At 33.0% G+C, this 72,089-nt stretch overlaps 1 protein-coding gene and 1 pseudogene across 1 annotated transcript; both read right to left on the bottom strand.

Moving 5' to 3' along the window:
- Positions 1 to 31,196: 31,196 nt before the first annotated feature.
- LOC141904241 (UBA-like domain-containing protein 2) lies at positions 31,197 to 51,038 on the bottom strand. The gene is made up of 3 exons (XM_074792806.1): positions 50,687 to 51,038; positions 49,975 to 50,058; positions 31,197 to 31,816 (listed from the first exon to the last, which is right to left on the bottom strand). The coding sequence occupies exons 1-3, from the start codon at positions 50,801 to 50,803 to the stop codon at positions 31,637 to 31,639; spliced, it is 381 nt and encodes a 126-aa protein (XP_074648907.1). The 5' UTR covers positions 50,804 to 51,038; the 3' UTR covers positions 31,197 to 31,636.
- Positions 43,848 to 44,576, bottom strand: LOC141903275 (uncharacterized; annotated as a pseudogene).
- Positions 51,039 to 72,089: the final 21,051 nt, after the last annotated feature.

Raw genomic sequence — 72,089 nt, forward strand, 5'->3', positions numbered from 1 at the left:
TAGAATTCTTTTCTTCCAATCAAATTTATCATTATTTTCATTCTGTAAAACTTCACTTATTTCAAATACTCCATAAGGTTGTGGTTCCATCATTGCCCAACCATACAAATTATTTGCATCTATATATAATAACTTATATCCAGGGTTATCATTTACATTGAAATATCTATCACCTAATACACCTGAAACTCCTCCTCTTATAGATTTTTCAAATAATAATAATTGATCTGTATTTGTTAACAAATCCATTTTTACATCTGTAAATTTTAATCCACAATCCCATGTTAGACCTGGGCTAGAATAACAATGACAAGGATCAATATTGAAATATTTTAGGTTTACAACTCTAAACCTTTCGAATATATCAGTTAATAATAATAAATCTGATTTTAAATATAAATCTACTAATTGTCCATGATTTTCTATTTTGAAATGATTCCAAATATTCAATGTTCTACTATATACTTCATCTTTAACATATTCATTTTTTAATTCATCATAGAATTGTTCTTTTAATAATTCAGTTATATTGAAATCACTATGATTTTTATAAAAAGAATATGGAATTGCTCCTGGGTAGTGTTGTTTTAATATTTTCAATTCATCATCAACTAATGATTTTGATAAGTTATCTAATGAACTATTTAAAAATCTATATGAATCTATAAATCTTAATCACCCAAATTGGAATGATATATAATTCTCAGATGTTTTAGCTAACATTCTAAATTTATAAGTTGGTATTTTATCTTTTGATCTATTTGAATTTAATCTTTCTATTTCATCATTAATTTCTTCTATTTTATGACATAACTGTTTCTTCTATTTTATGACATAACTGTTTGATGAACAAATATGCATCATATCCTGATAGATTATGAAATATAACTGGTACAAAGTTAATTTTCTTAGCTTGTAAGTTACAATTCTCATCTTCAGCGCCTCTAAATTTCCATTCAAATGATCATGGTCTCTTAATTTTTTATCTTTATAATTAAATATCTTTTCACAATAATAACATTTATCTGCAAACGCAAATGCTTCTTTATCTTCTTCTGTCATTATAATTTCTATATTTGTATTCAATAATTTACTAAATCTTATTTCATATTCAATTAATAAGTCACAAAAATGATTGATAACATTTTCATTTCTATAATGATAATATTCACTTTCAATTAGTTCTGGATAATCAGATTTAATATATAACCCGAAAGCTGCAGCTGATTGGTGAATCTTTTTATAATATACATATATAACAAATGGTACTTTATTTTTGTAATCATATTTTTTGAATTCTAATATTTTATCCTTTTCATTTGGTAAAACTTATTTACAATAATCATGATTTTCACATAATTGTTTATGATTTAATAATGTACTTTCATTACTGAATCTATGTAAACATTTTCTACAAAGATATATTTTATGGTGATCACTTTCTGATTTAAAAAATAAATCGATTTGTTTAATCCACATATAATGATTCTGATAATATAGTATATCTATAACATCGTTTGAATCATAATCTTTTGATAGATATAAAGGTTCTAATGTATAATGTTTTATATTGTTACCTTTTGTATTTGGTAATTTGATTAAATCAAATACATTTATCTTTATATTATTATCTCTTTCTATTTTTGGGATGTTTTTAATTATAACAGGATACTTATCTATCTTATAATTATTTTCAAATGGTTTATAATGAGTTAATCTATAAGTATGTTTAATATAATCTTCAACTGGGTGTAATCTTCAACTTATAATTGTCCATAGAAAACATTTATCATCTTCATTTTGTAAATTTATTACAGCATTAGTTTTAAATGGTAGTTTAATATAACTTGATGCTTCAATATCTGGTTCTTTATAATATGATAAATTATTATATTTTGTGTTATAAACATGTAAAGTCATAAATATTATTTCATCAAATATTAAACCAGATCCTTCAAAATATTTCTATTTTAGTTTTTACTTCATTATAACATTTATCTAATTTATCATCTACGTATATGTTGTTTTGAAATAATATGTTGTGAATGAGAATTTATATTATATATTGGTTTATCTTCAGATTTTATAAACTTTACTTTAACTGATATACTAATTTTAGGATATTCAACATCAGTAATTATTTTTATTATGTCTTTCATATTTTCTAAATGTTTTTTATTTTCTTCTAATGTTTTTTTTCCTTGATGAAATTTAAACTCGATAGCTGCTGGACCAATATCACTTTTAAATGCTTCGGTTATCTCTATATCTTTTTTATTATCTAATGAATTAATATAATTTCTTACATCTTCCATGGTCTTTTATTGTTTAATTTATTTTTTATGCTTTTAATTGTCTTCTGTTTCTTATCATTATCTTTATCAAAATAATCTTCACCTAAAATATCATTATTCATATTTCTAATATGACTTTTAGATTTTAAATGTTCTTTATAATATCTTTTATCACTGAATGATTGATTACATGTATCACATTTGTATGTTTCTTTTTTATTCTTTAATTCATCTAATTTAGTTTCTAATATATCATCTTCATGTTCTAGTTTCAATTTATTCTCTAAATGTGTTTTAGTTTTATTGTCTCTTGCTTTTTGGGATTTATCTATATTGATATTACATGTTGGACAGTAGTACTTATTTGCTTCCATTTTAATACTAATTTTTTTTTTAAATTGATTTTAGAAGTTCAATGATTTATATATGTATTATTTCAATCACACTTTACTAACACTGTTAATGTTTAAAAATCTAACTCAAACAAATATGAATATTGAAATAATGTTGTAAATATATACTTTTATATTGAATAATCTGTCAATTTAAATGTTATTCATGTATATGATTATTTTAAGAGTAATAGGGGTAATGGGCTTTCAGGTTAAAGGTTAAAAGTAATTTAAAACTATAATATATTTTCATAACCGTGTGTATTTCAGTTGAATAATAGAATAATTATTATTATTAAAATATATTTGATTATATGAATTTGTGTATTGTAAATAAATCAATTGGTTGCGGAGCGGAGCGGTAGCGAAGTAGAGCGACCAATTGATTTAATACAATATGCTTTTAAAATTAAAATTATTAATATCTTAGAATATATATTTAGTTATAATATAAAATACACACGGTTATGAAAACATATTATAGTTTCAAATTACTTTTAATGTTTTGTTTTTTAATGAGCTCGACCCTTCGACCTTTGGCCTGAAAGCCCATTACCCCTATTACTCATATATCGATTTGCGAAATACTTCCTTGTTCGGTAAAACGTTCGTTGATTGGTCAATTTAACGGGAAAACCAACAGAAGTCTACTGACGGTTTGTTACAAGCGCTGTGATTGGTACGACCAGATTCGTGAGGTCAAGGGGTCGGGGAACAGCTTTAGCGTAGTGGGTTCGAATCCCATGCCGGGTGAAGATGTTGTTCTTTGGGATACGAATTGTGAGGAGGTGCCCCCTTATGTGTTGTCTCTTCATTTTTGTGTGGTGTCTGTTTTTGTCACCGTAATGTTGTTTTCCATTAATCGAAAGAACGGGTGTTAAATTACTGGTTGAAATTGTATCATTGATGGCTTTTCCGTTGCCCCCGCTGGACACCCCGCTTCACTTGGTAGTAGTCGGACGGTTTTTGGTGGTAATTAGTGTGACATCATGGCGGGCCGTGTTCGTTTATTTGTGATTATATTGACGGATTAGTTTGGGTTGTTGTGGTTTCTAAGTAGTCTATTACTTTGACCAAAAGTCGTCGGCTGTTGTAGTAATTAATGCAAATTACAGTGGAGGTAATTATTTAGATGGCGGGTTGATATAAGTTGTGTAAACAACCTAGTCCCCTATTCTTGAATCTACCCTTGCGATCTTCTAACCACGTATCGCTACCGTCTTAAAACCTTTGGTGGACGTAGCTTCCAATGTATTGCTCCAACTCTGTGGAACTCTCTCGACGCAAATATACGGAATGTAACTGAAATCAACACTTTCAAACAGAGAGTAAAACATTTGCTTTCCTGCAAAGCCTATGCTTTGAGAATTCAGCACCACTACCTTACAATGCGCTGGTGAACATTATTATTAGTGAAACAGGCGCTATATAAATGTGACATTATTAGGGTTTCTGCTGCTTCGGCAGAAACCCTATTGGATTCCTGCTGATTATTATTAGGGTTTCTGCTGCCTCGGCAGAAACCCTATTGGATTCCTCCTGATTATTATTTAAACATATTTTCCACTGAGTTTCGTCACATAAAAATCATCTTCTATTAGATTTGACTACTAACAACTTTGAAAGAAATGTTAAACTTTTAAATAGAGAGATAAATGAGATATACAGGCATGCGCCGCGTTGGGCAGCACCTGTTTTATAGCTCCTGAAAATTGTGATTTTACCAGTGGAATACATGTTAGCAGCTTTCGTTTCTTTTACTGGAGTAATTAATAATAAACCAAGGACGCAGTCAAGTAGTTTTATTGGATTTATATGCAATCTGGAACTGGCAAGTTAGTTTTTGAAGATTCTGGATTTAATTCTATGTAAATGTCAACAGATGGCAGTCCTAACGGTAGAATATATTGCGACAAGATTGGGACTAAGTGCAATAAATATTGACCTTGTAAGCGCACTTCCTCACAATATCTATAGAACTATCTGTGACCTTGGAATCAATAGAAAACCAACTAACCGTGGTCGTAATTGTGAACTTGGAATCAATAGAAAACCAACTAAGCGCGGTCGTAGATCCGGGGCAAGGTTAAATAAACACAGACCAGCTGGTGTTAACGGATACAATTTGACCTATATTTCAATCGAGAAAAACTCAGTCTGTAAAAACTTATTGAAGGCTGTTCTATTGAATACTAGGTCCCTGGTCAATAAAACAACATTGATCAGCGAACATATTTTAGAACTGTCAGCAGACCTAGCATTCTTTACCGAAACATGGATCAAAGACAATGAGACCCATTCTCATAGTATATCCGATGTAACTCCTGTTGGATACAAGTTTTTAAGTAGCCCTCGTGCTACTGGTCACCGTGGTGGTGGAATCCGTGTTCTTTACAATGCTGCTGCTAAAGTTAAGGAATTGAAATCATCAAATCAGTATAAGATGTTCGAGCTATTACAGACTGAAGTGACATGCCACAACACTAGTATTATTTTTGTTACTGTTTATCGTCCACCTCCCTCAGCAGCAAATGGTTATACTGTAGGTGGTTTTCTAAATGAATTCGAATTATTCTTAAGCGAAATATGTGACATCCCGCAATCTCTCATCATACTAGGGGATTTTAATTTTCACATAGATGAACCTGATAAACTGGAGGTATCAAAATTTCTGGACATCCTGTCAGCTTATGGTTTCAATCAGATGGTTACTGGCCCCACTCATAGGAAAGGCCATACGTTGGATTTGGTCATTTCGCGGTCTGTTGATCGTGTCGTTTCAAATGTAATAGCGCTTGATTCCTGTATCACTGATCACTCGCCGATTGTTTGTGATCTGGATGTTGCGAAGTTTCAGTATCCTCGTGTAACTAAAACGTCTCGAAATCTACGTTCTGTAAATTCCCTAAATCTCTGTCAGTCCTGGGCATACGACATCAACCAAATGTCTGCTGTAGAAGATGTTAATCAACTTGTTGACTATTATAACGAGACGGGTAGCGAACTTTTAGATTCCGTAGCGCCTCTTATGACACGTGAAGTTACTCTGCATCCCGGTAGTTCCAAGTGGTATACATCAGAGATTCATACAGCACGACAATTAAGACGGAAGTTAGAGAGACAGTGGCGGAGCACGGGGCTAGAGATCCATAAGGATATGTACATGTTGCAGCGTAATACTGTTATTCGCTTAGTGAAACAGGCAAAATCTGAATATTATAGGAGTAAAATGACAGATGTTAAGCAAACATTTAAAGTGATAAACTGTGATCTATTGAATAGAGATGAGAAATTATTACCATCGGGTGATGCAAAGCAAGTGGCTGAAAAATTCAGTACATATTTTTCAGACAAGATTGTCTCTATCCGTAATGATTTGGATTCTTATCATTGTGGACCTTTGTATGAGACGGAGCATTTTGATCCACCAAAATTAGAATGTTTTTCTGTCACTAACAATGTTGAACTTTGTAAAATTATTAATCGCATGCATGCGAAATCCTGCTCTTTGGACCCAGTACCAACAGTCATCCTGAAATCAAATTTATCTGAATCTGGTATGTTACAGGCACTAGTTAAGATTGTAAACACGTGTATTACTACAAGCGTTTTTCCAGATTGTCTGAAGCATGCCATTATTCACCCTTTGCTGAAGAAGTCAACCTTAGATTTTCAGAACTATAAAAACTTCCGGCCAGTTTCAAATATTTCTTTCCTGTCTAAAGTCATTGAAAAAGTTATTGCAGTCAGGATAGTTGATCATCTTCAAAGTAACGATTTCTATGAACCGTTTCAGTCTGCATATCGTGCTTTTCATAGTACCGAGTCAGCTCTCCTTAGAGTAACTAATGATATATTGTCTGCTATGGATGATGGCAACATCGTATTGATGGTATTGCTTGATCTATCGGCGGCCTTCGATACGATTGATCATAACATTCTTCTAGATCGACTTAAATTTTTGTATGGTTTTGGAGACTCAATTATAGCTCTTGTCAGTTCTTATATTAAAAATCGTACTCAGACAGTAATTGTAGAAGGTGAAAGTTCGGCTTCTAAACCTTTAACCTGTGGCATACCTCAAGGATCTGTTTTGGGTCCGATTTTGTTTACTTTGTATGTTCAGCCTATTGGCAATTTAGTCAGACATTTTTCAACTGAATATCATTTGTATGCTGATGACGACCAGCTGTATAAAGTTGTAAATCCGAAGAGTCTTGCTGATGTAATTTCAGCTTTGAATACACTAGCTGAACTTGTTCAGGTGTTGTCCAATTGGATGACAATTAATAAATTAAAAACTAACGGCGATAAAACCGAATTCGTAATACTTGGTTCACCATATGCCAAAAGCCTTTTACCCAGTGATTTATATATTACTATTGATGGTATTGAAATCCATCCATCAACTTATGTTAAGAATCTAGGTGCAATTTTGGATGAACATTTGTCTTTATCAAAGCATGTTAACAATATTTGTCGCATTGCTAACTACCATCTGTATTGCATAGGTAAAATACGAAGTCTGTTAGACGGTGCAGCGTGTAAAGCAGCCGTTGTTTCTTTGGTGATTAGCAGGCTTGATTATGCCGATTCGCTGCTTGTCGGCTCCAATGCCACTTTGATCAAGCGTCTTCAGCTCGTCCAGAACAATGCCGCTCGCCTTATCACTAAGAAAAAGAAGAGTGAGCATATAACACCTGTCCTACAGTCTTTACATTGGCTGCCAATCTCGGTGCGGATTGAATACAAGATTCTCTTTATGGTGTACAAATGTTTACATGGACTAGCACCCGAGTACCTGAAATCCCTTCTGTCTCAATATAATCCGACCCGGTCTCTGCGTTCCAGCCACGATAAAACAATTCTAGTCAAACCAATTCCACGTATTTCGTACGGCAGTCGATCTTTTTAATGTATTAGTCCAATCCTCTGGAACAAACTTCCAATATCTCTGAGAGAAAGTGCATCTGTTGACATTTCTAAACGTAATCTTAAGACATACCTTTTTAGCCAAACCTACTCTTAAAACCTACTATGTATTGTTTTATTATGCATGTATACCCAACTTATGTAATTTTAACAATTTTCTGTGTATTTTGTATTGTGTTTTACATTGTGAAGCGCAGCGATTATTTCTTAGATCTGCGCTATATAAGAAAATATATCATTATTATTTATTATTTAATAATGTAAATAATATAACAGTGTGTGTTATATGTTAAATAATATAACAGTTTTTTTCTGCGCGTAGTTTCTATGGATGTACTGTGCTTCCTATTTTAAACTTGAAGGTACTTAAAGATAACACCGGTGGAAATAGCGATCATCAATCATGGCGCGAATCTGAAAGTTTGTGACGTCATTTCATAAATAAATAAAGAAGGAAGGCTCCGAGAATATCCAAATCACAGGATACTGTGAATAACCGGGATCGACCATTCACAAGTTAAAAATGTACTTCCTTGTTTGTGAAGTAAGTTTATTCATACTGTTAAAAGCAGTTCCTTTTAAACATTCTATAATAGTATAGTTTTGTTCGTGAATATCAATACTTCGAAAAATCAACAGCGGTTTATTTATTTATTGTACCGGTACGCGTTTTCTCAATTGAATTGAATTGGTCCGGTCCAAAAGGCGGGTCATACTAGTTAGCGTCAGAAAATGTCAGCGTCGGTGATACCTTGTTATCGTCGATATCTAACGGTCTAAAGTCAGTTTATACACCACATACATTACAAATTGGAGGTCCCTTGTACATGTACATCACATCGTGACGCATCGGCGATGGTAATGTCATAGAAGAACAAAGTCAGTTGAAAATACCTACCCACTGCACCGATAAAGAATGATTGCTAGCCAGAGACCAGTGACAGTCAGTAACGGGGAGTGATGGTACCGTTCGTGATTATGTTTTTATAATGATCATTGGACGTCAATTTCATATGTGAATTGTAGTCCCCATCTGATCGCTTGACTTGTCAGACTGACTTGTCACTCCCCTACTAATAGTAACACTATAAGGCCTTCCATCCTGCATAGTTTACCATATAGGCCAAATTTGTGCTTTGGGCCAAATTCGGTTTTCTTATCTAGTCGACTTTTTTTCGGGACTAATAATAACCGAATATGCGCTGAAACTGTCAGTGGGTATGGTAAAAACACCGTAGCTTCGTTCTTCTCGATGTTATTTCCCCCAAAACCTGGCACATATGTACTTTGCGCGTAGTAGCACATGCGCGTAGTAGCACATGTGGATCAACATATCCATGTTGTGAGTTGACCCCTAGGTGGCACTTTTTCGAAAAAAACGGAATGTAACGAACTGATTTCGGGTGAAATCTTAGCTCGCATCCCTGAACGACATTCTATCCAGAAAGGCAGAAACCCGTTATCGCTGCTTGCAGCTATATTTATTATTATTATTATTATTATTGTTATTATTATTATTATTATTATTATTATTATTATTATTATTATTATTATTGATAGTTTATCTGTGTTTTGAGTGGCATTATGAGTTTTCCGGTTTACTCAGCTACCCGTACTGGCGGGGTAGTCTAGATAGGCAAATGAAAGCTCCGGTTTGCTGAACTACCCCTTTTTGCAGGGATGCGGTATGATGTTTGATCTGACAGTTTCAAGTGGTTAATGGGTGTTTCAAGTGCTTACAACGATGCTTATTACTTCATTTGGTACAAAAAAGATGTCATAATACCAGTAGGCCTACGCTAGGCCTACCGCTAGGGCTTCGTAGAAAGACCACTGCCTGTGGCCTTCCCAAATTTGAATTTGAATTTCCTGATCGATTTGATTTCGTCCAATTGAGACCGAGACGGCCTTTTCCAGTTATGACATTTTTGGATCACATCACTGGAAATGACTTACGCTTTTGGGCCACTTTTTCGGTTCCACATGTTTCATTTGAGCTATGCACCATAATGGTGACACCATAATTGTCAGTAACTGACCAATTGAGATATCCCCGAGTCTGAACACTTGAACACACGAATTTCGGAAATTTTTCAAGTCATGTTTGTTTTCAAACTACTAATGAATCATCATTGCAAATTCATCACTGACCATCACTGATCACCGAAATACCGCGTTATGGTGTCAAACTAGAAAGGATTCGCCATCGAAAATTCATAAATTGACCATCACTGACCACCACTGACCAATTTAAACTTCTCGAATATCGTTACCGAATTCGAAAAGTGCTTGACGTCGTATTGCTATTTCTAGAGACCAGCAGTATGTCTTGCTACTGTTTGTGAATGGCGTTGACGATGGAAATATATTACCCATAAATAGGTTACACATCTGGATCACAGCACCTCAATTGCCGCAGTGCGTTATTTTCACTGCATAGTAATGCTAATACATAAACTTTTTTACTACTTGACTCGAAGCTTGACTAAAATCATCTGAACAGTACTGCGTTTGAAAACTCAACGAATAGAAAATGTTTGTGGGAAGCGCCTACAAATAAGTTATGATAAGATTAATTAATCGATGCTTAAAAAACAATTAAAGTGGTCCAGTGGTCACCAAGGCATTAAAAATGTTTTGAAAATTCAATGGTAACGATTTTTCCGCCTCTGTTTTGTTTATATTTCAAGTTTTTTTACTCTTGTATAGAATTCTACGGAAGCGTCCCGGGGACATATCTATTAAAAAAAGAAATTCGAGGTTAATTCCGAGTTTGTAACTCGGAATCAACTAGTTGTCTCAGTTAAATCGGATTTTTGAGGTTAATTCCGAGTTTGCAACTCGGAATAAACTAGTTTAAAATCGCATTTAACTGAGAAAACTAGTTTATTCCGTAACCCTATGAAAAGTGTTCATAGGAATTGAAATTTGGAGTGATATCAGCTATACAGCTGTAACCCTTTTTCATTGTATTTTTGGCAAGTAGATTAGTAAAAATATCAATAAAGTTCACTTATCATATCAAGTACCGTTTTTAATGTCGCATGCGAGCCCCCTATTTCACACAAATTGGACAACTTTTCGAAACAAAAAGATCTATCCAACTGCATATCTTCGGGTATAAAATGTGATATCCTTCAGTATATTATGAATATCTTTAAAAATTTGTGTTCTAGTGTAATACCCGAAGGTTTAACTAATGGACACATAAAATATTCGCCATAATCAGAAATTTTTCTTCGAGAAACAAAGATCTTTAAAAGAACGATTGGCGTCAAACTAATCCACAATGGACTGTTGTGAATTTATTGAATAATCCACCTGATAAATTAAATGATTTCGAAGCGAAATTTATTCATATAAATCAAAAATGCATGAATAACTTGACGTTATTTGCGGGTCTCATGAAACACTATCTAGCGCTCTTTTTAAATCTAAAATAGCAAAAAAAATGTGTGTTGCGTTATAAACAAGGTTAAATTCCAAATATGAAATATGGAGCCTGTATCACACGATATACACATCTTGCATTTTCTATAACTAGGCCCTTTGCAAATGGCAATTGTTCAGTTTTTAACGGCCGACATTCGGAGGCACCTAAAAACCGGTGGTACAGTGTAACCGACGATCTGTGAAGGTAAACCCGGTTCTCCGCCATCTGTAACCGGCTGGTTGTTGTAGGCAGGCCGGCTGGGGAACTAGAATTTACACAAGCGGTACAGGATTCCATCCATCAGGAACAACAAGGCTTTTAAACCTTGTATGTACAATCTTTATTGCATCCCGGAATGAGAATGATTATCATAACTATACATAGTCTTTATATACAGAATCATGAGTATAATGTGAGAACTAGGTGTCAGACAAGTTGTAGACATCAGGACTCAAAAACTAACACCTGGTGACATGTTTGAGAGACATAAATTAATTGATGATGAGCACTGACTAGAGCTAATTACTTTGAATACATATTGAGTAGTCTGCCATGTTGATTACGATAAAGCACATATTGATACTATATTCATAAGTTATATTACATTATTAATACTATAATTATTATTATTGAGCATTTCATGAAGTAAAAGATATGAAATATAATGAACCATTCGATATGACATTGTAGATATATATGATTATGAAATATGCTACTTATATCAGGGTGACAGAAGCACTTGAGGTTTTCAGTGTAGGCCACATCTCACATTGACTCGGCTCGCGGTCGGTTGTTTGGGAACACATCTGGTTGATACTAGTTTAACAGTTGACGAATTCGGAAAACTTTTTTCAAATGTCTTTGATAACATTTTAAACATAGTATTCTTCTTAATTACATTTTGCTGATGCATAGATGTTTTTTTATTGAAAATTGTTCCACTTATAACGGATTTAAACATAAAAATCTTATTTTCAAAATATTCAACCTTGTCCGATTTTGACGAAATTCTGACACTGTCATCTTTACTCGACACATGAAGTAATAGGGATAATAGGGATTCAGGCCAAAGGTCGAAAGGTCGAAAAATAAATTCTCGCACACTCGGATTTATTTTTCGACCTTTCAACCTTTGACCTGAACCCCTATTATCCCTATTACTCTCAAAATATTCATATACATGAATATGAATAACTTCTAAAATCAATTTTAGTAAAAAAAATTTGATATTAAAATGGAAGCAAATAAGAAGTACTACTGTCCAACATGTAAAATCAATATAGATAAATCTCAAAAAGCAAGACATAATAAAACTAAATCTCACTTAGAAAACAGATTAGACTTCGAATATAAAGATGATATATTAGAAAATAAATTAGAGGAATTTGAAGGATGAAAAAGAGACATACAAATGTGATACATGTAATCAATCATTCAGTAACAAAAGATATTATAAAGAACATTTAAAATCTAAAAGTCATATTAGAAATATCAATAATGATATTGTAGGTGAAGATTATTTTGATTTAGATAATGATAGGAAACAGAGAACAATTAAAAGAATAAAAAATAAAATAAACAATAAAAGACCATACATGGAAGATGTTAGAAATTATATTAATTCATTAGATAATAAAAATGAAGTAGAAATAACTGAAGCATTTAAAACTGATATTGGGCCAGCTGCTATCGAGTTTGAATTTCATAAAAGTAAAACATAAGAATAAAATAAAAAACATTTAGAAAATATGAAAAATATTATAAAAATAATTACTGATGTTGAATATCCTTAAATTAGTATATCCGCTTAAGTTAAATTTATAAAATCTGAAGATAAACCAATATATAATATAAATTCTCATTCACAACATATCATTTCAAAACAACATATAGATGATAAATTAGATAAATGTTATAATGAAATAAAAACTAAAATAGAAGAGAAATATTTTGAAGGATCTGGTTTAATATTTGATGAAATAATATTTATGACTTTACATGTTTATAACACAAAATATAATAAGTTAACTAAATCAAAACCAATAGATGAAAATAATTTATCATATTATAAAGATGATAATATAAATGGATCAAGTTATATCAAATTACCATTTAAAACTAATGCTGTTATAAATGTACAAAATGAAGATGATAAATGTTTTCTATGGTCAATAATTAGTTGCTTACATCCAGTTAAAGATAATAATCAACATACTTATAGATTAACAAATTATAAACAATTTGAAAATAATTATAAGATAGATAATTATCCTGTTAGAATTAAAAATATCCCAAAAATAGAAAGAGATAATAATCTAAAGATAAATGTATTCGATTTAATCAAATTACCAAAAAACAAAAGGCAATAAAATTGAACATTTTACATTAGAGCCTTTATATTTATCAAAAGATTATGATTCAAATGGTGTTATAGATATATTATATTATGAAAATCATTATATGTGGATAAAACAAATCGATTTATTTTTTAGAACAGAAAATAATCACAATAAGATATATCTATGTAGAAAATGTTTACATAGATTCAGTAATGAAAGTGCATAATTGAATCATAAACAATTATGTGATAATCATGATTATTGTAAATTAGTTTTATCAAATGAAAAGGGTAAAATATTAGAATTTAAAAAATTTGTTATATATGGAGATTTTGAATCATTCAATAAAGAATTAACTGATCAAGATAGAAAAGAAATATATTATAAAAGAAAGAAATTAAATTCTAATGAAAATGATGTAACTGATTATCCAGATCCTCAAATAACAAATACTATTAAAAAGATTCATCAATCAGCAGCAGCTTTTGCACAACCTTATGGAATATTTGAAATAACTGAAGTTTTAGAACATGAAAATAAAGATAAATTTGATTGGAAGAAAAGAATTCTAGATATTGCAGATGATTCAGATACTGGTTAATTTTTAGTTGTAGATTTAGAATATCCTGAATATATTGAATTTAAATCTAGAAATCTAGCATACTGCCCAGAACATAAAACTGTAACACATGAAGAATTGTCAAATTACCAAAAAAGAATTAAACCTGAAAATCGTATTCATACAGAAAAGTTAATGGTAACTCAGGAAGATAAATATAATTATGTAGTACATTATAGAATTTTAAAATTCTATTTGAATCAAGGAATGATTCTGAAACAAGAGCCCCAAGGGGCACAATGGCCAGCCTGTCAGATTTACGTTTTATAAATGATGTTATCTGTGGGTTATATTTATCAATATACACTCCCTGCTCAATGTCATTTACATAGTACAATCGTGTGTTAACACAGACAGCAGGAGCGAATGTAATATAGAAATACTAAGTTATTGTATTGTTCAACGCCCCTGGTGGCCATATACAAAAACCAATGAGCTCGAAACTCACCAAGATCATACACCATGTCATGAGCTACAACTTTCCAATTGATTGTGGTAGCAAAATATGCATAGGTACGAATGTAATATAGAAATACTAAGTTATTGTATTGTTCAACGCCCCCTGGTGGCCATAAACAAAAACCAATGAGCTTGAAACTCACCTCAATCATAGAACATGTTATGAGCTACAACTTTCCAATTAATTATGGTAGCAAAATATGCTTAAGTATCAATATGATGTGGCAAAACTTTTTTTCCACATACGAATGAGTACTGATGACCCCAAGATGGCCGCCAATTGCGTCATAATTGCCTGGTCAAAAATACCCCCTCGGATATAAAAGATCCCGTTCCAAAGAATACCCATTACAAATTGCAATGAAAAATGGCACACCATTAGAAAGCTACAGGACTCAGAATTCAGGCCAAAATTAACCTTTTTAGGGAACAAAAAAGGTCACAGGACGGCCATCTTGAGTCCGATCGACCCAATTTGTCTCATGCCGATGGGCCCTTGGGGGATTCAAATATATACGAATGATCAAGGTTATTGATAAAAGTGTCTTCAAAATTTCCCTCGAAAACTTCTAAAATGTGTAAAAAGTGCTGATTTTGGCGAACAACAATGGCTGCCAGTCGGCCATCTTGAATCTGACAGGGCCAGTTTATGGCCTGAAGATGTGTCTAGGGTAGATACACGTATAAACCAAATATCAAGAAATTACCTTGAAGCGTCTTCAAAAATGTGGAACTCTCACGAACTATCTAGATGGTTATCTCTCGACTCAATAGCTTAAAGACCCATCTCAAAACAACTTTGTTCCATGCAGCATACCATTAACTCTCGGAAAGCGAATTGGATTTAACATTTTTTTTGGCAGAATAAAATTTGATTAATTTGCAATTCGAGCACATGGCTAATTAGCATATCAAGTTCATACACTCGATTTGGGAGAAGCAATTTTTTGCGAACCTTGCGCAATTGTCAAGGATGAATTTTCTGTAGAGCAAATAAAAATTCCTCCCAAACACCAAATCAACTAAAGATTTCATAAAAATCGATCTTGAAATACGATTTTAAATCTTAAAATAAAACCCGGAAGTAAAACAATAGACGATACCGCGGGTTCACGTGAACACCTGATTTCTGTAAACGAAATGTTGGTTGAGACAAAATTGTTCAGACGGTTTTAGGTGGTAATTAGTACGGAAACGTAACGACCGTGGTCGACTTATTCGATGAAATCAGGCCTATGTGATATCCAAATTTTGACTTTAAAAAAAAATTTTGGTAGTACGAATAGTGCAATCACAGCGCCGACGGCGACAGAGCCGTGTCAGAGATCGGCGGAGTGAAAATTGCGGAGGTGGACGAACACGAAGAAGTAGGCTATTGAGCTACTTGAATCGCGAAAACTCCTGGCGCGGCCCCGACGCTTTTCGTTGATTAAGTAATACAAATATCAAGCAATGGGTTTTCACTATCTACCGCCGGTGTTTACCGGATTTCAATATCACTCCAAAATTCAAAGAAACCTCGAAATATCGAACCGCAACACTTTCGGTAGATATCAAAATTCTGCTCGCTACGATTCCGAGAATGGATTACGCTTAAATACGTGATTTGTTCGAATATGCCCTCACTTGGCAAGCAAAAGAGCCTTTTGTGTGGAAACCATGTCATTTAAATTCGCTCCATTTGTATAGTAATAGGCTCAGCCTACGGCTGGCCTAAAAAGTACATATATATATTTCATTCAGTCAATCTAAATGGTTAGAAAAATATATAGATTTTAACACCAAACAGAGAACTAAAGCTAAAACTGATTTCGAGAAAGATTTTCTCAAACTAATGAATAATGCATTCTATGGTAAGACTTGTGAAAATATCATTTTGGAGAAAAGCATATAGAAATCTTATATTTTGATACCGACAGTTACGTATTAAAGATAAAAACTAATAATATAACAGATGATTTAGAAACATTAAAACATCATTTTGATTTCAGTAACTAAATTGCTAGGAATTGCACCAGATACTGTTACAGGAAACATAGACGGTAATTCAAATATAATGCCTTTTACACACTTTTATATTTATTGCAATTTAATTGATCCTACAAAGACATTTGAAGCAACTAAAGATACAATTTGTAATTCTAGTATATTAAATATTTTACCATTAAAAAATGTTAAACAATTTGGAACACAAATAAATTTAGCTAAATGATTTAGCTGAGAGTGATTTCAAACCATGCATTCCACATTTTAATAATTTTAGATTAGAAATAAGAAATCATCATGGTTACTTAATTGATTTAAATAATTTCCCTGTAATTTATGAATTACTTATAAGATGTAAAGAGTAATTTTTCACTATATAAATGAATTTAACTGTTGGACCGAGTATATGTTATGGATTTGATTTTAAACGTGAGAAAGAAATGAAATTCAACATTAATGATGTAATAAATCATATCAAAAATATTACATTTTTTTATGAAACAACATTTGATCATGAAACAAAAATAAATAAAGAAACTTTTAATGTAGAAAAGATTACTGATTTAATTAGAGAGTCTTTAAGATTTTATGAATTAGATGAAGATTTTATTATTGATGATATTAGAAAAATTATAACTGAAATATATGAAAATCATAAAAGTAGTAATGAAATAAATGTTGAAATAATTATAACTAAGTTAACTAAATATTTTGAGATAGTAATTTTTTTTCTAAATAAATGGCGGATCAGAAGTGGATAATAAATGGGTTATATAATGGAGCATTATTATCAGTTGGAACTGTTGGTTATTCAATGGTATTAAAAAAAGTATTTAAAATGGGGAAGTATTAATGTTGATAAATTTGATATCAATGATATTTTGAAATTAACATCAACGGTAAATTTATCTAGTTTAACAATTAATTATTTAGAAAAACAAAAATATATTCCTCCTATATAAATGCAAAATTTTTTACTAAATAAATGGCATCTGCAATTATAACTATTATAGGGTCGGCCGGCAATTGTTAACGCTTTAGCATTTACTGGTGGTGGGTAATTATTTAAACATATTGATAAAAATAGTTCATTAGCAGAACAAAGAAGACATAACTTAGCATTAGAGAAATATAATAAAGCAGCGGAAGAATATAGAGAAAAGAGACAAGACTATATGGATTATATTAATAAAGAATTATATAATCAGAAAATTACACATAGAGATTTTCAATCAGTGGAAGAAGCTAGGAGTTTATATAACCCAGTTACAAATCGTGAAAAATTACATTTATATAAACCTAAATTATCAGATTATTATACTCCAAGCAGTGAACAACAGAAATATGAAATATGAAATAATTAGGATTTTAGGTGCTTATAAATTTACTAATTAGTAATTTCTTTTCTAAATAAATGGATAATAAAATTGATAATGTTGATATTATTCCATGATATAAATAAAACTAAATTAAAATCATATTTGGAAAAACAAATATTAGAATTTGAAAATGATTTAAAAATCAAAAAGAAAAAATATTTAAAAAGTAAAATCATATATTATTTTATAATTAGTAGTTCAGTTAGAATTAGTTCTGTAATAACATTTTTAGCATTATTCTCACCATTAACACCTTTAGCTATCTCAATTGGAGCTTTAGGTTTAAGTTCAAGTGTATTAACCGGCATAAGTTCAAAATTAAATATAAAAAGTTATAAAGAAAATATAAAATCTAATATAAATGAAATTAATAAATTAAAAAATACATTAGATTATATAATAAGTTTAAATTGTAATATAACAGTTGAAGAACAAGATAAATTATCAAAAGAATTAATAAATTATTAATTTTTTTAATATATAAATAAATGGTAGATAGTTTTCCAAAAGGTTTTCAATATAATAAATCAATTAAATATAATATTCCAGCAATAGATTTTAATAAAGATATTTCATATAGAAATGAAGTTTTTGAATTCATTAATTAATTTTATGTTACTGAAAGTAATAATTTTAATGCAAAGATGGAAAATATATTTCATGTATATTTGATCGATTTAAAAAAATTGAAAGATGAAAAACAATGGTTATTAAAATCTAACATGAAGTATTGGCAGAACCAATTAAATTTTGCAGTTTATTGTGCATCAACAGGGTGTGGTATAAGTTGGAATGATCATTTAAATACGTTTATATAAAAGTTTACCATTAATATTATCACTTTTTAGATTTCATACATATTTTCAAAAAAATTAATATTAAATGAATTAGAGTGCCCTTTACCAGGTTCAAAATATTTTAATGAACCAAATAATAATATTAATTTTTTTAAGTTTTATAAAATATGTAATGAATTTAATATTAATTCAAATAATGATTTTAGAGCAAAAATTGGTACAATGGGTGGATTAGGAATATTATATACTAAAGAATTTGGAAAAATAATGACAAATACAGATATAAGAACACTAAAATGGAATGAATTACCAAAATATTATAATAATATACAACAACAAAATGATAATGGATGGATTAATTTTATTTTAGAATATAGTGAAGGTTTTACTAAAGCTGGAATACAGAGAATAAATCAATCTATTAGAACTTATTTCATATGTATTCTAGGTGCACAAGTTGAAACAAGGTCACCAATAGTTGGAAATGATAACACTTCATTTGATGCGCAGAAAAAATTTAAAGTTTTATTTGAAGATTCCATTCATAATGATAAAAATAGATCAATTCCAGAAAATATAGTAAGATATCAAAATTATTTAGATAAATCACATGTAAGATTAAACTATTGAACAGGCCCTAATCTATTAATTATTTCTGATGATCTAATATTAAAGATGGGAAATATAATTGGTTATAATAATTTAATTAAGACTGCAACAATAAATAATAAGTTTGGATTAAATGATATAAATAAAAAGATTATTACTGCTCCAAAACTAATGGAAGGTGAAAAAATTAAAAAACATATTCAATCAACTGAAACTAAAACTAAGAATATTAAATTGGATATTGATTCAAAAATAAAATATTACAAAACTACAGAAAATATAAAAACTGATATTATTCAACATGAAATAATTAAAAGTAATAATGATAATAAATCCCATGAAAATACCAAATTAGCTATAACTTGTATAGGAATTGTAATTGGAGGAATATTATATTTTAGATTTTAATTTTTTTATTATATAAATGGAAGAAGATATTCAAATGGATACTTTTGGTGACACCCCTGGTATAAGTGATGAACCACAACCTGATTTTAATGAAACTAATATTGATAATGATGATGGATTAGCATATAATACTAATTTAGGTGAAGATGATTCTAGTGAGCCTATATTATATGATTATGATGAATTTAAAGATGATACTGAAAGTGAAAAATTTTATTTGAAGATTCCATTCATAATGATAAAAATAGATCAATTCCAGAAAATATAGTTAGGTATCAAAATTATTTAGATAAATCACATGTAAGATTAAGATTAAATCATTGTATTGGACCTAATTTATTAATTATTTCTGATGATTTAATATTAAAGATAATATAATATATAATAAGAAATATAATTGGTTATAATAATTTAATTAAGACTGCAACAATAAATAATTCATTTGGATTCAATAAAAAGATAAATAAAAAGATTATTACTGCTCCAAAACTAATGGAAGGAAAAAAAATTAAAAAACATATTCAATCAACTGAAACTAAAACTAAGAATATCAAATTGGATAATGATTCTAAAATAAAAGATTACAATACATCAGAAAATATAAAAAGTGATATTATTCAGCATGAAATAATTAAAACTAATAATGATAATAAGTCACATGAAAATACTAAATTAGCTATAACTTGTATAGGAATTGTAATTGGAGGAATATTATATTTTAAATTTTAATTTTTTATTATATAAATGGAAGAAGATATTCCAATGGATACTTTTGGTGACAACCCCGGTAAAAGTGATGAACCCCAACCTGATTTTAATGAAACTAATATTGATAATGATGATGGATCAGCATATAATAATAATTCAAATAATGATGAAGATGATTCTAGAGGGCCTATACTATATGATTATGATGAATTTAATCCACATATAATGATTCACATATTATATTATATCTATAACATCATTTGAATCATAATCTTTTGATCAGTATTCTTAAGGTTCTGTATAATGTTTAATATTATTACCTTTTGTTCTTGGTAATTTGACTAAATCAAATACATTTATCTTTATATTATTATCTCTTTCTATTTTTGGGATATTTTTTATTCTAACAGGATGATTATCTATCTTATAATTTTTTTCAAAAGGTTTATAATTTGATACTCTACAAATATTATCAGTTGCAGGATGTAAGCAACTAATTATTGACCATAGAAAACATTTATCATCTTCATTTTGTACATTTATAACAGCTTTAGTTTTAAATGGTAATTTGATATAACTTGATCCATTAATATTATCATTGAATTTATATGTATTTCCTTTTAATCCTTCATATTCTAAGTGGATAACTAATTTATCTCCATATTTGTTAGTAACTGAATCAATATTTGTAATTAAATATTTCTTATGAATTGTTAATTCTGTTAACTTCTTAAATTTATAATCTACAGATGTTACATTTGTAGTATCTTTTATTCTATCTAAAAATGATTTGTTGTTCTCACTGTGTACTTGTTTACTACTCTCCATTTTAATAACATATTTTTTATTAAAATTGACTTTAGAAGTTATTAGATTAATATTTTAAGAGTAATAGGGAATATGTTGTTTGTGAAGATTAAAGGTTGAGAGGTTGAGTAAAAAATGAAAAAAAAATTGGTGTGCGAGAATTCATTTTTCATTTTTTACTCACTCGACCTCTCAACCTTTGATCTAGAACAACTTATTCCCTATTACTTATTTCTCTTCTATTTTACTTTTTATTTCATTATAACATTTATCTAATTTATCATCTATATGCTGTTTAGATGTAATATGTTGTGAATGGGAATTTATATTATATATTGGTTTATCTTCAGATTTTAAAAATTTAACTTTAGAAGATATACTAATTTTAGGGTATTCAACATCTGTAATTATTCTGATAATATTTTTCATATTTTCTTAATGTCTTTTATTTTTTTCTAATGTTTTACCTTTATGAAATTTAAATTCAATTGCAGCTGGTCCAATATCACTTTTAAATGCTTCAGTTATTTCAATATCTTTTTTATTATCTAATGAATTAATATAATATCTAACATTTTCCATGTATGGTCTTTTATTGTTTAATTTATTTTTTATTCTTTTAATTGTCTTCTGTTTCTTATCATTATCTTTATCAAAATAATCTTCACCTAAAATATCATTATTCATATTTCTAATATGACTTTTAGATTTTAAATGTTGTTCATAATATCTTTTGTAACTGAATGATTCATTACATGTATAACATTTATATATTTCTTTTTCATTCTGTAATTCATCTAATTTAGTTTCTCATATATCATCGTTATATTCTAATTTCAATTTTTTCTCTAAGTGATATTTAGTTTTATTGTGTCTTGCTTTTTGAGATTTATCTATATTGATTTTACATGTCGGGCAGTAGTACTTATTTGCTGCCATTTTAATATCAAATTTTTTATTAAAATTGATTTTAACTTATTCGAAATCTATTTCATGGTGCCCTTATTCATTCTTACCTGTATATATGAAATAGAAATCACCAGAACATAATTCTTCTAAATCTTCACTTGATAATCTATGAAATCTATCTGGTAAATATGTTCTGAATTTATATTTATTTCCTTTTAATCCTTCATATTCTAAGTGGATAACTAATTTATCTCCATATTTGTTAGTAACTGTATCAATATTTGTAATTAAATATTTCTTATGAATTGTTAATTCTGTTAACTTCTTAAATTTATAATCATCTTTAATTCTATTTAAGAATTCACTGTGTATTTGTTTACTCTCCATTTTAGTAACATATTTTCTATTAAAATTGATTTTAGAAGTTATTAGATGAATATTTTAAGAGTGATAGGGAATATGTTGTTTCATATCAAAGGTTGAAGGGGCGAGTGAGTAAAAAATGAAAAATAAATTCGAGCGTGCGAGAATTTTTTTATTTTCTTGAGCTTGACCCTTCGACCTTTGGTATGAAACAACATATTCCCTATTACTGACCTTTAACTTGATTCTTACACAACATTAGATAATTCTATCATATTCAGCAATGAACTTCACTTACCTAAGAAGTCAAAATGGCGTGTACTCCTCATGCAATTCACAGGGACTTGACACAAAAGGATTTTGACCCCATTATCCTAGGTACTATATAAAACTGGTTGTTTGGGGAATACCCCAGCTGCTGAGGGTATTCCCTGGTATCCCCTCAACAACCAATCAGAGCGCAGCTTTCTCACAATGACGTCACAAGCGCGATCACGGCCTACCCGGTTGAAGAGCGGTGATTAGCTGAAAGAGCCCAAGTGATCTCCGCAGAATGAAGGTATTAATTTTTCGTATGGAACATATATTTGCGAAAGTGTACGGTACCAAAGATGAGTTTACGTGCACGGCATTTTGTGAACAAGCTATTTCTGAAAAGGTCTCCGTTGACATACAACAAAGTCAACTAGAGGTCCAGGGACACCATGCCCAACTGAAAAGTGGTTTCAAATGCTCAATCTAACAATTTCATTATTCAATGCCCCCTGCAACAAAAACCAATGACCTTGAAACTCACCATAATCACAGAACATGTCATGTTTTTTTCCGGAAAAATGGACCAGCTTTCCAGAATATTTTCCAAAAAGAAATGTTTTTCTAGGTAATTCATTTATCAACCACATATGAAGAGATACAGAATCTCGCGAAGTGGAGCCACGGACTATTATGAGCAGCAGTAGATCAATAGTGATGGGCCCTTGGGGGATACAAATACCTTCGAAAAATCAAGTTAATTGATCAAAGCATCATCAAAATTTCCCAAAAAAGTGCTGATTTTGTTGAACATCAAAGGCTGCCAGTCAGCCATCTGAGCTGAAGATTTGAAACCATTTGGGCTGAAGATGTGTCTAGGGTAGATACATGTGTAACCCAAATATCAAGACATTACATTGAAGCGTCTTCAAAACTTCCCAAAATAACTGGATTCCGTCTACGGACGAAAAGTGAACACAATAGCCCGCTGGGACTAAAGTCCCAAGTGGCCTAAAAAGCACCTCAGTAATTAAGGAGAGTTCATTTGAGATGTAGACCTACATTTAATATATAAGTCACAATTTATTTACATATATAATGTCAAATTTACTTACATTCTCATTTCTTCATAGTTAGTACAAAGTTAGTACCAAATTACAACACAAGGTATGAGTCTAGACAAGAGCCCCAAGGGGCACAATGGCCAGCCTGTCAGATTTGCTTTTTATAAATGATGTAATCTGTGGGTTATATTTATCAATATACACTCCCTGCTCAATATCATTTACATAGTAAAATCATGTGTTTACACAGACAGTAGGAACGAATGTAATATAGAAATACTAAGTTATTGTATTGTTCAACGCCCCCTGGTGGCCATAAAAAAACCAATGAGCTTGAAACTCACCTCGATCATAGAACATGTCATGAGCTACAACTTTCCAATTGATTATAGTAGCAAAATATACTTAAGTATCAATTATGATGTGGAAAAACTTTTTTTCCACCTACGAATGAGTACTGATGACCCCAAGATGGCCGCCAAGTGCGTCATAATTGCCTGGTCAAAAATACCCTCTCGGATATAAAAGATCCCTTTCCAAAGAATACCCATAACAAATTGCAATGAAACATGGCGCACCATTAGAAAGCTACAGTACTCAGAATTCAGGCCAAAATTGACATTTTTGGGAACAAAAAAGGTCACAGTACGGCCATCTTGAGTCCGATCGACTCAATTTTTCTCATGCCGATGCCCTCGGGGGATACAAATATATACGAATGATCAAGGTATTAAACATTTTTTTGCAAAATAAAATTTGATTGAATTTGCAATTCGGGCACATGGCTAATTAGCATATCAAGGTCATACACCCGATTTGGTAAAACCTTTTTTTCGCGAAACTTGCGCAATTGTCAAGGATGAATTTTCTGGAGAGCAAATAAAAATTCCTCCCAAACACCAAATCAACTAAAGATTTCATAGAAATCGATCTTGAAATACAATTTTAAATCTTAAAATAAAACCCGGAAGTAAAACAGTAGACGATACCGCGGATTCACGTGAACACCTGATTTCTGTAAACGAAATGTTGGTTGTGACAAAATTGTTCAGACGGTTTTAGGTGGTAATAAGTACGGAAACGTAACGACCATGGTCGACTTATTCGATGAAATCAGGCCTATGTGATATCCAAATTTTGACTTTTTTATTCTCCAGACCTCCCTGATATAGAAATAAAAAATTTTGGTGGTACGAAAGTGCAATCACAGCGCCGACGGGGACAGAGATCGGCGGATTGAAAATTGAGGTGGACGAACACGAAGAAGTAGGCTATTGCGCTACTTGAATCACGAAAACTCCTGGCGCGGCCCCGACGCTTTTCGTTGATTAAGTAATACAAATATCATGCAATGGGTTTTCACAATCTACCGCTGGTATTTACCGGATTTCAATATCACTCCAAAATTCAAAGAAACCTCGAAATATCGAACCGGAACACTTCCGGTAGATATCCGCGGCTGCCCAACCGTTAAACTTATTTGTTTCAATAGATATTGATAGGATCCATCATCTTCACCCGTCAAGGATTCGAACCCACTAAGCTAAAGCCATGCAAGAATCGGGTCGGGCCAATCACAGCGCTTGTAACAAACCACATTAGGCTTCTGTGGAATTTCCCAGTAAATGGGCCAATCAGCGAACACGTAGCGAACGCGGAAGTATTGTCGCGTGTTGATACATGACGTCACGCGCAAAAGCGCCAGTAATGAAAACGCGATAATCGCGATAATTCACGTGAACAGCTGCTGATATTTTCAGATAAACCAATCACAGGGAAGACACAACTTCCTGATTGGCTGATAAAAATTGAAATTTTCCCGATTTAACTTTCGTGAAAAATGCAGAAAACATTTTTATGAGACCCTATTTCAAAATTCTGCTCGCTACGATTCCGAGAATGGATTACGCTTAAATACGTGATTTGTTCGAATATGCCCTCACTTGGCAAGCAAAAGAGCCTTTTGTGTGGAAACCATGTCATTTAAATTCGCTCCATTTGTATAGTAATAGGCTCAGCCTACGGCTGGCCTAAAAATCACGATATCTGCCGGTGCTAGGTAACTACACGTAGGGTGTACCAAAATAATTTCCCTTTTTTCATCAGGTAAATCATATTGGTTATGCTTTGATTCTGACAAAAAATATATGTATGAATTAAAGCTCAGGCAAGGGAGTTCTTGTTTCCATAATCATTTCTTTACTGTAACAATGCGGGTAGCTTTGATTGGTATGGTGTAGCCTAATTGGCCCTTATTTCATTGAGGACAACAAATGACACGCGGTTACTGCCACAAACTACTGCCTCATGATTCAAAAATCTTCCTCACCTGCGTACTCATGCCCAAAGAAGAAAGAACATGATTTGGATGAGGACTCAATGGTACCAGCAGGATGGAGCTACAGCTCACACAGCCAGAGAAACAAGAAAAACATCACATCTCTGCTATCATGTTCTCTTTATAAGGATATGGATTGGCCCACTTATTCTCTTACCCATGACTTTTTATCATAGGGGTACCTGAAAGAATTTTGGCCCCAAGCACATGAAGAATAATACTGCTTGCAGAGAGATGCAGAACATTTTGCCAGAAACATTCCCTGAAGTGATGGGGAACTTGATTGGTCATATACATACTTTAATAGAACAACTTGGAGCCTACATGGGGTTTGTACAGGAATGGGTAAATCCCTGTACAAGACAATTAATAAATAACTATGGAAACAAAAACCATCCCTTGTTTTAAATTCATGTATATGGTTTTGTCAGAATCGAATCATAACAGTGTTTCTTGGATGAAAATAGGGACATTTTTGAGACACGCTGTTCATGCATGTACACCAAGTATATATATTCCGTACTGTTCTAGGTTTTTCAGAAAATATGATTCACTTGCTTTTTGTAATTTCTAGATAATTAGCATGCTGCCACGCCATGAAACATAATTATGTGAATGCGTAGCTGGACTTCAATAGATTTGCAAATTTGCAATTTTAACTAATGATTGAACAGGCTGTTTCAAAATGGCCGCTGTTGTATCTACAGAAATTTATTCTCACTTTATTGGCGATGTATGCACGGAATAAGATTGTCAAATGAGGTGTTATAGATATCAAACAAACAATAAAGCTGCTCTGGACAATGAAATGACAGGCAAGTTACTCGGGAGTAAAATCTACTCTCGGATATTTCATTGAACTAGTCACCTACTAGAGGAAATCATGTGGTCCATCATAGAAGTACGCAATAGGGGTTAAAAAATGTACAGGGAAGCATACATGGGGAGGGGGGGGGGTCGAAAATACCTGGCAGCCGGCCCCTAACGACGAAATCTTGGTGCAGTGCGTAAGCATTATCATTTTTGATGCTACACATGGTAATGGGTTCAACCCATAGCTCACTAGCACATGGCAGAACAATCAATACTGTGTTCTACATGTATGTTCTCGATAATGACGTCACTGGGAAAGCCAGTCAGTTCCAAAAGAGTAGTTACACGAAGTAATGCATGGTCGAGAGATATTGTTTTCGATAATTAAAATGGTCAATATCTAAGGAAATAACACTGTTTGCGTAAAAGTAACGCCAAAAATCTGTAATTCTTTCAAATGACAAAGTAAAAATAGATGACAATTCAAACTATTCAATTTCGCTCCATGAAACATACATACCCTCTAAGCAGTGTGATTAGTACGCACAATAGGGAGCATTAATTGATTACCCAGTACTGGAAAGCGATAAAGCAACATTACTAATAGCACTGAACGGTTGATGGTGCGAATAATACTAGTTGCTACCGCTACTACCACACTGACGATGCTTTAGAGTTTTTTTTAACCTAAAAACGACCTTCCCATTCCTGACTGTGGTTTGTGAAAATACCAGATCGTGAAACTAAAACTATCTGAATCCATAAACAAAGGCATATTTCTTTGGCCTAAGACATTTGAAAAGACAAATCAAAGCCAGGACTCTAGAGACATTGCAATATGTACTAGTTCCGATACTAAATTCGATAGCCTACTCTCAATATGTTTGTATCAAAATACAAATTATTAGCGAACTGCACGTTTACCGCACCTAGTTGAATCAAATGCTCGCTATTTGGTTTTCCAATTGAGGCTTCCCCATTAAGCACCAAAATTTCCCGTATATCCCCAAACAGCCAATCGTATTGGCTCAGACGAGGCCCCAATCAAGGGGTCATTGGAATTTTTTACACCAAAAACAGTTTTTTGAGAAGTTTCATCAAAGCCGACCATGTCATCGATGGAGGTTTCATATGTCTTAAATCGCATCAATTATACATTTTTCACACCGAATACCAATGAAACAAATGTTCGCATAAAAAAAAACTTACCCCAAAATTATATAATTGGCTCAATGCCAACTCCACTGTTGCCAACAGAGGAAAACCAAAATGAATGATACTTTGGTGGTGTAATAAACCTATGAAGGGTCTGTGACAATCAACCCCTGGCAAGTGAAGATGGCGCAATCCTTGCTAATGATAGCATCATGGAGTTCATCTGAGATGAGATCATTGCTTCTCAATTAGTGGGCAGGTGGACTTATTCAGCTAAACAAAATCCTTTTGTCTATGAACCCTACTTGAACTCTCAAAAAATTGTTAGTTAGAGAAGACTTTCATCCTGTTTTTCTGGGTCATAATCTTCAACATTTTGGAATAGCCCTGTGTATAAGCCTATCAGGAAATGTAAAATTCTTTTGGGGAATAGTCACCAAGGTTGATTTTTAAAGATGTACTGTTTCGGGAAAATTGCCCACAACAACAGGGTACATGGAGTGTACCAGATTTGGTTTTTTGATAGAAACCAGTTTTTTTCCAAATGTAATCCTTGGTACACTTTGTCGCAAGATTGCTGATCAACTGGCTGAAATAATTGAGTTAATAATAGATCCAGAATGCAGCACAAGGATGATATGCTTCTTTTGCAATTTTTTCGGTGCCCTTTTGAATAATAGCGATTTTACCGCCTGTTACAAAAGAGCAGCAGTCAGTTGCCCAAGAGTTGGGCTGGCACATCTACATCCATCTTATTGTCACACAAGTGCTACAGCGAGTCTGCCCCTGTATCTGCCCCTGGCTGAGAGGACCTAAGCGTTACATTGCGAGGTGTATCAGTGTGTATTTGAGTGTTTTAGAGAATAGATATTAATGGACAATGGAGTAACTACAATGATGTTATATCAATCAACTCGGTCAAAGCGTAAATTGTGTAGCTACAAGGCTTAAAGGGCCAATGCCATCAAAATTGTACTTTCCGCGATTTCTTAACCAAAAGAAACTTCAGTATATATATAACGACCTAAGATGTGACATATCGAAAAAAGGAGCACAAATTAGCCGTAATAGTTAGCTGAATAGTCGTCTATTTATCCTTCACTCTGTGCGTATAGTTCATATTCAACCTGCGGGTGGCGCTATTTATGATGTTAACTATGACAATCAACACAAGCACGTGTGCACGCTCTTACGCTTAGCCTATGTATAATCAATAGAATAAACACCATTTGTTCACCGTATTCACTGACCTACAGCGCTACTCACTTATATACGATTATCATGTCATATACAATGGTAGCAACACTATACAATGGTAAGAGTTTATTAATTCAAATCACTCCCAAAACAATAAAATAACGCAAGAATTGTCTAGTGAAATAATGACTGGAAGCCGCGAGCATTTGTCAGAGATGACGTCAGAAACACGCACCTGCTAAGATAAATAATAACAGTGAGCACGTGCTGAAATTGCCGAAAAGTCATATATCTCAGTAATGGCTGAACTAAAATTCAAACCAATTCCACATTTGATATTTGTGAATACGTCACATTTGACAATGAATTTTACACAATATTCTATTTTGATGGCATATGCTCTTTAACACATTCAGTACGCAAGCCATTCCGGGAAGCCAGTTAAACATGCCCAGAATATACGCACCCCATTCTCCGAAGGGGTCACTTAACGTTAAATTATTATGTCGGGACTCAAACCTTTTGCAATTGAACGCTTCCTGGTGGTAGTAAACATCTACCAGGTGGTGCTCTGGTAGATTTTATAAAATTTAAAAGTTTAATGAACTTTCGCAAGTTCTGTGGTGAAACAAAAGGAAAATGGCATCCAAATGGCGACTAAAAGTCAGTGAAGCGTAAAGATGATATTCAATTGAATTCCGACGGCGAGAATATCTCTGTTATGGACTAAGGAGAGGGAAAATCTGTTTATGAAGGTATTGATGTATACACATAGCAATAATTCTTTGATTCAATAGGTCAAGGCAGGGGGTACCTTAGGCCTAGTGACCTAGATACATATATGATAAGCAATAACGATTTCATTTGAAGTAAATAACGCAAAAATTGTTTCTCAATCTTTTCATAGACTGATTCTGAAGAAGCAGAGAATAGAATGGCAAATTTTATCATCATCTGTGCAGTCTGAGGTGCTCAGGGGTCACTCGGATGAAACATAACCCCACCAATACGATATCACTCGCGGTCGAGTTCTTTATGTCCATACCATATTCCTATGAAATGTTTCGTTCAAAAAAAGTTCTTTTGTCATCATATCATAGAAAAGAAGTGTAGTTATCTATTTCTGTATGGAATATGGCTCTATCATGAGGATTATTTTTTTCAGGCTTCAGAAATTTTCCATGGTAATTTCGAATCCAAGATGGCTGACATTGGTCATATGACCAATATGTGATATTCTAAAATGTAGCCCTGATTCATATCTCAAAATTTGGTGTATAGTTGTTTATTTAGGTTGAGTAGTTTCTGAGTAATGCTAAGTTAACTGGAGACACTAGTTTCATCCGAAAATCATCTCAGTATTATACCGTATAAAATGGCCAGTGCTGAAAGGGTTAATATCTATGCCGTAAGCCCTAAAAAGATAAAACCCCCAGTGAACCAGCTCTCTGCAGATGAGAATTGTGTTCAAGGCTGGCCTTATGGATTCAAACTTCGAACCCAAGAGGGCAGCTTTTGAATCCCAAGTTAAGTTGCAACATAACAATTGCAGCGCATAGTCCTAGTGACTTTCTTGTGCTACTAGCAAAATTGATTGAATCCAATTGCTACAAAGTCCCTGGAGTTTAGATTCAATAATGCTGGAATTCATTACTTGATTTCTTACTGAATGAGTTTTAGATTTCTGAGGTTGAAAAAGGATGAGGAACGAGGGACTTTGAAGCCTTACAAAAATCCAGACCAGCTCTTAAGGGCACAGTTTACAGTAAACATGATATCAATGCATCTGCTGCTGTTGAAATATTACAAAATAAGTGCAAAACATAATTATATCTTCCATTACAAGGTTAGTATGAAATCACATCCATAATCAATCTTACAAAAGTAACCAATAGCATTAAATTAATAGAATGAACTTATTGATTATGCTAAATATCCTTCATATTACATAATATAAATGCACAGCCTCATGAAGGAACATGTATATTTAACAAATGAGTGCTTGTATTCCATAATTTGATTAAACATAAAGTGCGATACTCGGCAACACTTAACAAGTAATCATCAAACAGCAGTTTTTCCATTAACGATTACAGGCTTAAGGGTTTCGTTCCCATAAACGATACATCTGGACAACGTCCAAGTAGGCATTAACACTAAAATTTGAAAGTCGCAGGAAAGTAATAAGTAACTGCTACTATAGAATCCTAGAGCTCACTCATTGAGGTGATCTAGGTTAAGTTCATCCTCCATTAAATATAGAGATGCTGCCAATGACATTCTTATCATCACCTTAGTATTATCCACAGACAGTCTAAGGCTGCCATTATACTGAACAATTGGAGTACCAAAGTTTCTAAGGGATGCCACTCGATCTTTCGTCCTATGGCCTAGTTTCAATTTCACGTGAACCTGGTGATTTCGAAAGTTGTCCAGGAGATAAACTATGATAATGATTTGCAGGTGATGTTCCCGTTTTGTCAGATGCTGAAAGTTTGGCGAATGCCGTTATAGCATCTGGAAAATTCGGAGGAGTGGCAGGTGTATTTTGTGGTGTGCACATCTGAAAAACAAAATAAAAAATAAAGCTGATAAGCAGCAACAACAGGTAGTTGAGACATGCATAATTGAAATGAAAGGAAGTATAGATCAGGAACCAACCAGCCAGTAGTATTCATTTACAGGTGTAACCGGCTGGTTGGGGAACTAGCATTTACACCAGCAGTACAGGTTCCATCCATCAGGAACAACAAGGCATTTAAACCTTATATGTACAATCTTAATAGTCTAGGACCTAACCGTTGTTCCCCGGGCAAAAGTGCTCATCTAAGGTTAATTTTCATCCCTCATTTTGAGGGATGAGGCTTTGAGCGTTTATTTCACCCCTTAAAACACCATCAACTTACCTCAAACTGACTGTTCTGTAATCAGACTGAAGTTAACTATTGTTTGTGCATAAATTTGTAATCATAAGTAGCTTTTGACGATCGAAGTAGCTCAAAACTTTTGACTTGTCGCCTCAAAAAATAGTTGAAGTGAAGCAACATATCAAATATGGCGGCTTTTTGTGGCGCATGAGGGGAGTGTAAATTATGGATTTAGACTTGAACTTGGACTGACATTGATGCCAATGTAGATATTATTCTTGTTTCAAATTCCTAAGGTTAAACGTGACCAAAATTTTAGAGAGACATATTGAATTAGCACATTTTATTAATTTAGTTCGTATTGGAAATTCTGATTGTGGCAATCAATTCAATTCAAATCAATTAATTCTCCGATTCGCGATTTAAATCATCAAAAATATTATTATGAAACACGTTTTTAAAGTCAACAAAGTAACAAATTAATTTATTTTAGTACAAAGGTTTGATTTGACACTGAAATCAGTTGTTGCATTGCAATTAACAAGAGTTAACCTCTATATGATACTTTAGCGTCAGACATTGTAGGGAACCGTAACAGAAACTGGTATTCAGATTACAATCTTCAATGCATTCCGGAATGAGAATGATTTTCCTAGTTTTACATAATCTTGATATACAGAATCATGAGTATGATGTGAGAACTAGGTGTCAGACAAGTTGTAGACATCAAGACTCACAAACTTACACCTAGTGTCATGTTTGAGACACATAAATTAATTAACGATGAGCACTGACTAGAGCTAAATACTATGAATACATATAGAGCAGCATGTTGATTAGGATAAGGCACATATTTGTACTATATTTATAAGTTACATCACATTATCATATTTATCATCATTATTATTATTATTTATTTCATCTAGAATGATATATGAAGTATTATATTTCGATACTAAATGTACGAATTAACAAATGTCAGGGTGACAGATGCCTTCTCTTGTCCAATTAAATTTGGTCCTCCAAATTTGCACTGATACTGGGTTGGTTAACTTCATCCACCACGAAAACGGGAAATATTGAGTTGCATGGCGCGAAAAATTCTAGACACTTAGTAGTAACGGCTGGATTCTCGGTCAGTCACATGTTTAGATTATATATGTGCGCTGTGACGATATGAAAACTGTAATTTCGAACGAGGAAAGGATCCCGGCAGAGGATCCCCGGCATTGAATTTTGATGATATTTGAATTCTGTCTGATTCTGTGACGAAGTTGTGTAGTTATAGCGTCCGAAGTCCAGTTGGTGATTATAAGTAGTCTGTTGATGACTTACTGGAATAGCATAGTGACATAATCGTATGATAATGGTAATATGTAACAACTGACTTCAGACCAGTGTCCAGCTAAAGACACAACACAAATACAGTTAACCATGGCAACCAAAATAAAAAATTTTGGTTTTGAAACGAGTTGATACAGCCCTAGTGGCTAACGGTCCACCCAAATTTCTTTTTTCATGTGCAGAGATGGCATGATTTATACCCTATAGCTGTTCGAGACTTTTTACATAATCACTTATTTCAAACCAATCTCAATTCAGTGCCCTTATTAGCACATTATTCTGAAAGTGGCAACTATAGTTTGTCTTGTAGGGCATGGGCCATAACGCCCGACGATTTCCTGTCAAAATAGCCTCTTTAATAGCCATATCTAAACTAATCTAAATTTTTTCCTCAGTTGTATAATCACGCTTAGTTTTCGATTGAGTGGAACAATACAAACTATTTAAATTATGAGTATGTGATGAACTTTAACAACTAGATATCCGATTATCAAATTCCTTTAAGCTTTTTCCTTTAACGTTTTTGCTCGCGAAAAACGTTTTTCTGTTCGGCGTTTTGTGTTTTGCCTTCCGCGCACATGGCATAGCAAACAAGAAATGAAATACTTAATATGGACTTTCCTAAGTTTACATGAGTGTAATGTTTAATCAGCATCAAAATTAAACATTGGTACTCTTAAAGATTTAAGAACAAATGAAAATGACTGATAACTTATGGATTGAATTCAAATGATGGGAGAAAATTGACTTGTTACAGACTGAAAAATAAGGACGGAAAATATCAAGAAAAAAATGTATTTTCTCAAATAGTGAATGGAAACGCATACCTATATTCGTCATTTCAGAGAATCCGTGCTCCAAGTAATCGAAAAGCCTAAGTGGTCCCACTTGATTGAATTAAGAAGTTTTCATGAAAATCTGCCTATTGATACAATCTCCATCACACACAACTGCATAACGATTCATCATGGATATACATGGTAGCGGGTTTCCCCACTGACTCAAATAGACACTCCCCACGTTCATGGTGTGACAATTTCATTTATTTCATTCACTGTGTACGAAGTTTGTTAATGTTAGACAATTTATTTTCGTAAATTGAACAATTTCTGAAATTCAATTCTCCCTTTCCCAATTTTACTGTCCTTCTATAAAATTCACTGCTTTTCATTGCCGGCTGCGACACACTATGGCAGTTGAATCATTTGCAGTTTCCAAGAAAACTTTAACTAGGCCACGCGCGAGGCACACTTTTCATATACATGCACAGATCAATACACCACACTGCAGCGAGTATATGTGTCTAGCACATGTGTGAAGCATGAATATACGTAGAAGGGCATGTGTTCATTCGAAATGAAATGTAGTTCCAACAAAAAATAAATAACTAAATTAATAAATGAGAAATGGATTCCGATGATATTCATTGGGTAAGAGCTTTTATTACTGCATTGAATGTTTTGAAGGTTCCGAAGAAAAACTAAGCCTAGTTTTTAAGTTATTTTGTAACAAAGCAAGAAAGTTTCATAAGCGATAACAAAATGGACTTCGCTAAAGTGAAAGTCCATAAAACATCGAAAACGTTTTATCCACGAGGATAAAACGTTTTTTTTTTCGGAGCCGTGTGCGTAGGGCTTATCTATATACTTTATCAGCCCGACGATTATCTCTCATTATATTGTTATATCATACACGACTGTTTTCAACGCGAACGCTCCACTGTGCCGCAGTTAACAAACTAATACAAATAATCAGGCTCCAAAATGGATCGCTAATGCGACCGTTAATAAAATGACTTCAATTAATGATGATAAAACAAGTAGTCCAGTCGTGTAAATATCTGACTCATCTCGATGCTATCAGTAAATCAGCCGTGTGGCGAACACGGAAGTAAATTTCCGCCTTTTGAAACCATATTTTTGTCAGTTTTCTTGATGCAACTTTACCTTATGCATGGGATATAAAAACTAGATGAATCATTGAACACATCGCACACAATAAACAGTTATCATATGCCTTGAATATCAGTATTCGCGCTAGAAATGATGATCACGATAGGTAGAACACAATATCCGTGTTGACGCGATGAGGAGAGAATCCCACAATGATAATAAAAAGTCCGAAAATGAATCATTTAATCTATTTTAGCGTGTAACTGTTTCTACGTTAATTTTCCTTTAGTTTGTATCATCTCTGATTACTTGAATTAGTCTCTTTGTCTCTGGATTGTATATATATCTCATAATTTCTGTAGTATCTCATTATTCCTGAAGATGACTATTAGGATATAGTCGAAACGTTGAAATAAACTACTATCTCGAAGTTTCATTTTCGGACTTTTTATTATCATTGTGGGATTCTCTCCTCATAGAAATGATGAATATCAACCTATTCAATCGTGCCGCCATTTTGTTTGTGAAATAACGCGCACCAACTGATCCACCTTGTTCAAAGTTATGACGTCATGATGGAAGTCAGAACCGGGTCACACAGGTCATTTTCACATGTGTTATTGTGGACAGTTAAAGATACTGCATAAAAAAAAACTGGCTCAAATAAATCAAATTTTTTGGTAAATTTCTCAAAAAATATGAAACCCAGGGCTTTCAACTTTGCGCACCATAAAGAAAAACAGATTACGAAATATATTTTTGCTTAATCCGTTCAATTCGCCCATTAGTAGTGAAATTACAAGCTAATGAACTTGCTTATGAGTGTGCTAAAAATAGCTTCGAGTATAGTGTATTAGCATACGAATGATTATCGATCGGCCAGACCGTTGACATGGCTCGCCAACACATGCTAAAAATGAAGAGTTAGCTATGAAGCGTCTGATCACGTTGAAAACAAAGCTCACGAGCAATAGCAAATTCTATGAACAGTGTAAATCGTTCATCAATGAAACCTTACGTGCCGGGTATGCAAGAATCGTGCCAGATACGCAAGAGAGTGGTGGCCCTCATGTGTGGTATCTACCACATCATGCTGTTTTTCTACCTCAAAAACCAGTTAAGATTCGATTTGTATTCGATGCATCGGCTAAATACATGGCAATGTCTCTAAACTACATGCTACTTTAAGGGCGGGTATGACTAACTGTTTACTTGGCATTCTTGTTTAAAAAAGAAATTCAATTTGTTTTCCGTTTGCAACTTTGCGCACCATAAAGAAAAACCAATGACAAAATATATTTTTGCTCAATCCGTTCAATTCGCCGATTAGTAGTGAAATTACAAGCTAATGGACTTGCGTTTGAGTGTGCTAAAAATAGCTTCGAGCATAGTGTATTAGCATACGAATGATTATCTATCGGCCAGACCGTTGACATAGGCTCGCCAACACAAGCCGAAAATGAAGAGTTAGCTATGAAGCGTGTGATCATGTTGAAAACAAAGCTCACGAGGAATAGCAAATTCTATGAACAGTGTAAATCGTTCATCAATGAAACCTTACGTGCCGCATATGCAGGAATCGTGCCAGATACCCAAGAGAGTGGTGGCCCTCGTGTGTGGTATCTACCACATCATGCTGTTTTTTACCCTCAAAAAACCAGTTAAGATTCGATTTGTTTTCAATGCATCGGCTAAATACATGGCAATGTCTCTAAACGACGTGCTAATTTAACCCTTTGGAACCGGCTCTCGCATGCGAGAGAACGAAATGACGCTGAATGGACTGATCTCGCAAATTGGAGAGAGGTCGACGTTTCGCCTTGTATCGGCTATAGCACAATGAAGTTTTAAATTTAGTAACGAAAAGCAGTATGCGCCTTGGGAACTCTCCAATGAAGTCATTTTGGTACAATAACTCATAGCGTACAATTAAAAATTCTTGAGAAATTTGCATTGAATCGGCAGGTGGCGGTTTCGTAGATTTGACATCCAGGAAACAGACGTGTGTCTTTCGCATTGTTTATTTTGCTAAACACGCCTCGGAAATTTCTGACAGATGAAGAAATCCTTGAACTGATTGCCGGCGAATGCTCAGAAGATGAGTATGTCGGATACGGGCCAGATTCTGATGATGATTACATAGAATCAGATAAAAGATTTTGATTACTAAATGCTATATATCAAAAGAAACCTTGAAAAGAGTACTACAAACCTACAATTTACAGTGAAGCTCTAACTCTACTGGGTTATGAGTTACAAGGCTTGGTAAATAGGTACTTCCTTTGTTTTACCCAAAATTAATTCAGTCCTGCTCAGTGCATTGTTGTGATTGTTGTAAAATAATCCAGGTTCCAAAGGGTTAAGGGCGGGTAACAGTTTACTTGGCATTCTTGTTTAAAAAAGAAATTTTATTTGTTTTCCATTTGCATAGCGCACGTGGTAATATTATTGTTTATATCTGACGTCATCAATAAAATGAGGCGCGCAGCTGAGCCTGCCTGTCAATCAACATAATTGGTTTACACTAAAAATGGGCTAATTTGAAAAACTATGTAGTGTATCAATCTGGAATTTTCGTTACAACATCCGAAGTTAAATTACCTTTCTTACGCCCTTTCAGTGCGCCTACACCGCAGTGCGGTGTATAAATCAGTGATACATTTTGCTAGTACACTGCACCGCGGTGTATTTATGTAATTAGTAATTATCTCTCTTGAAAAATGGCAGCACCTGTCAAACATGAAATATTAGTAACTAACAATACATCACGCCGCAGTGTAAATGCACTATAGTGGTATTTCGATTATTCAACACACTAGGGCGGAATTTTAAGAAATTTTCAAACTATCTCCAGCGCAATAGGGTATTAATTAGTCAGCACTGAAAGGGTTAAAGGTTTAGTTGGTGTAAATTGGATCACAAATATTCCTAATATTTTGTTCATAACTTTTGAAGTGGAGGCCGGTGTCGGCATCGTGTGTTTGTGTGTACGGGCACTGGCGCTTACAACAGTCGCAGCATGGATGGTGTACTCATGCTAAATCGGCATTCAATACGTATGATTTAAAAAAATGATATCATTCAGAGTATTTAAATCTAGTTATCATGATAATTATAATATTCTTAAGATAAACGAATTTCTGTGGACCTAGTTCAAAGAGGTGTATCACTCAATCTGGAAAAGAAATCTTCCCATCCTGTCACGTGACTTCATGACTTGACGATAGCTTAGGTTCTCATTCTTCGAACCAAAAACGCTTTTTCAAGTTGGTGTACCTGTATTAGATCGTGACAGCCTCCGATTCATTTGATGGAAAAATGGTGATATTAATGATGAGATTGGTTGTTTAAGGGCCGAGGAGCAGTATAAAAGCCCAATCAATGTCAAAGATGGCAGTACCCATGAAGCCATAGTGCAGTGGAGAGCTCCAATGGTTGAATTCCCCTATTTTCTCTGTCAGTTATCCGATTTGGATCCTCCTTTTTGTCAGACATATGTATTAAAGTGTTATATATTCATTTCTGCAGTCAAAAATGTATTTTAGGCCCTCCTCTACGAGAAATAAAGCTTTTTAGTTGTCTTTTCCTTCAAAATTTGAATCTTTGAATGACATAGAGGGAGGAGTTATCCAGTGAATTGGTGTAGCTCACAGAGCACAGTAACAGTAATATGATACCTATAGTCATCAGTATACATAAACAAAACATAGCCTCATTCATAGTACCAAAATTTGGCAACATCAAAACTTTTTTTATGGTCAATGGATCAGTCCGAAATTTCGTACACTTGTTTAGCTATCTACCATCAACGTTGTGTCCAAATTTCATCAAAATCGGATAAAAACTAATGATTTTCAAAAAATTTGATATGTCTCTAAAATCTTTAATCTTGGCCCTATCTCAACAAAAAATTATCACTAGCATCAGATTTTCATTCCCACTGTGACTAGATTAGTTAAAATAAGTTTAGAACTTGATATGAAAACTTTCATGAATGTGTCAAATTTAACTGTGTGTGACCTGCAGTTAATGTGTGAGCCATCCTCGCTCACTCTTAACATTATAAACAAGATACTGAAGTTAGTGGGACGGCCAATCTCAAGTGTTTGCCACCCGGTTAACTAGTATCCATACTCCTTTAAGTATGAAGGTACAATAATTTAGTTCACCAACATGCACAAATTTACCTTAGCTCTCGAAAATGCAGTTGACTTCAGTAAAGAAGTAGGCTAGTCGATTCAGTTGCAAAAAACGTCGTAGTCAGTCAGCATTGCTAGCGAGCGATGTAATCAGATTATGCTGTGGTCATGAATAATGCAAGTGTTATTTATCCATTAGCTTGTACTAAACAAAGATGTTAAGACATAAGACTTAAATCGTGATTTATTACCCAATGGCCGAGTTCTGGGTATTAACCCATTAGCACTCAGGAATTGTACTATGAAGTGTCAATCACTCCTCAGAAAATTCAAGGTCAAATCCAAGTTCGTTACGATACCGAATAGCTCATTTGCTGTTTCTTTCCATGCATTAGGCCTACAAGTTCGTGTTATTTTGCAGTAAATAGTCAAGGCTTTCATATAGTAATGTAAGAATTGATGAGGTGGGTCACCAAAATTGTGTCCTTTTGGCCCACCAAAATTCAACCAACTTACTTGGATTTGAAGTGAGCGCTGAGATGTGTCATTTTCAAACTCGAAATACTCGACAAATTTAAATAGGAGGATGTTGATTTCTGTTTGGTATTTCGAGGACTTAAGTGTGTAGTTAATCATAAGCTATTGGGTCAGAATCCCACTATAACGTGCAACATACGAAAGAACACCGGGGTGGATACAGGCGGCTTGAGTGCTAATGGGTTATCTGGTCAATGTCATATGACATATTCTGTTTTCGTGTCAATGTAAAAGATCATCCAGTAAGCAGAAATGGCGTGTTAGCAACAGTGAGTAGAGTTTACGACCCAATGGGTTTCATTTCACCGATAATACTGCCCGCAAAGATTCTGTTGCAGTAACTCAGTGAACATAAAGCAGAGTGGGACGAACATGTTTCAGATTCTGAATCGAGAACATTGTGTAAGAGTTTAAACGATCTGCAGAGCCAGGAAGTTCTCAAAGTGATGTGTAGTCTACTACCTACGGAGTTTGAAAGCGTCGCATTGTGCTTTTTGGATTTGAGACGCCAGTGAACGGATGATTAGAATTGAGGACATTGATGGGAGAATCAACGGCTTATCGTTACATGGATAGTCAAGGGTTGCCCCATTAAAACATCTCTTGATGCCTACCTGAAACTCGCAGCCGCAGCTATGTCAGTGCGCTTATGTAACATGGTGCTGAAAGAGATTGATCTGAAGATCGATAACATAAATTATTGGACTGATAGCTCCATAGTGCTGTGTTAAATCATACAGACCTGATTCGAGAAAAGACCTACATAGCTAATCGAGTGGCTTGTATTCAACGTGGTTCAGACTAAGTCAGTGGCACCATTTGAGTACAAGAGATAATCCCGCAGACAATAAATCACGCTTAGATCGCTGGTTGAATTGCCCAGCACTACTTAACAAACCTAAGCCAGATTGGCCACACTCTTGCATAAATCAGCCATCAGAAGTGTGCTCTGAAGACCCCGAAGTTAAAAGCCAAAACATAGTCAGGCTAGTTCAATTCAAGCGGAAACACCTAGTCACCCAGTGGACGTAGATCGTTATTCTTCGTGGCTGCAGATCAAACAAATAACATCGTGCGTAAAACCAGGCACAGATAAGTTTAAACGTCAGAACCTGGGAGACTTTGATCTCACCAGAGGATTTATCAGCCACTGAAGAGATGATATGTACACGGATATGTAAAGGTGAAACATTTCTGATGTAGGCACGTGTTTAGAAAATCGTCAGAAACTCAAGAAAACGTGTTCTTTGGAAAAGCTGGACCCATTCTGGTTCATGTTGGTGGTCGACTATCTACCAAAATTTTTCGTTGTGGTTTGTATCTTGAGGTAGCATATTCACTGAATACGGATTCTTTTATCAATGTTACTCACCGATTAATTGCATGTCATGGATGTATCAAATCGATTTGTTGCAATAATGGGAGCAATTTTGTGGGCGCAGATCGTGAGTTGAAGGAAAGCATTGTTGAGTGGAATACTAAATACATTCAGGATTTCCCATTCAGAATGTTGATTGGCATTTTAGCCCTCCCTCAGGTTTGCATTTTGCTGGCATCTGGGAAAGACTGATAGGTCACAGAACAAATGGCCCGATTAGATGACGAGTTATTCCACACCCTACTATGCGAAGGAGAATCGATTTTTAACAATCGCTCGAAAACCAGATTAGCGTCAGATAAGCCTACTATGCTAAGTAGAATCGATTCCTAACAATCGTCTGATAACCAGAGTATCATTAGATCCCAACAATTTAGGAGTTCTTACGCCGAATCATGTTCTGTTATCGGGTCAATAGGCCTCCATGCCATCGGGCATTTTCGGGAAGACTGACCAGTATTTTAAACAATACTGGCGCCAAATCCAATGTGCAGTTCAGCTAAATAGAAATGTAGATATGAATTATTCAAGTCTGATTTGGTTGAATTTATTTTCTAAAATTTCAGATATCTCAGATACATTCGATCTGCTCAGGTGGGCGATGTAGTTTTTGTCACATCCTGTGTTTGGGCTGAGGTGAAAAAGACAGTCGGTTACAAGGTCGATCTAGCAATAGACAAGTTAGGAGTCATTATAGAATCTCAGTGTGACTGCGCAGTGGGCCAGGGACCATCCGCCCATTGCAAACACGTGGGCTCTACTCTGTATGGACTGACCCAATTTTGTCTGAATAAATTCATTTTAACAGAGCTGACTTGCACGCAGGTAATGAGCATTTGAGCGTAATGTTGATTCAATTATAACAAACTTTTTAGTTTATGTTGATAATAATTTATTACCTGAGGATGTATAGAAAAGGATAGTAATATTTGGTTAAAATCAAAGCCATCATTAAGATTAATTTAGTGTTTTTTTTGTTTATTCAAAGTTTCATTGAGTTAAATTGTGTGTGTAACATTTATTCCTGTCCAGGTTTTGCAAAAATTCCACCGGGCTAAGCCACATAATGGGAGTCCTGTAAAAACCAGGGAATTTTACCAGGTCCGTGGCAAAGAAAATTGTCCACTATACGACCCTCAACCTGTCAACAGGCGGAATCCAGAAGTCAATCAACTGAGGATGCAGCAATTAGTTTTGAATCATCAGCTTAATATAAATTGACAAAAATTACTTTTATGTAAAGAAATTTTGAACCTTGACTGACAATCATGTGATTTTGAAGTTTTATTATTTTTAAAATATGCAAAAAGATGAAGTTTTATTATTTTTAAAATATGCAAAAAGATGAATTTTCTATTTCTATCTTTTCAGACGAAGTCAAGGTTGCCAGTGCTGCATTATTACGAACCAGCTAACATCAGAGGGATCGCCCATGACCATGACTACATGGCCCTCTCATACGAAGACCACTATCTCGAAAAAGCCAAGGTAACTGCTGTTTATTTGTGGGTGACATGTAATATTATAAGTAGGTTCTCTTCTTACACATTGAATCTCCTTTCAGATAAGAAACATACGTGATTCTGATATAGCGGAAATTCAGAAAAAGACACTTGGTCAAAGTTCTAGTGGTGCTTGGCGACAGGAGCGCTGCATGAGACTCGCAGCATCAAATTTTGGTGAAATATGTCGTATGATAGACAAGAAAAATGTTCCAAATTTGTTATTACGGTTAACATCAAATTCAAATCTAAAATGTGATGCAATAAGCCATTGAGTAAAATATGAAGGTAAAGCTGTGGAACAGTTTGAGAAGCTGACTCAACAGTGAAGTGTGGTCTCTTTGTTTCAAAGGACAGACCAATGTTGGCAGCTTCCCCTGATAGACTGATACCTTCTTTGGACAGTATTTTGGAAATCAAATGCCCATTTGCAGCGAAAAACCACGAAATTTCTTCTGTGACTGTACCATATTTAGTTAAAGTTGACGATGGAAGGTTGACTCTAAAGCCTGACCATCCTTACTATTATCAGGTTCAGGGTCAAGTACCGGGAAAAGGAATTGCTCATTTGTTGTTTATACATTCAAGGGACTAGAAATTATGCAGATACCGTATGATGAAGATTTTGTAGACACCATGCTCCAACAACTATTTCAGGAAGTATATTATTCAAAAATATCTGTACAAAAATGTTGAGAAATATAACTTTTGGTAACTTGATTTTACAGTCGTCTCGTACTTGGGTCAACTCGTACCTGGTCAACTTGTACCCTATCTTTGGTCAACAAATTCAATCTTTTGATCAGTTCAAATGCACCAATATCTCGGGCACAATTAGAGTATTTTGACCAAAGATAGGGTATGAGTTGTCCAGGAATGAGTTGACCCAGATACGAGATGACTGTACTTTGTTTAGAATAGAATGACCGTTCTTCTTATGCATTTACTGGAATGATACATGGTCTGAAGTTACATAAATATAAAACCCTTATCATGGCATCAGCTAAATCTGTCTCTGTAGTACTTAATGGTGTCCTGAGAATCCTATAAGTCTTGACTAACACAATAATACGTTCAACATGAACCAGCTTGCTTGCAATTTTCTTTCGTCACACTTTTACCTGACATTCTACTTTTCCTTTTAAAAAATTCTGGTATGTTGATTTGAACATTGGAAGAAATAAACAAGTCCTGTACATTAAATCCTTTGTCCGCCTTCATCGCATATTTGACAAAGGTGTTCCCGTTCACAAATTTGTCGGTCACTGACAGCACCACCATAAGCACTTGACACGTACGACACACAGCCACCTGGTGTAACACCAACGAGAACTTTAGCTGTGTTGCGATTTTTGTAGGTTGAGTATGTGGCTTGTTGCGCTAGTGGTTGATAGGGCTTTTTTCTCGGCATTTCTGCTCCATCAATTATAACACGTGTAGTGGGAAATTTTGTCTTAAAATCCGAAGGTGAAAAAAAAGCGCACCAAATCACGCGAAGGCCACGAGTCAATATCGCAAAAATGACAATACAGAAAGTTTATCCACGTAATGAAAATATTTGATACCTCTTTTTCGCTTATTTCGAACAACACAGACAAGTCGTAATTATTTTGAGCTAAACGCAGCTTAACAAGTGTCAGAAATAATTGATCGATGGGAGCCATTCTTGGTTTTACCCCATAGTAGTAGTGAAGATCATCAACAGCATCCCCTAAGATATTAAATAGTTACTGTATCAATATTTGTACTTAGATATTTCTTATGAATTGTTTATTCTGTTAACTTCTTAAATTTATAATCTACTGATCTTACATTTGTAGTATCTTTAATTCTATTTAAGAATTCACTGTGTACTTGTTTACTCTCCATTTTAATAACATATTTTCTATTAAAATTGATTTTAGAATTTATTAGATGAATATTTTAAGAGTAATAGGGAATATGTTGTTTCAGGTTAAAGGTTGAAGGGTCGAAAAATAAATTTGAGTGTGCGAGAATTAATTTTGCGACCCTTCGACCTTTGGCCTGAAACAACATATTCCCTATTACTCATTGATATCAGACGAGATATTTCATAGCCGTCGCAGGATTCTTACTCACAGTCGGATGCGATAGCCGACGGTTTATTTTGAACGAGTATTTTGAAAGCCCTGTAAATTACACAGTACACACCGTGATTGATTGGATAAATTGAATTGAAACACATCGCGCGAGTAAACGCACAATTTATGATAGTTTTACGGTCTATGACAGTGTACTTTTACTTCTTCATCCTGAAAACTAGGCACTATATCATCAGCACTCTACGATATAAATAATTACTTACTGCGTAAAATAAATGCTAAATCGAAAGAAAATCTGACAGTCTAATGTCATTCAGCGCGGCACCGGATATGGGCCAATTCGATTGTGCGCGCCACGACGATGTAGGGGATCGATTGAATCTCCGGTTTTTTCATAATACAATAGGGAGACGGAAACAATACGACGACTATCAAATTTAAAATAAACATAGGCCTATAATAAGACTGACCAATGACTGGGAAATGAGAAAGTAAATCCTAAGAAATGGCAGACCAATATTCGAGCAGATTAATAGACCGGTTTGTCTGCGTCGTATTATCGAATATGGCCTTACATCTGACAGCGGGAGATCAGCTAACTGCAGGGAGCATTTATTTTACATCAATTTAACAATGTACAACGGCCTTCTGGACGTTTTACGAAACAAAATGCTCCTTGGAATTTTTTTTTTAAATCGCCACAAATTCGTCGATTTCTATAACTAGGGGTCCAGGGACACCATGCCCACTCGGGAAGGGGTTTCAAATGCTCACCAATCTAACAATTTCAATATTCAATGCCCCCTATTGACCATATACAAAAACCAATGACCTCGAAACTCACCACAATCATAGAATATGTCAGCAGCTACGATTTTTTAATTGATTGTGATAACAAAATGTGCCTCGTTACCAATTTAATACGGAAATACTAAGTTATTCTACTATTCAACACCCCCTGGTGACCACATACAAAACCCAATGACCTTGAACCTTACCAATTTAATACGGAAATACTAAGTTATTCTACTATTCAACACCCCCTGGTGACCACATACAAAACCCAATGACCTTGAACCTCACCACAATCATAGAACATGTCATGAACTACAACTTTGCAATTGATCATGGTAACGAAATATACCTAGGTACCAATCTAGTGAGAAAATACCAAGTTCTTCTACTATTCAACGCCCCCAACTTTGCAATTGATTGTGGTAACAAAATATGTGTAGGTACAAATATAATAGAAATACTAAGTTATTATATTATTCAACGCCCCCTGGTGACCATATGCAAAACCCAATGACCTTGAAACTCACCACAATCATAGAACATGTCATGAACTACAACTTTGCAATTGATCATGGTAACAAAATATCCCTAGGTACCAATCTAATAAGGATATACCAAGTTCTTCTACTATTCAACGCCCCCTGGTGACCATATAGAATAACTTATGTCCTCGAAACTCACCACAATCATAGACAATGTCATGAGCTACAACTTTGTAATTGATTGTGGTAACAAAATATGCAAAGGAACAAATATAATATAGAAATACTAAGTTTTTGTATTATTCAATGCCCCCTGGTGGCCATATACAAAAACCAATGACCTTGAAACTCACCAAAATCATAGAAAACAATATGAGCTACAACTTTCCAATACATTGTGGTAAGACAATATGCTTAGGTATCAATGTAATGTCGAAAAACTTTTTCCCACCTACTAATGAGTACTGATGACGCCAAGATGGCTGCCAATTGCGCCATAATTGGCTGATCAAAAATACCTGTCTCAGGTATAAAACATCCCTTTCCAAAGAATACCCATAACAAATTGCAATGAGAAATGGCAAACCAGTAGGAAGCTACAAGACTCAGAATTTGGGCGAAAATTGACATTTTTGGGCACTAAAAAGGTCATAGGACGGCCATCTTGAGTCCGATCGACCCAATTTTTCTAACGTTGATGGGCCCTTGGGAGGTACAAATATACACAAACAATCAAGGTTATTGATGAGAGTTTCTTCAAAATTTCCGTCGAAAACTTTGAAAATGTGTAAAAAGTGCTGATATTGGCGAACAACAATGGCTGCCAGTCGGCCATCTTGAATCTGATAGGGCCAGTTTTTGGCCTGAAGATGTGTCTAGGGTAGATACATGTATAAACCAAATATCAAGACATTACCTTGAAGCGTCTTCAAAACTTCCCAAAATAACTGGATTCCGTCGACGGACGAAAAGTGAACACAATAGCCCGCTGGGACTTAAGTCCCAAGTGGGCTAAAAATTCACCATATATGAACTCAACCTTTTATGTTTCATATTTAAGCGACTGTGAAAATTCCAGACGCGTACGTGGCGTTAAACGGACGTAATCATTTGACGTGCCGGATTTCACGATAACAATAGGATCATGTGTACTACGTAGCGTCGTCCTAAAAATGTCGTGAGCTACAATTTAGCAATTGATTATGGTAACAAAATATGCCTAGGTACCAATATATGCCTAACCAGAAAGAAACTTTCCATGATGGGTTTCTGTGTAATTGTTTCTGTTTCATTCACCGAACTCGCTGTCAAAAAGGCGATTCTCGATATAAATAGTAATGGGTTTTCCCCGCGGGATACCCGCTTTGGGAAAGGCACCTGAATCGATGCTACGAGTTCCAATCCCAATATTTAGACGTAATTTATTATTCTTTGAAATAAATTCTTAGAATTTCTATTTATGATAGGATGTGCAGGTTTTGATTTGGTAATGATGTTAATAAAAGTTAAACTCTTAAGGTATTGTTTTCTATCTATTATTTGTGACGGATTAGTTTCGATGCTCCTCACAACCCGCCCCACCACGTGTCACTTATTCACGGACACGCGGATTGTATCATTTGTAATAGGCCTACCACATGAAAGAGTCCATGGCCTACCGTAGAATAGTGGGGCCTACCGATCACGCTATGTGCGATGAAAGTAGTGTTTGAATAAAACAAATTTTTAATGAAATAAACATTATTTATCATAATTAATCAATAGATCAGGTGCCACCTAAATAATTGTTTGTTTCGTGAAATTTGTACAAAACTTTGCGACTTCGTCATGTCTTGTGACCCTGAAAATACTAGAAGAATCATCGGTAAGCTTATAAAACGGCGAGGTCAACATAGTAACAACAACTTCGGGGATTGAAAAAAAAAAACTCGAAAGAATTATTTCTTATACTGATGAGTTATACTGATGGGGAGTAGCGACCGTCATTGAACCGGTTATTTATCCATTCACTATCAAATGTGACGAGCCCAATAAATGATTGCGCATAGATTCGGCCTCTCAGCATTTAGCACAGCAGTTCCGAGAAGTGTTAAGACCGATCAGCGCGCGCGCTATCTAAAACCGGTGCTAGTACGATCAATATCTACAGGTATATACGTGTTCAGTATTACACAGCGAGTACCAGTATGTTGATCGAGCGTCGTCGTAGCAACGCGCTATACAGCGGCTTGAACTAGCGAGTAACGTTTATTATCTTTTAACCAAATTAGAGCACTTATAACCATCGGAATCAAATATAAACCAAGCTGCACCATCTACATCAAGTAGAGAATACCTGTGTGAAATTACAGAATTGTCGGTCCACACAAACAGCTTAAATCGTGTCATAAAGAAACATCCACAGACGGACAGACAGACAGACAGACAGACATGACGACGATGCCATAGATGGGTTCGTCTGACGACGAAACCCATCAATAAGAAAATACTAAGTTATTCTACTATTCAATGCCCCCTTATGACCTTGAAACTAACCACAATTGTAGACCATGTCATGAGCTACAACTTTGCAATTGGTTACAAAAAAATTGCAATTGTGGTAACAAAATATACAAAGGTACGAATATAATGTCAAAATACTCAGTTATTGTATTATTCAACGCCCCCGGTGGCCATATACAAAAACCAATGACCTTGAAACTTACCACAATCATAGCACATGTTATGAGCTACAACTTTGCAATCTATTGTGTTAGCAAAATATGCTTAGGTATCAATATATTAGGCCTATAATGTGGAAAAACATTTTTCCACCTACGAATGAGTATTGATGACACCAATATGGCAGCTGATTGCGCGATAATGGGCTGATCAAAAATACCTGTCACAGCTATCGAAGATTCCTTTCCATAGAATACCCATCAGCAATTGGCCTGTTGCAATGAAAAATGGCAAACCAGTAGGAAGCTGCAGGACTCAGAATTTGGGCCATATTGACATTATTGGGCACAATAAAAGGTCATAGGACGGCCATCTTGTGTCCGATCGACCCAATATCTCTTATGCTGATGGGCTCTTGGGGGATACAAGTACATACGGCCGATGAAAGATCGAGATAATTGATCAAAGTGTTTTTCACGCTTATGATTTTTAAGTTTACATGGTTTATAATATTTCTATGTTCGTCGCATTCGCCGCCTCTCCGTGGATAGGTAAAGGTCTCATGAGTGCTGTAAGTAATAATTTTGTAGCATTATTTGTTCGCTCTTATTTCTAGTTACTTACTTCCTATTTCCTCAATTTATATGTTTGTAGGCCTATCATAATTTGTTATTTTGTAGTTAACGGACGTAAAATTAATAAAAAAGAAGGTCCAGTTAAAGCCTGTGTTAGGCCTACTTGATAGTAATTTTTTGGAGGAACGTCGTCTCTGTTTACGACAAAGCGTCTTCAAAACTTCTCAAAATAACTGGAGTCTGTCTATAGACGAATGGATGGACGAAAAGTGGATGCAATAGCCCGCTGGGACTTAAGTCCCAAGTGGGCCAAAAAGGCACAAGATTTTCAATACGGAAACACGTGGCTACGGTGCTACCATCTGATTCCGCGCTGCATAACTTTTTTCACTTGTAAAGTCCCAAGTATATATAAGCTAATAATGGTGTAGTGTAAAGACAATATTTGGTTAGGTGCCTAAATCATCACATGCTGCTACTACTTACTGTGTAATGACTATTTGGATGATTTCCATTACAATTTCTACACATGGGGAGAGCTGCCTCTTGTAAGAACATACTCAGTGCAGTCTGAATTGAAAATATTAACAAATGTCACTGCCTTTAAATACAAGAGAAACCTGCATGTCAAACACATGCAATGGTGTCGTCATCAAAAACAGTAAGTGTCCTACCGACGGCTGATAGAAGGCGCAGATCCAGACTATCGCACATGCAGCACGTGCGGTAGTCGCAGTTTTCAAATGCCCTTGAAAAATTGTTTGTGCGCCTTAAAATATAATTGCCTTTCTGTAGGCCTACTAGGACTAAAGCAAAATGTGAATGAAAATAAATTGCCCAAAATCAAAGATGGCAATCTAAGGCATTTTCCTTTACTCAAAAGGGCACTATTCTAAAACTAAAAGAGACATTACTTACTGTTGCTCTATAAATCTAATCGAAAAAGGGCAAATTTCGCCAAAAATCTTAAAAAGGCACAAGCAAATTGAATGTGAAGGCAAATTAAGTGGCATGATACCAATAAATGGCACTAAAACTCAAACTCGCTCGCTGGGCATCAATACTGGCCCTTTTAAAAGTTGGTGCCCTTTTTTCACTGTGCTGCAGTCACCGAATGGCCCTGGATCCGCGCCTGGATAGAAATACGACCGCTACGCTACCTAAAAATGTAAACAAGCTCCGTGAGCGGGGTTTTTACCTGAAACTGCCATTGCGATGCCTGTAACAGTTGTTTAGCCTGGTCAGGTTGACACCCAGCTGCAAACACAAATTGATTTATCATGGCCTGTTGCCGTAGATTTTCCATATTTTCCATATTCAGACGTTGTTTTTCGTACGGTAGGCCTATCTTTCTCACGACGTTTGTTATTGCAGGCGCATCGACTTCCTTACCAATCAATAACTTCTAGGAATCCTGATTGCTGATTGGCCACAACGCAATGTTTTTATTTATTCAATTTCAGTATTTTTACTAAAAGATGTGTGCAATATGAAAGCATTTGACTTTATACAGCCAAAAGATAATGATTATTCGATCATAGAATGCAGATTAGGCCTATATGGTGATTGGTTATAAGTTAGCGTTCAGGTTATGGTGTACTCGTAGAGCCATTTAAGATGGCGGCTATGTAGATGGCGCCATAAAACGATTGACCGGACTGTCCTTGTATCTCGAAGTTGTTGTTATGTTATAGAATTTGTAAATAGTGTAAATTTATGTGACAGTTATCCAAATGTTAATAGAGATATCGTTGGCTCGCATGTAAATTCTCATACGGTAGATACATACCCTGATGTAAATAGTAACAATCATGTACCTGATGTAACTCCTCACAATTTCATTTCTGATGTAAATAAGCGAAATATTAACACTCCTGATTTAAATAAGCAAAATGTAACTAGTACAGCAAACGCAGCAAACATCAGTGAAATTCCTTGTATCAAATCATCATTAAAGTTTTCTACGCTGAATGTATGTGGCCTTATAGCTAAACTCGATATCCCAGAATTCTGTGAATTTATTAGCAATAATGACATCACATGTCTAACTGAAACTCACTTAGATGATTTAGACGGTAATTTAGGTTGTAGCTTGCCCGCCTCCCATATGGCGCACTTTAAAAATAGGAAAAAGTTTTCAAAAAAAGGATCAGGTGGCGTCGGTATCATATATAGGAAGTTCATGAAAAATAAAATAAAACCAATTTCGACTGACTCTCAGTTTGTATCTTGGTATTTATTAGATAAAGATTTATTTAATCGCGACAAACATGTACTTTTAGGTGTAATTTATATTCCTCCAGAAAATAGTCGTTATTATTCAGAAATAGCTATCAGAGAAATTGAAATAGAGTTATTGCAATTGAAAGTTGAGTATGATTTCAATGTGTTAATTTCTGGTGACTTTAATGCTCACACCGCTTGTATGCCAGACTTTTTGGAACCTGATAATCAGATAATTCAAGATGATAACTTAGACCCTATTGTTGACTCATTGATTAATTTAGGCGTTCCCACTACTAGAAATAATCAGGACAAAAGAAAGAATAATACAGGCTATCAACTAGTAGATTTGTGTAAGAACCATTCACTAATTATCCTCAATGGCAGATGTGGCAATGATCAGACAGGTAATTATACTTTTAGGAACACTAGTGTCATCGATTATTTTGTGTGTGATTTAGAACTGTTTGGTTATGTTGAGGACTTTGAAATAATGCCTTTTGACCCATTATTATCTGATGGACATAATCCTATTAATCTGTGCGTGTATACGAATTCTAGGGACACCATTGCTAGCGATAATGAAAGGGGTAATGAACACGCGAACTTTAAAACTTCAATTAGGTGGGTCAGTACTAGATCAAATCAATTTTTCCTGAATGTAGAATCAAGATTACGAGAAAATGATTTAGATAAGTTACTGTTGGACGGGTTGCAAGATCTAGGAAATCAATCGCCAGATGACATTAATGGACTTACCGATAGATTTGTATCTTCTTTATTATCAAGTGCTGAGTGTAATTTGATGTACCATAGAAAAAGTAGGAAAAGTAATAACTGCAAAAAACCGGTCCGCAACAGATGGTTTGGCAGGGACTGTAGAGATGCACAGAAGAAATATAATTATATGAAAAAAAGATATAGGGGTTGCCCTACCCTTTCCAATTTTGAATCTCTTAAGAACTCGTCTAAAAACTATAAAAAGGTCATCCGAGAAAATAAGAAGAAACAAAAGGATGAATTTATTAAGGAATTGAGAGAATGCGAAATTAATAACCCAAAAAAGTATTGGTCGATGCTAAACTCTGCGAGCGGAACAAAAAATAATGAGGCTAATATAGATATTGATATTTTTCTTGAACATTTTATGAGATTAAATGATTTGAATAATGTTAACAATGAAACCGATGACGGTGATGAGCCCCCAGACGTGGGTGACCATCCTGTCTATGAAAATTATATTTTGAACAGTGATATAACCAGTGATGAGGTAATTAAGGCTATCTCTTTACTCAAAAACAATAAGGCCCCAGGCATTGATGGAATCACGAATGAGCTGTTGGGAGTTAGTCAGTATCCGTTTTTAGTTGATATATTACAAAAATTATTCAATTTAGTTCTTAAAACAGGATATGTTCCAGAGATGTGGTCTATAGGCGTCATCAAACCCATTTTCAAAAAGAATGGCGATCCCTCTAATCCTGATAATTATAGAGGTATTACCTTAGTTAGCTGTCTTGGTAAATTATTTACAAGTATCCTAAATCAAAGATTGTCAACATTTCTAGATACGAATCACATTATAAGTGAAGCCCAGGCTGGCTTTAGATCGAAATATTCCACCATTGATCATATTTACACGCTTAAAACAATCGTAGAGCTGTATCTTTGTCAGGGAAGAAGACTTTTTTGCGTCTTTGTTGATTTTAAGAAAGCTTTCGACTCGATTTGTAGGGTAAAGTTATGGCGAAAATTAATTGCTAACAATGTTAATGGAAACTTTTTCAATGTGGTCAAAAATATGTATAACTCCATAAAATCATGTGTTGAATTAAATGGTTGCACGTCACAATACTTTGCAGCTGATAGAGGCTTAAGACAAGGCGAAAATCTCTCACCTATCCTCTTTTCGTTATTCTTAAACGACATTGAAGAATTTTTCATTGATCGTGGAATACCGACTTTGTCATTTATAGAAAAACTAAATTTGAATCGTGATCAGGATATTGATACTTTACTGAATTTATTCATAATACTATACGCAGATGATACAGTTATTCTTGCTGAGGATGAGAAATCTCTTCAGCTACACTTAGATACCTTATTTGAATATTGCGCGGCTAATGGTCTCACTGTTAACTCAGAGAAAACTAAAGTACTAGTATTTGCGCGAAGTAAATCCCGGATAAAAACGATTTCGAAATTTATGTTTGGTGATCAAGAGTCAGAGGTAGTTGAAGATTATGTTTATCTCGGAGTAAAATTCAATTGGAATGGTAACTTTGCTAAGGCAAAAAAGTATCTTTACGGTAAAGCTATCAGAGCTATGTTTTCGATCGTTCAAAAAGGCAGACGTTTGAAATTGCCCATAGATGTTATGTTTAAATTATTTGATACGTGTGTTGCTCCAATAGCCATGTATGGGTGTGAGATCTGGGGATATGAAAATCTTGATTTATTAGAAAATATTCATTGCTTCTTCTGTAAAATCTTAATGAAAGTGACGAAATATTCTCGCAACTTACAAGTTTTATCAGAGCTAGGACGTTACCCTTTGAATATAGATGTTAGACGCAGGATGATTAACTTTTGGGTGAAAACAGTATCTGGAAAGCAAACCAAATTCAATTCAATACTCTATAAAATATCTTTCAATTTATTTTTAAGGGATAAATTTAAGAGCCCTTGGTTATCATATATAAAGAAAACGTTTGATGACTGTGGTTTGTCCTGCATTTGGACGCAGCAATTCATGACTATCAGTAAATCTTTTTCAAAACGAATAAAACAGATACTCCGTGACCAGCACCTTCAAGAAACTGTATCTGCCATAAATACTTATCCGATATACACTAACTTTAGGCAATATAAAAATGATATTAGGTTAGAGAAGTATATAATAGAACTTGGTGATGACTTAGGAACTAGTTTATTTGAATTTGGGGTCGGGTCCTATATTTTACCTGTGAACAAATTTTCAAACCTTCATTTAGACAGAGCCGATAGAATATGCCCCACTTGTAATACTTTAGGTGACGAATCCCATTTTCTGTTTGACTGTACCTTACTTAACGAACAACGCAAAAACTTTTTGAATTTGAATACCTTTAATACCCTTGATATTCTGAAAAACCCAACGGTCAACTTAGCTAAATTCATTAAGACCGGCTTAGATGTATATAGATCCCTCCAATAGTATATATAGTATTGTAAATAGTTGATGTATATAATAGTGTATATAGTATTGTAAATAGTTGATGTATATATATATTTCGTTACGTTTTCATTCTCTAAATTTTAATCACTTTAGTGTTGTTTTGTAAATATTTGTATATACATGTGTAATAGTTTTCCTCCATATACCATGGAAATGGTTGGAGTGTAAATAAATCGTAATCGTAATCGGTACCTACGGCGCTTTTACGAAATTGAATCCGATTCGGTGTTAACGCGAATTTATCTTGTTAAATCAGATTTGATTTTCCTTACTATAATTTGCTTGTCACGTGTAATCTAATCAAATAAGAGGCGAATTTATCACGTCAAATTAAATTTGATTTTAAGCAAAATCGTTTTTATCTTGTCATAATCAAATTAGATTTGGTCTAATTTTTTAATTTTACACGGCATCAAACAATTCAAAAATCGATTTGTCAAATCATCAAATCACCCCCGGAGGTGATTTGATACGATTTGAAGATGGTCGGCTCACAATTTGTTTTTCGAAAAACTGCATTATGGGTTTTCCGGTTTGCTCGGCTACCCTGGCGGGGTACATTATGAATTTTCCGGTTTGCTCGGCTACCCGTACTGGCGGGTAGTCTAGAGAGGCCAATGAAAACTCCGGTTTGCTGAACCACCCCTCTTTGCGGGGATGCGGTATGGTGTTTGATGTGACAGTTTCAAGTGGTTAATGGCTGTTTCAAGTGCTTACAACGATGCTGATTACTTTGTGGTACATGGTGGTTTAAAAAAGATTTCATAATAATACGCTCACCGCGTGGGCTTCGTAGAAAGACCACTACCTGTGAACTTCCCAAATTTTAATTGTCCTGTCCGATTTGGTTTCATCCAATTGAGAGACTGCCTTTTCCAGTTAGGGCATTTTTGGATCACGTCACTCCAGGAAATGACTTAACGCTTTTGGGCCCCTTCGTCGGTTCCACATGTTTCATTTGAGCTATAGACCACAATGGTGACACCATGATGGTCAGTAACTGACCAATTGAGATATCCCCGAGTCTGAACACTTGACTTCGAATTTCGGAAATTTATCATGTAATGTTTGTTTTCAAACTACTAAGGAATCATCATTGCAAATTCATCACTGACTATCACTGACCACCAATGACCAATTCAAACTTCTCGAATATGAAAACGATATACCGCGTTATGGTGTCAAACTAGAAAGGATTCGCCATTGAAAATTCATAAATTGATCATCACTGACCACCACTGACCAATTGAAACTTCTTTAAAGAACGATATACCGGTACCGCTGTAACGAGGTCCTATTCTGCCTGTTCCACAGTAGAAGTTTCCTCCAAATATCGACTCTGAGAGCCCAAAAACCAGTAAAAAGGCGGACAAAAGATATTAACACAATCACCTATTGTTCTGTATTTTCGAGAGAGAGGGCAGCACCCTCCAGTTACAACATAGAAAACGACTGATGGACATATTCCATCACACCACCCCCCTTCAACTTGTTCAAACTCCTATTTGAACAGGAATATATAGTCAAAATATCTACACAAATTAAATTATAGTCCTTATTATAGTATATTAAGCTCCAAACTTCTCGGCTCTGGATACAGTAGACATCTAACACGGCGTAGTCGTTGTTTCGCATTAGGGTTGCATCTCAGTGATGATAATACATGCAGCTTTCGATCTCCACTAATGGTTTGTGGTTTGTTTTCGGGGCGCACCTAAGCGTAGTATCTTACCAAAAAATATCTATACCATCAAAAGGTAGATACGGCCAATGGACACTGCACTTGGCTTGCCCCTCTGCCACTGTTCCTCGTCCTGGGGAGCTGAAAAATACAATCAAAAGAAAACGGAAAGAAACTGTTCGCAATGGGGTGTGCTACATCTGGGGGTCACGTGTGGTAGTATTTGGACTGAATGGCTTTTTGTCACTATCATTACAAAGAATAAGCGACTCCAGGTGAACCATCGTTAGGTACCGAAGGAAACACATTCAGACGCGATCTACCACACGGATTATTTCCCGACAGACATAGTGCATGGCCGACTTTTTGTAGTGGATCCCCACAATCGAGACCTGCCGTTTAAGGGTCTGTGTCGCCTCGTGGATAACTGGTCTAACTCGATACAGTCCATGCTAGAAACGATAAATAGTTCAAAACATGAGTTGGCTGCAACGACAAGACTAAATGGCGGAGATTCCGTTCATTCAGATACCACCCGAATCATGCAAGGTGGGTGGTCCCAAGCATACCATCAGGAGGTGCAAGAGGTCTGAAATCCTAGTCACCACCAGTTACAAATGATAATAAACTGTCTACTAAAACTAAGTAAATATATATATAGGGTTATATACAAGGGTATCTCTGAGGCCCTATTTTGGTTGGCTAGCGAATCATCGTTGTTGACTGTACATGAGTTTACGAATCGACTAGGGCGCCTGATCCCTACTCTGGGCCTGAGTCTTCTGTGCCCCTCAGTGTCTGTAATGTTCAAAGGGCCAGGCTTGGAGCGGTTTTGAGTAGGAGGCTCGCGATGGTTTTGGGTAGGGTTTGTTACAAGAGGTTCTTGAATAACCGCCGTTGTCTCGGGGTGTGACCGTGTCCAGACACAGTCTTCATCTTCCTCCCCCTCGTCGTCATTGAGGGTTGGTTGCTCCTCGGGATCGGTCGTTTTAACCGGTTCCTGTCTAGGTTTTTTATGACCTATGGTCACGGTCTCACTAGACAGGAAGCACGGTTTCATATCATTGAAGTGCACAACCCGCTTTCTCTTCACCGCCCTCGGATCGGCGCCTGGTTCCAGGACAACCCTGTAATTCACCTCCGATAGTCTCTCGGTCATGACGTAAGGCCCTTTCCATTTCCGGTGGAACTTAGATGCCTCGTCCTTTTTCAAGAAATGGCTCATCAGCCACACGCGATCCCCGACCTTGTAACCCCCGCGTTTTGCGAAACGGTCATAGTCCATTTTCTGACGCCTTTGTGCCATCACTAGTCGATCACGAACAATGTTGTTTGACTTAGTGAGGCGGTCAGAGAGGTCCATGCCATACTTAGTCCGTGGTTGGTGGTCCTCGGGCAAGCCTACGCTGATGTCGATCGGTAGTGACATTTCCTCGGCGTACATCAAGTAGAACGGCGTTTCAAGAGTGGAGTGCTGGACGCTTGAACGAAATGCCATCAAACACGCAGGTAGTTCCTCGTCCCAGTTTGTTCCACACTCATTGACGGCTGTAGTCAGCATGGCCTTCAGGGACTTATTGAAATTTTCCACCTGCCCATTGCCCATAGGATGGTAGGCGGTGGTTCTGGTCTTTTCAATAGCCAAGATCCTACACATCTTCATGAAAACCTTCGACTCGAAGTTCGCGCCTTTGTCCGAGTGGATGGATTCAGGGCAGCCATAACGGGTGACCCACTCGTTCACAAGGGCACGTGCCACCACGGAGGCCTTTTCCGTGCGGATTGGCCATGCTTCGGGCCACTTAGTGAATGCATCTTGAGCCACTAGAATGTAGACGTTGCCGCGGCGGGTTCTCGGTAATGGGCCCACGATGTCTATATGTACACGCTGGAAGCGTCGCCCTACCGGTGTAGACATCAATGGGGCTTTTGGTAGTTTGGACGGGGACTTGCACTCTTGGCAAGTTTTGCAGCCCCGAACAAAATCCCTGACCCTAGCTGAGAGGCCTAATACCCAGAATCTTTCCCTAATTTTGCACTCTGTCTTTTTGGTACCAAGATGTTTCCCCGCAAATCCCTGATGTATGACTTCTATGGTTCCATCAGTCAGTGAAATGGGTAGTACCACTCGGTGTCTCGTTGAGGTAGCCCCCGGAAGTGGTTTAAGTGCAAGAATGCCATCTAAAAGCTCTAGACGCTCAACCAGACTATAGAGGCTCCTCGCTGTTCTACCACACCGTTGTAGCCGTTTCTTGTCCTTGACCCCATCTCTGGCCAAGAACTCCCTAATTTCTGATATTTCGGGGTCATTTACTTGCGCCTCGATTATTTTGTTCCTGGACAAGCCAGTGGAGTGCGCTGTCAAATCGCCCTGATGTTTTGCAGTCACCTGGTATATAGATAGGGATGCGAGACAGGGCGTCTGCGTTCAAATGTTTGCTTCCAGCTCGATGTTCGATCACGAAATCATATTCCGACAGGCGTTCAAGCCACCGAGCCACTTGGCCCTCAGGGTTTTTGAAGGTTTGTAGCCACTTGAGTGCTGCGTGGTCTGTGCGAACTTTGAATTTCCTGCCTAGTAAATGGTGGCGGAAGTGATCAATCATGTCAACCAACGCCAACATTTCGCGCCTGGTGGCACAATAGTTCTCAGTAATAGGGATAATGGGCTTTCAAGCCAAAGGTCGAACGGTCGAGCTCGTAAAAAATGAAAAAACATAAAAATAATAACAATTTCTACTTGAATTACTCGCAAAACTCATAAAAATGAAAAATAAATTCTCACACGCTCGAATTTATTTTTCATTTTATGAGTTTCACTCCTAATTCAAGTAGAAATTGTAATTATTTTTATGTTTTTTCATTTTTACTCACCCGCCCGTTCGACCTTTAGCTTGAAAGCCCATTATCCCTATTACTCTTAACATATTCATATATATATGAATAACATTTAAATCATTGAACTTCTAAAATCAATTTTAATAAAAAATATAGTATTAAAATGGAAGCAAATAAATACTACTGCCCAACATGTAATATCGATATAGATAAATCCCAAAAAGCAAGACACAATAAAACTAGAACACATTTAGAGAATAAATTGAAACTAGAGTATAAAGATGATATATTAGAAACTAAATTAGATGAATTAAAGAATGAAAAAGAAACATACAAATGTGATACATGTAATCAATCATTCAGTGATAAAAGATATTATAAAGAACATTTAAAATCTATAAGTCATATTAGAAATAAGAATAATGATATTTTAGGTGAAGATTATTTTGATAATGATAACGATAAGAAACAGAAGACAATTAAAAGAATAAAAAATAAATTAAACAATAAAAGACCATACATGGAAGATGTAAGAAATTATATTAATTCATTAGATAATAAAAAAGATATAGAGATAACCGAAGCATTTAAAAGTGATATTGGTCCAGCAGCTATCGAGTTTAAATTTCATAAAGGTAAAACAATAGAAGAAAATAAAAAACATTTAGAAAATATGAAAGAAATGATAAAAATAATTACAAACGTAGAATATCCAAAAATTAGTATATCAGTTAAAGTAAAGTTTATAAAATCTGAAGATAAACCAATATATAATATAAATTCTCATTCACAACATATTATATCTAAACAACATATAAATGATAAATTAAATAAATGTTATAATGAAATAAAAACTAAAATAGAAGAGAAATATTTTGAAGGATCTGGTTTAATATTTGATGAGATAATATTTATAACTTTACATGTTTATAACACAAAATATAATAAGTTAACTAAATCAAAACCAATTGATGAAAATAATTTATCATATTATAAAGAACCAGATATTGAAGCATCGAGTTATATTAAACTACCATTTAAAACTAATGCTGTAATAAATGTACAAAATGAAGATGATAAATGTTTTCTATGGACAATTATAAGTTGCTTACACCCAGTTGAAGATTATAAACAACATAGTTTTAGATTAACTCATTATAAACAATTTGAAAATAATTATAAGATAGATAAGTATCCTGTTAGAATTAAAAATATTCCAAAAATAGAAAGAGATAATAATCTAAAAATAAATGTATTTGATTTAATCAAATTACCAAATACAAAAGGAAATAATATTAAACATTATACATTAGAACCTTTATACCTATCAAAAGATTATGATTCAAATGATGTTATAGATATACTATATTATGAGAATCATTATATGTGGAATTAACAAATAGATTTATTTTTTAGAACAGAAAATGATCACCATAAAATATATCTTTGTAGAAAATGTTTACATAGATTCAGTAATGAAAGTACATTATTAAATCATAAACAACTATGTGATAATCATGATTATTGTAAATTAGTTTTACCAAATGAAAAAGATAAAATATTAGAATTCAAAAAATATGATTACAAAAATAAAGTACCATTTGTAATATATGGAGATTTTGAATCATTAAATAAAGAACTAACTGATCAAGATAGAAAAGATATATATTATAAAAGAAAGAAATTAAATTCTAATGAAAATGATATAATTGATTATTCAGATCCTATAATAACAAATACTATTAAAAAGATCTATCAAAGTGCTGCAGCTTTCGGGTTATATATTAAATCTAATTATCCAGAACTAATTGAAAGTGAATATTATAATTACAGAAATGAAAATGTTATCAATTATTTTTGTGACTTATTAATTGAATATGAAATAAGATTTAGTAAATTATTGAATACAAATAAAGAAATAATTATGACAGAAGAAGATAAAGAAGAATTTGAGTTTGCAGATAAATGTTATTATTGTGAAAAGATATTTAATTATAAAGATAAAAAAGTAAGAGACCATGATCATTTGAATGGAAAGTTTAGAGGCGCTGCACATGAGAATTGTAACTTACAAGCTAAGAAAATTAACTTTGTACCAGTTATATTTCATAATCTATCAGGATATGATGCGCATTTATTCATCAAACAGTTATGTCATAAAATAGAAGAAATCAATAATGAAATAGAAATATTAAATTCAAATAGATCAAAAGATAAAATACCAACTTATAAATTTAGAATGTTAGCTAAAACATCCGAGAATTATATATCTTTCCAATTTGGATGCCTAAGATTTATAGATTCATATAGATTTTTAAGTAGTTCATTAGATAACTTATCGAAATCATTAGTTGATGATGAATTAAAAATATTAAAACAACACTATCCAAATAATGATGATTTTAAATTAATGAGATATAAAGGAGCAATTCCTTATTCATTTTATAAAACACATAATGATTTTAACATAACTGAATTATTAAAAGAACAATTTTATGATGAATTAAAAAATGAATATGTTAAAGATGAAGTCTATGATAGAACATTGAATATTTGGAATCATTTCAAAATAGAAAATCATGGGCAATTAGTAGATTTATATTTAAAATCAGATGTATTATTATTAACTGATATATTCGAAAGGTTTAGAGATGTAAACCTAAAATATTTCAATATTGATCCTTGTCATTGTTATTCATCACCAGGATTAACATGGGATTGTGGATTAAAATTTACAGATATAAAAATGGATTTGTTAACAAATATAGATCAATTACTATTATTTGAAAAATCTATAAGAGGAGGTGTTTCAGGTGTATTGGGTGATAGATATTTCAATGTAAATGATAATCCTGGATATAAATTATTATACATAGATGCAAATAATCTTTATGGTTGGCAATGATGGAACCACAACCTTATGGGATGTTTGAAATAACTGAAGTTTTACAAATTGATAAATTTGATTGGAAGAAAAGAATTCTAGATATTGCAGATGATTCAGATACTGGGTACTTCTTTGTTGTAGACTTGGAATATCCTGAACGTATTAAATTCAAATCTAGAAATCTAGCATATTGTCCCGAACATAAAACTGTTAAACATGAAGAATTATCAAATTATCAAAAAAGAATTAAACCCGATAATCATATTCATACTGAAAAGTTAATGGTAACTCAAGAAGATAAATATAATTACGTTGTGCATTATAGAATGTTGAAGTTTTATTTGAGACAAGGAATGATATTAAAAAAAGTACATAGATATATTTCATTCAGTCAATCTAAATGGTTAGAAAAATATATAGATTTTAATACTACACAGAGAACTAAAGCTAAAACTGATTTTGAAAAAGATTTCTTCAAGTTAATGAATAATGCATTCTATGGTAAGACTTGTGAAAATATTAGAAATAGAAATGATATTGAGTTAGTTAGTAATGGTAAAAGGATAAGGCATTTACAATCATATCCTAAGTTTATAGGTAACAGAATATTTGATGAAAATTTAGCTGCAGTTAAGATGAGAAGAACTTCAATGAAATTTAATAAACCGATTTATGTTGGAGCTGCAGTTTTAGAATTATCAAAATTACTAATGTATGAATTCTATTATAATATATTACAACCTCATTTTGGGGAAAAACATATTGAAATATTATATTTTGATACAGATTCTTACATATTAAAGATAAAAACTGATAACATAACTGATGATTTAAAAATATTAAAACATCATTTTGATTTCAGTAACTATCCTAAAAATCATGAATTGTTTACCAATGATAATAAAAAAGTTCCTGGGAAGTTTAAGGATGAATTAGGTGGTGAAGAAATGATAGAGTTCATAGGTATTAGATCTAAAATGTATTCATATAAAACTAAAGAACATGAAGCTAAAAAGTTAAAAGGAATTACCAAAAGCGTTGTTGAAAAGAATATTCATTTTAAAGATAACATCAATTGTATATTCAAAGAAGAAGTTAGAAAACATAAGATGAAATGTTTAAGATCTGAAGATCATGAAATGTATATTGAAGAGATAGAGAAGATAAGTCTAAACCCATTTGATGATAAAAGATATATTTTAGATGATGGAATCCACACAGTCGCCTATGGTTGCAATTTAGATGAATATATAAAATTCAAAAGAGAAGAAACAAAAGAAAATGAGATTATGAAAAGGATTCTAGCGTGTTAATCAATTTCAATAAAAATTTGTATAATAAATGGAGAGTAAACAAGTACACAGTGAATTCTTAGATAGAATTAAAGATACTTCAAGCGTCAAATCTGTAGATTATAAATTCAAAAAGTTAACAGAATTAACAATCCATAAGAAATATCTAATTACAAATATTGATACAGTTGCTAACAAATATGGAGATAAATTAGTTATACACTTAGAATATGAAGGATTAAAAGGAAATAAATATAAATTCAGAACTTATTTACCAGATAGATTTCATAGATTATCAAGTGAAGATCTAGAAGAATTATGTTCTGGAGATTTCTATTTCGTATACAAAGGTAAGAATGAAAAAGGGCACCATGAAATAGATTTCGAATGAGAAAATATGTAAAATAAATGGCGGAATTAAAAGAATACAGAATATTTGTTGATTCAAGAAAACTTACAAATTATAAATCACATAATTTACTAGTTCAATTAGATAGAGAATTTAAGAATTGTGTAGATTTAAAATTAGTAAATATAAGTTTATGTAATTCTTTTTACAATGTATCGGATAAAACTTTTGAACATAGAGGGTTTATGATTTATATGAGAAATAAAGATAAATGGTTTCATATATTTTTAAAACCAGGATTATATAATTTAGAATCATTAGCGCAGGAAATTAATAGAAGAGCTCGGTTGAAAATCGGGGGCACTTCTGTATTTGAAATTAAATTTAATAAAATTGATAGTACTAATAAAATAAGAATAAAGATATCTAATGAACAACATAAATTTATGGTAAACAAACCACTGGCTAAAATGTTAGGAATTAAACCGCTTACAGTTACTGGAAACGCAGAAGGCAGCTCAAATATAATACCTTTTACACACTTTTATATTTATTGCAATTTAATCGAGCCTACAAAAACTTGAAGCAACTAAAGAAACAATTTGTAATTCTAGTATACTAAATATTTTACCGCTAAAAAATGTTAAACAATTTGGAACTCAAATAAATTATAATTTAACAGAATGTGATTTTAAACCTTGCATTCCTAAATTTAATAATTTTAAATTAGAAATAAGAAATCATAATGGATACTTAATTGATTTGAATAACTTTCCTGTAATTTATGAATTAGTTATAAGATGTAAAGAGTAATTTTTCACTTATATAAATGAATATAACTGTTGGACCGAGTATATGTTTTGGATTTGATTTTAAACGTGAGAAAGAAATGAAATTTAACATTAATGATGTAATTACACATATCAAAAATATTGCATTTTCTAATGAAACAACATTTGAGTATGAAACAACAATAGATAAAGAAACTTTTAATGTAGAAAAGATTACTGAGTCTCTAAGATTTTATGAATTAGATGAAGATTTTATCATCGATGATATTAAAAAAATAATAATTGAAATATATGATAATCATAAAACTAGTAATGAAATAAATGTTGAATTAATCATAAATAAGTTAACTAAATATTTTGAAGATAGTAATTTTTTTGATAAATAAATGAGTGATAATAAGTGGATAATAACTGGATTATATAATAGCGCATTACTATCAGTTGGAACGGTTGGTTATTCAATGGTATTAAAAAAAGTATTCAAAATGGGAAGTGTTAATGTTGATAGATTTGATATAAATGATATTTTAAAGTTAACATTAGCAGTTACTTTATCTAATTTAACAATTGATTATTTGGAAAAACAAAAATATATTCCTCCCATATAAATGCATAATTTTTTTTGCTAAATAAATGGCTTCTGCAATTATAACTATTATAGGATCGGCAATTGTTAACACTTTAGCATTTAATGGTGGTGGTTATTTATTTAAACATATTGATAAAAATAGTTCATTAGGAGAACAAAGAAGACATAACTTAGCGTTAGAGAAATACAATAAAGCTGCAGAAGAATATAGAGAAAAACGACAAAACTATATGGATTATATTAACAAAGAATTATATGATCAGAAGATTTCACATAGATTTTCAATCAGTTGATGATGCAATGAGTTTATATAACGCAGTAACAAATAAAGAAAAATTACATCTATACAAACCTAAATTATCAGATTATTATACCCCAAGTAAAGAACAACAGAAATATGAAATAATATGGATTTTAGGTGGAACAGTTATTGTTATATTTGTTGCTTATAAGTTTACTAATTAGTAATTTTTATTCTAAATAAATGGAAGATATAGTTGATAGTATTGATATTATTCCTCATGATATAAATAAAACTAAATTAAAAACATATTTAGAAAAACAAATATTAGAATTTGAAAGTGACTTAAAGATAAAAAAGAAAAAATATTTAAAAAGTAGAATTATATATTATTTGATTATAAGTGGTTCGGTTACAATTAGTTCTGTAATAACATTTCTAGCAATATTCAGTCCATTAACACCTTTAGCTATATCAATTGGTGTGTTAGGATTAAGTTCAAGTGTTTTAACTGGTATAAGTTCAAAATTAAATATAAAAAGTAATAAAGAAAAAATTAAAACTAATATAAAAGAAATTAATAAATTAAAGAACACACTAGATTATATAATAAGTTTAAATGGTCATATAACAGTTGAAGAACAAGATAAATTATTAAAAGAATTAATAAATTATTAATTTTTTAGTTATATAAATGGGGTTTCCAAAAGCTTTCCAATATAATAAATCAATTAAATATAATATTCCGGCAATAGATTTTAAGAAAAATATTACATATAAAAATATAGTTTTAAATTCATTAACTAATTTAGAAATTTATGTTAATGAATCACAGTTTTTTATTTCTAAAATGGAAAATATATTTAATACATATGAAGTTACTTTTACTCGAGATGAATATCATATATATAAAGTAAAATCTAATATGAAATATTGGCAGAATCAATGAAATTTTGCTGTTTATTGTGCAACAACAGGATGTGGAATTAGTTGGAATGATCATTTAAATAACTTAGATAAAAATTTGAAGTATTCTGATTTAAAATTAATTCACACAATATTTAGATTTCACTCATATTTTCAAATCAGAATAATATTAAATGAATTAGAATGTCCTTTACCCGGGTCTAAATATTTTAAAGAATTAGATAATAATATTAATCTATCTAAGTTTTATAAAATATGTAATGAATTTAATATAAATATTAATTCCGATTTCAGAGCGCATGGTAAATTGCAAGGTGTTGGTGAAGAGTATGAAATAAAAAGAATTGATTATATGCATAGAATTGGAGCTTATCATAATTATAAAATTGATAATAATAATGGTTGGGTTAATTTCATTTTAGAAAATGGTGAAGGTTTTACAAAATCAGGTATACAAAGAATAAATCAATCTATTAGAATTTATTTGATATGTATTTTAGGCGCTCAAGTTGAAACAAGATCACCGATAATTGGAAATTTGAATACATCATTCGATACACAAAAACAATTTAAAGTTTTATTTGAAGATTCAATTCATAATGATAAAAATAGATCGATTCCAGAAAACATTATAAGATATCAAAATTATTTAGATAAATCTCATGTAAGACTTAATTATTGTATAGGCCCTAATCTATTAATTATTTCTAATGATTTAGTATTAAAGATGGGAAATATAATTGGTTATAATAATCTAATTAAAACTGCAACAATAAATAATTCATTTGGATTGAATGATATAAATAAAAAGATTATTACTGCTCCAAAATTAATGGAAGGTGAAAAAAATAAAAAACACATTCAATCAACTGAAACTAAAACTAAGAATATTAAATTAAATAATGATTCTAAAATAAAAGATTATAATACATCAGAAGATATAAAAACTGATATTATTCAACATGATATAATTAAACTAAATGATGATAATAAATCCCATGAAAATACTAAATTAGCTATAACTTGTATAGGAATTGTAATCGGAGGAATATTATATTTTAAATTTTAATTTTTGTATTATGTAAATGGCAGAAGGTGGAGAAGATATTGGAATGGATGACATGGGAAATGATAATGAAGGATATATTGATGATGATTATAATGATGCAGAAACTAATATTGATAATGATGATGAATCAGCATATAATTCTAATTTAGCAGATAGTGGTTCTAAAGCCCCATCAACAGATGAATTTGATAGAAGAACTAGATCGAGAATAAATCCTGAAAATGAAAATCCAGATTTAGTAAAACAAAATTTAGAATATAATGAATTTATGTATGATTTTCAACATGTATTTAAAGATTCTGGATATAATATAAATACCAGAGGCGCTAGACTTTTAGTACAAGAATTAAAGTTTTTAGATGGTGAATATTATTATCGTTTGAAAGATGATTATTATATTGATATCTTTTATAAAAAACAAAAAAAAATATTAGCAGAATCAACTTTGCTTAAGTCTGACTCATTACTATCTAGAATTAAGAGAATAAGAAATAGTAATGAAATAGAAGATGTAACACAAGAAGAAATTATTAAAAATGAAAGAGTATTTAAACAAAGAATTAATGAATTATTTGAAACAATCGATAATAATTTAGAAACAGAAACAACTTCTGAACAGAATATAACTTCCAAAACTAGTAAACTTAAATCAAACACTGAAGTTCAAACTGAAAAACTTTTACCGAATGGATTACTTGATGCAACAGATCAAGAAATAGAAGCTTTAAGTATGTTTTCTAAAAAAACAATTAGAGAAATAATAAGTATACGAAATGATGCCGATAAAATTGCGCGCGAAAAACATATTAGATATAATAAAATTAAAATTTTAGAAAATAAATTATTTGACACCAGAAAAGAATTAGAACAATTAAAATTAGATAGAGAATTTAAAGTTATTGAAGAAATTGAATTTAAAAAAAGAAATGCATATTTAGAAAAAGAAATTGATGATTTAGAATATAACATAGAATTTCAGAAAGAAAAAATGAAATTATTATTAAAATCATACGATTATTGTATCAATAGATTAAAAGTTGTTGTTAAAGAGTTAATACTAAAACCAAATTCTGACATATCACTAAAAGATAGAATAAAATTATTATTTAAGTTTGAAGGAATAACAGTTCTTTCAATTCTAACAGCTGTAACTATGTTATTTACAACAATTGGTTTAGCAATATCAAATGCTTTAAAATCTACTCCTACTCCCACTCCCAATAAACCAGATAAACCTCCAGGTAATAATTCTATACAAGATAAAGTTAAGGATGGTTTAAAAAAATTAGCAAAATATTTATGGGAACTATCAAAGAAATCTGCTGCAGCTTTACCAGGAGTTATTGCTTCAATTGTTGGTTTTATATTGAAATCTGCAGGAAACATTATTAACTTTGCTGCTGAACATATTATTTTATTTTTAATTACAGTTGTAAGTGCTATTATTTTTGGTTTAGTAAACATGATAAAAAATAAATAATTAATTTTTTTTGTTAAATAAATGAGTGGGAGTTATATAAGTCCTTCGAAGAATCATAGAATATCTAATGCTATTAAAGCAGAAAGATCACATCATATAATTACTCATAACCCTTCAAATATTAATCCCGATGAAACTTTATATGTTAGAATTCCTAGATTAACACAAAATACTTTTTATGTTCCAAACAGTATTTATTTATCAGCCGATATAACAGTAGCCGGTAATAATAATAATTATGTTGTTGATAATGTTGGAAGATATTTGATTAAAAAGTTAACAATAAAGATTGGTCCAGAAACAGTTTTCTCATTAGATGATTATAATTTATTTATGCATTATAAAGATTTATGGTTAACTAAAGAAAATAGAAATAATATGATATTTCAGGGTATTCAATCAGAAAACCAAAATAAATTAAGATCAGAAGCTAATAGCGCAATATTAACTAATGATGTAGATAAATTGATAAAAAGTATATATGGAAGCAAATATAAAATTCCATTAGACTTTGAATTGATAAATAATAATGCACCTTTATATAAATACGCAATTCAAGAAGATATTATATTTGAGATAACATTTGCTCCTGTAAATGAAATTGTATTATCTAGCCTTAATAAAGATATGAGTTATAAATTATCGAATATATGTTTAGAATATGATACAGTAACTGATGAAAATATTTCAAGTATAATTCAAACTCAATACAATCAAGGGTTTTCATTATTATATGATTATATTGATAAATTTAAAACTGTAACTATTAATGCAAATGATGAAATAATTAATGAGAATATTAACTTCCCTAGAAGATCTATTAAAGGTATATTAATATTTTTTACCATTGGAACGTATACTAATGGCGCAATAAATGTTGATAATTATTATAATCCTGAAATAACAAAAGTAGAAATAACTATCGAAGGTATAGCAAATAAAATATTTTGTCAAGGAATGAGAATGATTGATCAATGGGTAGAAATTAAAAAACATTTTATGAATGAAAAAATAAAATCATTTGAAAATTGTAACATTAATCAAATTGATTGATTATTATACCGGTAATAAATATGCATTATGGTTAGATTTTAGAACAACAGAGGATAATTCATTACATGGTTCTGGAAAAAAACTACAGAACACTAGAGATGGAATACAATTATTCATGACAAAGAAAAAGGGAATCAAAAATTTTAAAATGCATATTTATATTATATCTGACGCGCAATTAAATATTGTAAATTCACAATTAGATAGTGTTATGTATTAAAATTTTAACTTTAATAAAAATATATATAATAAATGGAAGGAGGTAAAGTATATGAAAGAATCAAAGCTGATAAAGAAATCAATGATGATTTGTATTATGTAATACCTTATAAAAGAATAAATGAATATATTGGAACATTTTTATTAAATGAATTAAATCAATACAAAGAATATTTAATTGAACGTAATAATAAAAGTGGTGTTGTTAATAATAGTGTAATTGATAATAATGTAATACCTACTACTACATCTGTAATACCTACTACATCTGTAATACCTACTACATCTATAATACCTACTACATCTGTAATACCTACTACATCAAATAATGTAATACCTACTACATCTGTAATACCCTCTACATCAAATAATGTAATACCTTCTACATATAATAATGCAATAATATTAGATGTTAGTGAAAATAGAAATTATTGTGGTTATTGTAATGGTGAATTTTCAAACGCTCCATCAAATTGGAATAAACATATGAATACAAAGGTACATATTACTAATGTTATAGAACGTGTTGGTTTAAGAGAATTTATAGAACACCCATTTAGATATGTTACAAAATTTGTTTCAAATAAAAAAGTAAATGGTAAAGAATTATATGAAGATTTTTTATTAGCAACACCTAATAGAGATGAATTAGATTTAACCGATGCTAATGAAATATTAGGATCAAACACTGTAAATGAAATATTAGGAGCAAACACTAATAAAGATGATAATGAAAATAGCGCCATACACCCACATGGTGATATAGTTACAGATAAGCATATTGATAATAAAGATTCTATGAAACATAAAGAAGAAACTATTGATGATATAATAGAAAGGATGAATAAGTTTAAAAATGAAACAACTATTGATGATGCGGTAAAAAGGGTGAAGAATAAGTATAAAAATAATGAAGAATTTGAAGAAGATTCGGTAGAGAATTTGAATAAATTGTTAGGGTATGATAGTGATTATAGTGAAAGTGATTCAGAAATTGATTATCTAACACTCAAAAAGTAATAAAGGTTGAAAATTGTATAAAATAATAGTAAATAAAAAAAGGGTTTTAATTATTTAAGGTATCTAATAGGGTATTAGGTATTAGGGTATCAGGTATTAGGGTATCTAATGGGGTATTAGGTATTAGGGTATCTAATGTATAGGTATACAAATAGTTATTTTATAAATTTATATTCATATGGAAATTGTAATCTCATAAGTAATTTGGAACCTTTATTATTCTTTAATTTATTCATATATTCATCATGTAATTCAGTAGGTATAATTTGATTTTCTTCCAATGATTGTTGCATAGATTTTCTATCTTTGTTGTAGAATAAAACTAGAAATCTTATATTCTCCCTAAAATCTTTCACAATTGAATTATATTTCTGATTTAAAACCCAAGTTGTTATCCCAAAATGTCTACCAGAGAAAGCTAAATAACATAACTCACTTTCTCTAATTTTAGAATCATGTAAATTTGCGCAATCATCAATAATAAATAATGTATTTGATCCTTTATAAATATCTAATGCAATTTTTATACAATTATCTAAATTATCTTTTACTGTTTTAGGGTCTAATATAATAAACTTTTTTATCTTAACTATATCTCTATTATACGTTTCATTCATTTCATAAGTTGGGCAGAATAATATTATATTATCAAAATGATTTTTATAAATAGTTTCTAATAAATATAATATGAAGTGTGTTTTACCACAATTTGTAACTCCAGTTAT

This window comes from Tubulanus polymorphus, chromosome 4 (genome assembly GCF_964204645.1).
Source record: "Tubulanus polymorphus chromosome 4, tnTubPoly1.2, whole genome shotgun sequence".
In the NCBI taxonomy this organism is placed as follows: Eukaryota; Metazoa; Nemertea; class Palaeonemertea; order Tubulaniformes; family Tubulanidae; genus Tubulanus; species Tubulanus polymorphus.

Bases quoted from the DNA above. Each gene is read 5' to 3' on its own strand.
- LOC141904241 (XM_074792806.1), bottom strand. From the start codon at position 50,803: ATGGAAAATATGGAAAATCTACGGCAACAGGCCATGATAAATCAATTT. The intron at 50,059-50,686 runs GTAAAAACCCCG...TTTTCAATTCAG, and splicing joins CATCGCAATGGCAGTTTCAG to ACTGCACTGAGTATGTTCTT. The intron at 31,817-49,974 runs GTAAGTAGTAGC...TTTGTTTTTCAG, and splicing joins ATCCAAATAGTCATTACACA to ATGTGCACACCACAAAATAC.